The following is a 72,089-nucleotide window of genomic DNA, read 5'->3' as shown; positions in this document are numbered from 1 at the left end:
TTACTTTTTGTGACCTCTTAGGTCTTCAGCCCAGCTTTCATTGAGTGGGACCCTCAGCAGGTGCTTGCAGCTCGCCGGTCTCATGTAAATGAGGCCCGAGGGCCAATATTGGGTGTGCCTCGGACCTATTTGTTCCGGCACAGGGTTCGTTCCCAATTTCCAGGCCATTAGTGTTCTATTAATATTTTTAAACAACTTTTGCTTTCTCTTGAAGTCAACTCTCTTGAGTATATTTTTCTCTTATTTGATATTCGTATTGACTTTTTCGCACACTAGCAACTGGAGAAAAGTATTCCTATCAATAGTCCAATAATTCTGTGTCATTATCCTTTTTGCATACTCTCATGATCACTTCAGTTCTAATATGATCACTGAATCCTCAACTTTCCTCTATTTCTGCCATACCTGGATCATTATTAAAGATTAGAATAACTATTAACTGCATTCGCTGTTGGCAAACTGAGTGAGGATTCATTCCTGCACCATCTTCAGAAACATGCACTCTTTTTCTCTACTGCTTTCCTACTCAATACCTGTGTAATTGAAATTCCCACATGATTAATGCTCCATCTAATATACAAATAAAAAAGCTAAGATTTCTACCAATGGTGTGCAGTATGAGAAATTGCTGGAATAGTGTAAAGCCATAAATCTGCGTGATTGCAAAGACTCCATTGTAGAATCGAACATCCAATTTGCTGAATTACTTTTAAGGCTGCTATTTTTTATTTACACAAAGGTCAATTTAAAATGACCACTATCTTTCAAATTGTTCTCCAGTTAGGAGAGTATGGCACTACAGTTTTTTTCAAACTTGTTCATTGCTCTTAATACATAAATGTTGTTGCCTCTCACAGTTGCAGCAGTGCTTTAAACTGCACAAAAATTAACTTGTAGGTGTTGGAAATTAGATAAGTCATCATGCTCTTGCAGCACCAAACATTGCTTTAAAAAAAGTCAAAGTTTAGCCAGGTCAAGCTTTAATGTTCAGCACTTAACTGGTTGAAAACTTTCCTTTAGAACTGGTTCCGACCAAATTTGAAAGATATGATTTTCAGCCCCTGAATAGAGCACAGGTTGGTGGGGGCAGTGGAAGAACATATGGGCCTGGAGTTTCTGCCATGGGCGCAGCCCAGAATTTGCACCCAAAATTGCCCCCTCGCTGCGCCCATTTTGCTGTTGTCAAATTACCCACAAGTATCCTCCCAATCTCATTAGAATATGCCTGAACTTAAAATGGGCATAAATCAGCGTAATCAACCGGGGCCCAAGGAAACGCTGAACCCACACCAGTTTATTTCTTCTTTGAATCTTAAAATTTAAGTTTTAACTAATCTAACCATCATTCATGCACATCAGGCGCACATGTTTAAGAACCTGCGATCCCGGAAACTTTTCAGTTTTTAATGTGACTTATATTTATGCCATAAAAGGTACAGAAAATACAGAGCAGGACTCAATTAGGATAACATTTTTTTTTAAAAGTCTCCAAAGACTGCAATTAAAAGACCAGAAAAATGGTTGTTTCCTGCTGCACCTGAAAATCTGGTCCCACGGTTTAGGGACCCTCTGAACAAGTACAATTGGAGCAGACTTGCATTTCAGAGTCGGGGGCGTGGCCAGTTTTGTGGACGGAGATTCGTTCGACGGAGGGTTTGATGGACAGATGTAAAAGATCGAGGAGACTTGGGCGTATTGTACACGCACTCAAAATTCTGCGATATTTTCGTCCACTTAATTTGTTTGCGTATACATTATGGTTATATCTGGACGCAGATATGGAGAAAACTCCATGGTTTTACATGTAAAATATGTTACAAGTATGTCAAGGGAAGTTGAACTCGTAAAATAGTGGGGAGAGGGAGAGACTGACAGACTGGGGCGTCTGAGAAGATGAAGCAAATAAAGTAATTGTAAACAATTTTACAACACCAAGTTATAGTCCAGCAATTTTATTTTAAATTCACAAGCTTTCGGAGGCTTCCTCCTTCCTCAGGTAAATGTTCAGGAGCTCCTCGAAGCCTACGCATTTATACATATAGAACAATACATGGTGTTTACATGGTGTTTATTGCTGGACTATAACTTGGTGTTGTAAAATTGTTTACAATTGTCAACCCCAGTCCATCACCGGCATCTCCACATCACAAATAAAGTAAGGCATAGCATTAAAAAAAAGCTTTAAGGTTTATTTATTTGGAATCCTTTTCAAGTGTATATTGGTATAAAACTAATTGGGGTGAAATTGGTCTTCGCCAATAGCGCGAAACGGTTCTCATAGGGAATCGGCAGCCTGTTTTACATCAAAGTCAATGGAAAAGAAAATTGACCGCTGTGTTAAATGGGCTGCTGATTCACTGTGAGCTCGTTTTGTGCTACTGGTGAAGACTGATTTTACTCACAGTATATCAATAAAACTATTCTTGATATTTGAGCAGCATTAATGTCATGTTAGTGACTTTTTACCAATTTCACACCAGGACTTTAAATCTGAACAAAAACCATTAGCAGCCAGGGGAGAACAGATTTTCTGAGGCTGATGTTAGTCTAATGGTTAAATCTTCATTCACACCATTAAAAAGTGCTTTTGAAAATAATTTCATTTCAAGGTCAGTTCTAAATTGCAGTTATACTTTCCATTTCGGTCTAATTTTATTTAGGAGATGCACATAGAACAGTGAATGTTGCTCTTTGATTAAAATATGAAGGATATTATAACTTGTGCAATAAACGTTTGATTGAAGTAATAGAGTCACCAATACAAGTAGGAGTGATTTTGAATATTTTGTGCTGAACATGCGAATTTGTAAATAATTCTTTGCTGATTTTATTAATCAGTTCTTTTACTAGAACTTGGCAATAAACCATATCCTTCTGCTAATCAGTGCTCTGTTGTCCCTCCAATAATAATTCATTCTCTTTCCATTTTGTACTTTGGACAGAATGCCATTATGTTCCATAGAAAGCATGTGAAGAAAACGAAGATCATCTTCTGTATTAGTTTAACAATCATCAACAGAAAATTGATCATATTCAACAGTATCCAACCATTATTAAATTATAGACTTCCTTTTCTTTTCAAATTTGGCATTCTCTTTATATCCCTATGAAATGCAGTGACATAGAATCATACAGAATCATAGAATGATACAGCACAGAAGGAGGCCATTCGGCCCATCGTGCCTATGCCGGCTCTTTGAAAGAGCTATCCAATTAGTCGCACTCCCCTGCCCTTTCCTGTTATAGAAACCGCCCTGTTTTCATTTTAATTTTTCATTAAAAAATCTGATTCTTTATTTTCTAGGAACTGAATCTTACAAGGGGAATTGCGTGGTTTGTGGAGCACCATAACTAGTCATTTGCTCTTTCGGAAACAATTTTAAACAATTTAAGTTAAAAGTGCTGAATTTCAGAACCTCCTTCAAATTTGCAGGTTTTCTTCGAGTTTCCAACTTCTTGTTTTAAAATGATGTCTTCCTGCTTCGGGATGAAACTTCCCTTCTCACCAAAAAATGGAAGCATGTATTCTCTGCAAACAGTGGTCTGGTTATGAAATAACAGGGTAGATTTTCAATTTGATGCTCAGAAGTAAAACTGGCATCCCAGATCGTCCACCTGTTATAGAAATCGTCCGATTTTAATTTAATTTCCATCAAAATCAATCAGCTGACACGGAATGCCAGTTTTACAGTTTTTCTACCCCCACATCTTAGAAATTGCAGGGTAGAATTTCCTGTGCAGGCATAATTGGGAAGCTACACCCAAAATTACACCCATTTGTGTTCCCATTTTGTTGACGTCCAATAACACCCAAATTTCCTGCCAATCTCATTAATATACATAAGAATGGGCATAACCAAGTGAAAATCAATGTAAATAATTGGGGCTCGAACTGTTCATTCTTTCTTTAAGTATAAAAATTAAAGTTTCAAACCACCTAACTATCGTTCATGCACATTAAGCATTTCAAGTTTAAGAGCATGCAATTGCGGAAGCTTTTCAATTTTTAATGTGACTTATACCGATGCGGTAAAAATGCATTCAAAGAAACAGAAAATACAGTTCAGGTCTCAAAGAGAATAAACAAAAAGGAATTGCTCATAAAATTACAATAAAACCACCTGAAAAATTATTTTGTTTCCTGTTATGCCTAAAATTCTGGGCTTAATTTTACACTTGTTTTGAACCAGCGTAATTCCAGAAAATTTACATGTTGTCTCCTTAGCCTGGGGGCAGAATCATTATAATGAGCCGAAATAAATTTGGACGCAGGGATCAGTGGACAGGTGTACAAAAAAAGCTCGGAAATTCAAGCATCGTGTAATTACATGCATAAAATACCTGCGCTCAAGTTTGCTCCATCTTTTACTTTAATATTTGCTTTACATCCCAATTATACGTGCCTCTTGACACAGGAAATTCCACCCCTGCATGTTTAAAACGATGATTTAAAAGTCAATCTCCCGTTTTTTGCCCCTAGTGATTTCTTTGTTTTCTATCTAGTCCAGCAATTTGCATTATATTCATGGAATGGACATATATTTATAATTCACTTTCTCCATTTTTATAGAAAGACGAGAGGGAGAAGATGAGAGGGATTGGGTATAATTTAAAAGAAAAAAATGGCCTGAGTGTTGTGTTTCATGAAAAAGTTGCACTGCTACCAGATTTGTGGATCTTAAGTTATCATAAGCTCTCCCTTCTAAATTAAATGTCTTCACAAAGAGGCAGAGAAAATGTCACTTTCCAATTTTATCTGACAAAATAAAATGTTTTAACCTTGCACAAGAGTTTTTTGCTGCTCCTTCTAAGAAGAAATGGAATAGGTCAAATGCTGTCGACTTTATAAAAGCTTTTTTTAAATAGGATTGTAGCTGACAGCAATTTGCTAGAAAGGCTGCAGCCTTCTGATACAGGGAAGATTTTTGTTGCATTCCTTTCTATGAGAATTATATGTTACCCTTATTTCTTGTTGCATTCCAGCTATTGTAAAGTAATTTGACATTTCTGATCAAATTAAGGGTCGACTCAACTAAACAAATCTTTTTAAAAAGATCAACTCATCTTCAAATTGTATTTTTTGAAATAAAGTTTATTAAAAGACTGAATGATAATACATGATCAGGTCAACATGGGAGATAAATAATTTGTAAATCAATAATGATGTAATGGTTGTGCTTGTCCATTACATTGCTGTTTGCCAGGCTTCTGGTTACAAATATGTTTTTTTTCATTTCATAGAATCATACAACACTGAAGGAGACCATTTGGTCCATTGTGCCTGTACTGGCTCTTTGAAAGAGCTATCCAATTAGTCCCACTCCCCTGCCCTTTCCCCATAGTCCTGCAAATGTTTTCCTTTTTAAGTATATATCCATTTGAAATAATTGAAAATAGCTGCACACCAATTTTCCATAGAGCAGGAAAAGAAATTTACTTGCATTTAGTTCTGATCAATGTGAGATTTTCAGCTTGATGTCGGTGGGCATTTCTACACAATGTGCAACATGCTGTGTCCCCAACCAATAACAACTGTCATTTGGGAATAAAATGAGAATATTTAAAACCTACCCTGGTGAAAAAAATTAGATATTAATGTTCAGATTATTTATCGTCTTCATTTTGTTTCTCTCTCTCTCTATATATATATACATATATACATATATATATATGTACGATATAAGCATGGAATTATCTTTTGCTTTCTTGTTTTGTTTATGATATATGCTATTTTGCTTATATCAGATAACGATAAATTTACCTCCACTGGATTTGTGATATTAGTAGCTAGAAGAGAATCTATCTGTGGCTATTAATTCTAGATATTGTGTTTATTTTTTGGTTCACCAGGTGTCAGATGCACAGAAACCCATTCCCATGCTTGAGAGTTTTCAAACGAAGCTACTGAGAAATCTGCACATTAAATTTCTGTTTGCCCAATGTGGATTGCATGTGGACAAACCCCACTCACCTAAGTCCAAAAAGCTTAAGTGCAAATTGGCAGGAACCAAAGCTTAGAGATTCCCTTTCGTGCACGGGGTACTGGTGTAGTTTAACCCACTAAAACAGCACAGTGAACCAGCACAAAGAAAGAAGAAAGAAGTTTATGTAGCACCTTATCACATTCTCACGACATCCCAAAACACTTTACAACCAATGAATTATGTTAGAAGTGTAATCACTGTTGTTATGTAGGCAAACACATTAGCAAATTTGTAGACAGCAAGATTTTACAAACAGTAATCTGTTTTAGGTGGTGGTTGAGGAAAGAATGCTGAGCAGGACACCAGGAGAACTCCCTATTTTTCTTTGAGTAGTGCCTTTAGGTCATTTACATCCATTTAAACAGGCCTCGATTTAATATCGCATCCAAAAGATGGCACTTCTGCTAATGCAGCACTCCCTCAGTGCTAAAATGTCAGCCTAGCTTATGTGCTCAATTCTTGGAGTGGAGCTTGAATCCTCAACCTTCTGACCCAGAGGCAAGAGTGCACTGATAAGCTTATCTCAGCTTGTCCAGCCCGAACCATTCGACCACTAGTGCATTCGTTTGCGTGGTTATCTGGAGATGAGTGAGAAAAATCTTATCCCCCGGTGACAAGGCTATTCCTCCAAGTCCTATTAGGTAAACAGGGTGGCTGGTCAATCATTAGTAATGCGGATCTCCCTGATTCGGGTTTTGGATTAGCAACTCTGCCATAGAACATTTACGAGATTTAATTTTTCATTGCCAGTCACTTCAACTCCAAAGGAGTCCTGCTTATGTCCCACCCAAGGCAGTAGTTGTTGAGGTATTGGTAGAATCTTAGTAATGTCTATGATGGACAAGAGAGAATCTGACTGTGGTGTATGTTTCAGTTGTGGTTGTCAAAGATGTAAAGTCAGAGTTTCATAATGATTTATGGGTTTATGGGATACCTCTCTTTGACAGCAGACTCTCTGGTAATCTAAAAGGCTGCTGATTCTTATTCTGGGAGTTCTGGTTAAGCAGGGGGAATTGTGAGTCCATGATGTCTAATTCCCACTTGGTTTTGGATAGCTCTCCCTAATTATAATGGACCTATTCTAAGGGCTATTTAGCCACTATATTAAATCTCATTTTGTGGGGGAATTATAAATCCTTTCAGATTGAAAATTGTAAAAGGGAAAGGGCACTAAATTGGGCCGTGTAGCACCCATTGTTTTGGCGCTACGCAGCCTCTCCAACGTCCAAGATGGCGTCTTGGCTATGCACACATGTTCCCAGCGTGACGTGTGCCAGACGCCATCTTGGTATAGGAGTTAGTGCATGCGCACATACTGAACTCCGGAAGAATGTAAAGTGGGGAGAAAATGCATGCAATCAGTGTGCAACGCTGATTTAAAGGAATAGACACCATTTTGGACCTTAACGACAACTCAACACAAAGTCTTAACCACATACACCTGAACGTGTCTTAGAGTGCCTGGAGGATACCCCACCGGTGCTATTTAAAGGGACCATGCAGGATTTACAGTTTAGTTGCTGGATTATTGCTTCTGGCTGCTGGTGGAATGGGAAGTGTTTTTTGAAGCTCCCTATACTTACTAGAGTTCCTAGAGTACATTTGAGAGTGGTTTGACAGGTACTGCCTTACGGTTCGGAAAGTTACAACCGTGGTTGAACAACATTCCTGGCAACCATGGCTGGTCTGCTAGGGCTCCTGCTGACCATTGAGCACGACTGGGAGTATGCAGAGAGGCCACGCACAGCAGGTCAATTTGCGAGGTGAGGGAGGATGAGGAGGCACAGGGCACTGAGCAAGAGGCCGTAACCAATGAGGACCTTCCGGGACCAATTTTCTTACCACAACATGACCGAGGAGGATTGCATCCCTTGCCTGAGGTTCACCAAGGAAGTCGTGCCTGAGATCTGTCAACTGGTGTGGCCACAACTGCAGTCTCAAAGCAGGGCAAGGACAGCATTGCCTGTGGCTGTGAAGCTCAACGTGGCGGTGAATTTCTATGGCACAGGATCATTTCAGGCCTCTGCTGGCGATATGTGCAACATCTCTCAGTATGCAGGGCACTGCTGCATAAGGGAGGTCACAGACGCACAGTACGAGATGAGGAACAGGTTTGTCACCTTACCTCTTGACAGAAACAAGCAGAACGAGCGAGCATGAGGGTTCGCTTGCATTGCTGGCTTCCCCATGCAGAGCACCGTTGACTGCACGCACATTGCCCTGCGTGCTCCGCATATCAGCTCGGCCGTCTTCATCAACCGAAAGGGCTTTCATTCCGTGAACACGCCTGGTGTGCAACCCCACGCATGGAGGTCGATGCCCGTTACCCTGGGAGCAGTCACAATGCCTTCGTCATGCGGCAGTCCAACATGCCAGCTAGCTTTCACCCGGCTCGGCAAGTCAATGGCTGGCTACTGGGCGACAAGGGCTATCCCCTCACGTGGTGGCTCATGACTCCGGTCAGGAACCCACGCACACGTGCACAGCAGGCCTATAATGAGAGTAACGCTGCCACACACAACATCGTGGAGCACACCAGAGGCCTCCTCAAACAACGCTTCCACTGCCTGGACTGGTCTGGAGGAGCCCTGCAGTGCTCCGTTGAGCGGGTGGGCAGATTCTTGGTGGTATGCTGCATGCTGCACAACCTCGCCATCATGAGGGACCAGCCCTTGCCACCAATGATCGTAGAAGACCCTGAGGCAGAGGTGGAGGATGAGGAGGCTGAGGAGGAAGAAGCTGAGGAGGTGGAGGGGGAGGAGCTAGAAAAGGAAGTGGAGGAAGATGCAAGGGTGCAACAGGGACCACACCCCTTGTTTGCAAGGGCTCTGTGTGCTCGCCTGATCCGTGCCCGCTGTCAATAATGTCAACTACATCCCTCAACTCACCAACAGTCCTACTTTCCCCACCTTTCCACTCCTACAAGACAATGAAATCGTCCTCCATCTGATTGCACATTGGTTTTCCCTTCAGCTCATCGTACAAATAAAAACCACCACCAAATGCAAATTCAATGTCACTTTTATCAATGAATAAATTAAATTATAGCAACAGAACAGGACTATTTACCCTTGTGCATTGCCTTAGCGCCTGTTGTTCGTGTGCCTTTACCTATCCTAGTGCTCCTACGAGGTGTTTCCCCAGTGGCTGGAGCATGGGTGGTGGGAGGCTGCTGACCTTCAATGGAGGAGCGTGCAGATGGCCTTGGAGGACGATCTCAAGCAGCTCTGGGCCGGGAGGGCCCGGCTTCAGACTGCACCATCTTAGCATGGGCTGCAGTAGTCTGGCCAGGCTAGCCGATAGCACTGGCGGAGTGGGGGCAGGAAAGCTGTCATCCTGAGAGAGGACAGCAGGTCCGACTGCCATGGTGCCACTGTCACTCTCCCGGGACAGCGCCTCAGCAATCCTGGTGATCAGCTGGAGAACGGATTGCTGGAGTGCTGTGATGCCCTGGGAGCCCCGTTCCACAGTGGTCCCCAGAGCCACGACAGCAGCAGTCTGAGCTTCCATTACAACAGTCTGAGCAGCAACCGTAGCTTGCAGACCTTTGATGACATCGGTTTGTGCTGCAATGGAAGCCGCAACATCGGCCATCAGACGCTGTGTCATGGTGGGTTCCACAGGTGTGCTGATGGAGGTGACCACCCGTTTCATTTGAGAAAGGATGGGCTCCAAGCTCTACTTAAAGCCCTGTGCCAAGTTGGAGCTGGACTCCTCCATGCCCCTTCTCATTGTACGCAAGCTTTCTGGCAGGCTTTCCAGTGCCATAAGCATTTGGTGGTGTACGCCCATCGGCCGTCTTCTGTAGCCTGGCCCATCGAAGTCCACATCTGACTCCTCTGCAGCAGAACTAGTGAGCGACCTCGTCCTCCGGTGAGGTGGCACCTGCGGTATGCATTCACCCCGCCTCGGCTCCTGAGCACTTGTGCCCGGTGTCTCACCACGTGCAGATCCCTCCTCTAAACTAACCTCTAAAGGACACGCAGTGTCTGTCTGAGCTGGTGGAAGTAAGTGTCAGATCGAATGACGGTGGGGCTTCAGTGTCCTCCTCCTCCTCGGACAGTGCCACCACATGTTCTTGGGTATCTGCAATGACAAAGGGAAACAGGTTGAGTTGTGGAGCGGGGTGAGGAGCAAGTAAGACGTGCGTGCTGACAGCATCTGCAGTATGTGAGTTAGAAAAGATTATGGTCGAAGGGAGATGTGGGAAATGAGAAGGACCATTAGATATGCAGAGACCCCCTTCATCGGGACATCCAGCACAGCATGTTGTCACGGCTGCAGCGATGGCCCGCCCAATGATTTAACTCTCTCCCCTAGGGGGGGTGAGGATGTGTAAGCGTCCCCGTTCACCCGCAGGTCTCTCCTGCTGCCAGCTAATATGCACCACCTTCTCTTGCAAGTCAGAGGACAGTGTGTCAGTGAATATCCTGCAAGGTGTATGGGTGATGTGCCTTTTGTGGTCGAATAGCTGCCAGTTTGCGTGACCTGTGAGTGGTGGTTGTGTGGCCTGCAAGTGTGGTACTATGTGCGGGTGAGATGCAGCATGCCAATTGCTGCATTGTATATGGATGGGCAGTGTTTGTTGGTGATGGGTGGCGGGGAGTGTGATGCGTGGAACAGTGGTACAGTACGTGCGTGGTGCAATGCTCCTGGCATTCACTTCCTGTGCCACAGCCTGCCAATGCCTGCGGAGCTACAGTCTGGAGAGTCTCCTGCCACCCTGCGGGTAGATGTTGGCCCTCCTTTCATCCACCCCTTCCACCAGGGCCTCCAGTGCATCATCGGAGAAGCATGGGGCCCTCTCTCGCACCGGTCCTGCCACCCTTGCTGCCATCTTTCCCTCCTCTCAGTGGACTGTGCATGTCTCATTTAAAATGTACACCTGCAACTTTAAAAGGTGCAGGCTGCTGATGATGTGCGCTGAGCACGCCCCATTTCTGGTTTCCTCATTCTCCGTGCAGCCTCTCAGCAGCGCAGGTAGCGTTGGCTGCACGGAGATATCATGGTAAGTAGCAGGCAGCTCGAAATTCACGTGCTGCCTGCATAGGGGCCATCGGGCACAGGGTAATAGCGGCTCACTCTATCCGCGCCCGAAAATGGGCCCTATCGAATTTTTCCCCCAAAGTTTTTAATCGATTTCTGAATCTAAAACATGGCTTTGCATTCCTTCGTTGGTTTTATAGACTGCTTCAGGCTTTGCTGTTACCTGGAATAGAAGGAGCTATTGCCCAAAGGCTGAATTGAACTGAACTAGTTAAATTGAGAAAATCACACATATTCATCTGGACTGGATTTAGAAACAACTTTTAGATCGTCTCAAAAAAAATACTGCAGATGCTGGAAATCTGAAACAAAAACAGAAAATGCTGAAAACACGCAGCAAGTCAGGCAACATCTGTAAAGAAAGGAAAAATGTTGATGTTTCAGACTTAACCCTTCGTCAGGGCTGGAAGATATAAGAACAGCTTATAAGAAGGAATAGAGTGTTAATACTCAACAGAACCTACATTTGCTCTCAGAAGATGTTGGTCCCACTGGGCCAATAAGGAATGCTTCTCTCCGAATTCTCATAGCCCATAAATGCTCCCAAAATGCTTCCAAGACATGAGGGGGGTGGACAGAAGATTCATCCATCCCTCCACCCCCCCGATTGGGGTTTCCTGGGTAATTTAAATGGGGCAGAAACCCTGCTGGTTCAGGTTCCACTCCAAATTGCAACCTCCACATTACAACTCCACCGAAATTGCTTCCTCCATCACAGTGAGTGGAATTTCTTCCCATAAATTTTGGTCCCAGTTACATACTTGTACCAGTGTTGCAGCCCATATTGCGAACACTATCTACCTTTTGTTGTTTGAGTAATCTATCAAATGATAACATGCTAAAGATAGGAACATGATGAACAATGTTTTAAAATCTTCTAGTATAATAAAAATCTGTACGACAGAAAATCTGACTGATATTTCATTGTGAAGGAAGTGATTAATTGTGAAAAATAGTTGACTATAAAACAAAGAATGATGTTTGCCTTTAAATCTAAATGTTGGTCTTGGGTAGTGCCATTTCTAATTCTATGAACAGAAAAGTTTTGTAGTATTATAATGCAAATTATTTTATTTAATGGAAATTGAAGCACTGGACAGGTTCATAGCATGCCAGATTGCATTATTGTATTCTTGACCCACATTTAAGTAAATAATTGCCTCCTAAGAGGGTGTTTATAAGAAACAAAGTTGGTGAATTACTATTAATAGTTAAAAGCTCTTTAGTGCTGCTTCATGCACATATACTGTCAATTTAGATTCTTCCCGCTTCAGTGTCACCTCAGATTGAAGAACACATATTATAAATGTTAAAATCCATTTACTCAATGGGTACTTATCCCAGGGAACAAGTACAGTCAAATCGCCATTTATACAATTATGATGTGATCAAATTGTTTTCATATATGGACTTCATTATCGAGTCAGAGTTTTGATCCGAACATTGCAGTTAATGGCATTGCTATGCTGTTGCTTGCAAAGCTAGTTTGACTGCAATTTTTTGTTCAAATTATCTACTATACTTCGGACATAGGCTGGAGGCCATTACAAGGCAGCAATACACTGAACATAAGAACATAAGAAGTAGGAGCAGGAGTAGGCCATATGGCCCCTGGAGCCTGCTCCGCCATTCAATAAAATCATGGCTGATCTTCGACCTCAACTCCACTTTCCTGCCCGATCCCCATATCCCTTGATTCCCTTAGTGTCCAAAAATCTATTGATCTCATTCTTGAATATACTCAATGACTGAGCATACACAGCCCTCTGGGGTAGAGAATTCCAAAGATTCACGAACCTCTGTGTGAAGAAATTTCTCCTCATCTCAGTCTTAAATGGCCGATCCATTATCCTGAGACTATGCCCCCTAGTTCTAGACCCTCCAGCCAGGGAAACAGCCTCTCAGCATCTGCCCCGTCAAGCTCCTCATAATCTTATATGTTTCAATGGGATCACCTCTCATTCTTCTAAACTCCAGAGAATATAGGCCCATCCTACTCAATCGCTCCTCTTAGGACAACCCTCTCATCCCAGGAATCAATCTGGTGAACCTTTGTTGCACCGCCTCTAAGACAAGTATATCCTTCCTTAGGTAAGGAGACCAAAACTGTACACAGTACTCCAGATGTGGTATCACCAAAGCCCTGTACAATTGCAGCAAGACTTCCTTACTCTTGTACTCCAACCCGCTTGCAATAAAGGCCGACATATCATTTGCCTTCCTTATTGCTTGCTGTACCTACATGTTAACTTTCTGTGTTTCGTGTACAAGGACGTCCAAATCCCTCTGAACACCAGCATTTAATAGTTTCTCACAATTTAAAAATTATTCTGTTTTTCTATTCTTCCTACCAAAGTGAATAATCTCACATTTCCCCACATTTTACCCCATCTGCCACCTTCTTGCCCACTGACTTAACCTGCCTGTGTCCCTTTGCAAACCTTTTGCATCCTCCTCACAGCTTACTATTCCACTAGCTTTGTATCATCAGCAAATGTGGATGCTTTACACTTGGTCCCCTCATCTAAGTCATTAATATAGATTGCAAATAGCTGAGGCCCAAGCACTGATCCTTGCGGCACCCCACTAGTTACAACCTGCCAACCTGAAAATGACCCATGTATTCCTACCCTCTGTTTTCTGTCTGTTAACCAACCTCTATCCGTGCTAATACATTATCCCCAATCCCATGAGCCCTAATCTTGTGTAACAACCTTTGTGTGGCACCTTATTGAATGCCTTTTGAAAATCCAAATATACTACATCCACTGGTTCCCCTTAATCTACCCTGCTAGTTACATCCTCACAAAACTCGAATAGATTTGTCAAACACGATTTCCCTTTCATAAAACCATGTTGACTCTGCCTAATCATATTGTGATTTTCTAAGTGTCCTGTTACCATGTCCTTTATAATGGATTCCAGCATTTTCCTGATGACTGATGTCAGACTAACTGGCCTATAGTTCCCTGTTTTCTCTCTTCCTCCTTTCTTGAATAGCAGTGTTGCATTTGCTACCTTCTAATCCACTGGGACCGTTCCAGAATCTAGGGAATTTTGGAAGATCACAACCAATGCATCCACTATCTCTACAGCCACCTCTTTTAGAACCCTAGGATGTCGGCCATCAGGACCAGGGGATTTGTCGGCTTTTAGTCCCATTACTTTCTCCAGTACTTTTTCTTTACTAATATTAATTACGTTAAGTCCTTCACTCTCATTAGACCCTTGGTTCCCCACTATTTCGAGTATGTTTTTTGTGTCTTCCACTGTGAAGACAGATACAAAATATTTGTTTAACGTCTCTGCCATTTCTTTATTCCCCATTATAATTTCTCCTTTCTCTGCCTGTAAGGGACCTGCGTTTACCTTCGCTACTCTCTTCCTTTTTACATTCTTGTAGAAGCTCTTTTAAATTATCTCAACCAGGTTTCCCACCCACGCGACAGCCAGGTTCACCCAGCCTGGAAAGCAGCTGGGGAGTGGATGGCAGGGGGAGGGGGGGATTCGAACAAAGCTATTCACAGTAGTGGTTTGGTATTTTTGAATTTAATCATAATCACGGGTGGGAATATAAACAAGATAACAAATAGGTTTCATTGTACAAAACACAATTCTTAGCCGTTTGGAGGAAATGAATAAGTATATAATTCTGTAGAACTGAGCACAGTGTACTCTGGCAGCCAAAACTTATTTTTAAGTTCTTGCCCCATTATTATTTTGCCCAGCTTTTTTTATGTTCTCCCTTATCATGCATCATCGCAGGAGTAGCGGCCGATGGCGGGGTGTTTAAAAGTGGTGGGCTGGGGGGAAGCACTGCTGCTCCTCCTGGCCCACAAGCAGTGCAATAAAGGCACTTATCTCACGGATCTGGCCCTTCTCGCCTCCTTTCATCTGTCAGGTTTCCCGAAGCCTGGGAAACGCGGCCTGCAGGTGTTAAAAATAAAACATCAGTTAAAATGGAGGCACCCTCCCCAACGTATTTTAGTGACCAACCCACCTCCTGAGAGCGGATTGGTCAGCCACCTCCTGACCTGCCTCCGATAAACGGAGTGGATGGGTTGGAGGCGGGTTTCCCGATTTTTTATTTTTAACTCCTCACCTGCCTCCTCCCACACCCGCCCTCAGGTGTTAAAATGACCACCCTTTGAGAAGGAGGTGGTGGGCGTTCTTCTTGAACTGCTGCAGTCTGTGTGGTGAAGATACTCCCATAATGCTGTTAGGTAGGGAGTTCTAGGATTTTGACCCAGCGACATGAAGGAACAGCGATATATGTCCAATGCAGCCAATAATCTGTTAGGAAATGTCTCACAATGACTGAATTCTTGATAACTTGGGTGGCTTGAATATAGGGGGTGAGGAAAAGATCATTGGCACTCATTGAAATTTGCAGTGCAAAGAAAAAATGGGGCTTATCTGATCTCTCATTTAGTATTCTGCTATTCTCTACAAATGCATACAGATGTCAATTAACCAATTTGAGATTTAATATATGTGCTGCATGCAGTACAATGTATTTGTAGCTTTGGCAATGTGAATATTTATGTGAATGTTTCTCTGTTTACAACTCATTTTAGCTCAAATAAATTGTATTTATGTTGTTGCTAAATGCAGGACATGCAACCTTAATGAAAAACAATTCTTGTTTTTTCTGTGATTTCAGCCATTATCAATCTGTTGACAAATGAGGGATGTAAAATGTAAACAGTATGTGTAGTCAAATATTTTTTTAAATTGGAAGGTCATGCTGTTTCTTGATTTATTTCTTGGCGAGGATAAATTAGAAAGTTTCAAGTGCTGGAAAATCTATTAAAGTTAACTTGGGTTTTACACTTAAAACTTTTGGGGGCAATCTAGTTTTGTTACTCTAGATAGCAGTACAACTGTGATGCAGTCAAATCTGCCGAAGTGTCTAAACAGAGATGTGTCATGACAAAGGAGATATTCTTCCACGCACCCTTAGCAGAAAAGCTAGTGTGAATATACAAAGGGGAAACCCATGATGATATCATTGTTTGTCTGCATAACAAAACAGTAATTCTTTGTGTAAAGCACTTTGAAGCTTTTTGATTTGCAAGGCACTATATAAATGAAATTATTTCTACTACTTTGTGTCACCCATTGCATTTTCGTCCTACAAATTTTTATATCTCTATTCAAAATGAAGAAAGTTGAAGAGCTATTGTAAAACTTTACACTGCAATACATAAATTGCAAACTAAGTTTAGCCCAAGGAACCAGAGCAGTAGAGATTCAGCAATATTTCTGACTGGGTTTTTCCTGGTTGTTCTAGGACTATAATCTACTTAAGAAGTCCACAGTACAGTGAGAAGGTTTATATTTCAACATCAGCAGTTAACTTCATAATGAAATAATTTTAAAGAATGATGACTGTTTGTTTTTTGGTCAGTTTTATCCCCCTTTCTCACCTTCTGCTTTCCTGAAGGCATCGACTTGTGCTGGGGTTTTAGTTCTACAAATGCCAATAAACCTCTTCATGTGTGACTCTAGTTAGTAAGTGTTCCTGTCCAGTTGCTCATGGGCAGATCAGAGCAAGCCTGGTCCTTTCCTCACAGGATGTACACACACACACAGTGACCAGTGCCAGGTGCTGGCAGATTTTCCCCCTCCCTAGACCATGGACACTAGGGTGAATTGTACGGCCCCTAACCACCTTGGATAAGATCAGTCAACCAACCAGGGATTGAACTTTGGACATTTTGTGTGCAAGGCTCAGCTAAAACACCAACTTTACCAACTGAACCTTTGAGGAGTTCAATGATGCCCATTTCAAATGTGTTAAAAACATTTATTCTGTGAATACTGTGAACAAATCATCGTGCAGTAATTCAATCTGTTTTTTAAATTCAAGCTTGCAATATTCAAATTTCATAACAACAGGAATTTGCATTTATATAGCACCTTTAATGTAGAAAAACATCCGAAAATGCTTTACAGAGGGGTGAGGAAGACAGACACCGAGTCAAAGAAGGAGAGATTAGGAGGGGTGAACAAAGAGGTGAGTCTTCGGGAGGATCTTAAAGGAGGGAGAGGGAAATGAAAAGGCAGCAGGATTTAGGAAGGAAATTCCAGAGAGTGGGACCGAGGTGGTTTAGGACATGGCTGAATATGTTGAGATGAGGGGAGGGGGTGATCCATGAGAGACCATAATAGTTAGAGGAACAGAGAGTTTGGGGGAGAGGTTGTAGGGCTGGAGGAAGTTATGGACATGCGGAGGGGTTAGGCTTTGGAGGGATTTAAATATGAGGATGAGAATTTTTAATTTGAGGCATTGCAGGGCCGGAAACCAATGTAGTCAGTGAGGAAGGGGTGATGGGAGAATGGGACTTGATCTGGGATAGGGCCTCAGAGTACCAGTTTTGTGTTTTGAGCTTTGAGGGAAATTTATTACTAAGTGGTGAAATGAAGCATTCTCCAGCCAATGCAAACATAAATTAAAAAGTGCCATTATTACCTCACCGGTATCAAAAGAAATGTTAATATCTGCGGGTGAACAATTGACACAACTCGTACCCATAGCTGTGTGCGACAAGTTCCTGATCACAGCCGTGGGGGTGTGTTGAGCTGAGAACATAAGAACATAAGAACATAAGAAATAGGAGCAGGAGTAGGCCAATCGGCCCCTCGAGCCTGCTCCGCCATTCAATAAGATCATGGCTGATCTGGTCCTAACCTCAAATCTAAAATCATGTCCAATTTCCTGCCCGCTCCCCGTAACCCCTAATTCCCTTTACTTCTAGGAAACTGTCTATTTCTGTTTTAAATTTATTTAATGATGTAGCTTCCACAGCTTCCTGGGGCAGCAAATTCCACAGACCTACCACCCTCTGAGTGAAGAAGTTTCTCCTCATCTCAGTTTTGAAAGAGCAGCCCCTTATTCTAAGATTATGCCCCCTCGTTCTAGTTTCACCCATCCTTGGGAACATCCTTACCGCATCCACCCGATCAAGCCCCTTCACAATCTTATATGTTTCAATAAGATCGCCTCTCATTCTTCTGAACTCCAATGAGTAGAGTCCCAATCTACTCAACCTCTCCTCATATGTCCGCCCCCTCATCCCCGGGATTAACCGAGTGAACCTTCTTTGTACTGCCTCGAGAGCAAGTATGTCTTTTCTTAAGTATGGACACCAAAACTGTATGCAGTATTCCAGGTGCGGTCTCACCAATACCTTATATAACTGCAGCAATACCTTCCTGTTTTTATATTCTATCCCCCTAGCAATAAAAGCCAACATTCCGTTGGCCTTCTTGATCACCTGCTGCACCTGCATACTAACTTTTTGATTTTCTTGCACTAGGACCCCCAGATCCCTTTGTACTGCAGTACTTTCCAGTTTCTCGCCATTGAGATAATAACCTGCTCTCCGATTTTTCCTGCCAAAGTGCATAACCTCACATTTTCCAATATTGTATTGCATCTGCCAAATCTCCGCCCACTCACCCAGCCTGTCTATATCCCCTTGTAGGTTTTTTATGTCCTCCTCACTCTCTACTTTCCCTCCCATCTTTGTATCATCTGCAAACTTTGATATGTTACACTCGGTCCCCTCCTCCAAATCGTTAATATAGATTGTAAAGAGTTGGGGACCCAGCACCGACCCCTGCAGAACACCACTGGCTACTGGTTGCCAGTCCGAGAATGTACCATTTATCCCAACTCTCTGCTTCCTGTTAGATAACCAATCCTCCACCCATGCCAGAATATTACCCCCAATCCAGTGATTCTTTATCTTGAGCAATAATCTTTTATGTGGCACCTTGTCGAATGCCTTCTGGAAGTCTAAATACACTACATCCACTGGTTCCCCTTTATCCACTCTGTACATTATATCCTCAAAGAACTCAAGCAAATTTGTCAGACATGACTTCCCCTTCGTAAAGCCATGCTGACTTTGTCCTATTAAGTTATGAGATAAGGCACTTCCCAACAAATGGAAGGGAAAATCGGAGGCAGAATTATTTGATTGTTATTTCATTGTTCTTTCTAATAAGGAGTTTCAGAGTGCTGGGAGGCTCTGCCAGAGGTGCCCTGTGTTGTAGGAAAATCCCAAGAAAAGAGATGGGGGGAAGGTGAGAAGTAAAAGTCACACCTTCAACAAATAAAATTGTGCTATTGTTCGGCAAAAAGGTGTACTCATTCTTGCTACTCTTGTGAGGTCAGAAGGGAATAGTAATTTCAAAAAATAAAGTAGTTTTCCATTTCCAAAAAGGCACTTCAGTGATCTCTGCCCAGACTACAGTGTGGAATGTGAGTACAATGTTCTGTGGGTTCTCCCATCAACAGGCATGCTCAAATAAATACTATGTGTAATACTAAACATAGCTTCACTAAAAATTCAAATGAAAACATTTGAAAATATTACTTTAATTCAAATATAACAGGGGTTTCTGTTAACATATTTTGAGCTTTTGTAGATGAATATTATCCATCATCAGGACCCAAAGAGGAGAATATTTTTATTTATATATTATTTTAAGTTAGGAACTCTCTTTATGTTTGAATTGTCCCTTTATCATCCACTCCTATCCTGAGCACTGTCGGTAGAATACAATTTAAAATCCATTGATCTGAACTAACTCTGATCCACCCACAGTTGGTCATTTACCTTTATGCCTGAGTTTGGGTTTGCAACAGGCAAGTTCAAAGTCTGGGCCAAAACTCTGCTGCCCATATCCTGTCTCACTCTGTGCTGCTCACCAATCATCTCATCCTCACTGACCTACACTGGCTTCCCATTCCCCAGAGCATGAAATTCAAAATCTTTGTCCTTGCCTATAAATCCAGTCATGCCCTACCCCACCTCATCTCTGCAGTCTTCTCTAGTTCTATATTCCTTCCTAAATGCTCCATTCCTCTGACTCTGGCTTGCTGAAACACACCTCTCTCTTCACTCCACCATGAATAGCAAAGCTTTCAGCTACCTCAGTCCTACTCCATTGGATTTCCCTCTCCGAAACTTTCTGTCTCTTCATCTCTATCTTTACCCTTAAAAATCTAATCAAAGCCCATCTCTTCAACCAAGTTTTTACCCATCCTTACCCTTGTTATGAAGCACCCTGGAACATGTTTTGCATTGATAGCTCAGTATAAATGTTATGGTTGTTTGGGGTATATGGGGGGGCGGGTGGGCAGTGAAAATTGTTGGTTTTGGGAGCGGGACCGAATCCTGGCTTCAACCCGCCGACTTCTGGGTTTGACCCAGATGCATCTGGGTGCGCGCGCTTCTGAAACCTGGAAGTTCTGCCGGCTGGCCGATATTTAAAAGTCCAATTAATGCAGTTGAAGCAGTTAAGGGGATTAAATTTTTGTGTATTCAGCCAGACAAATGATTTTAACTTTCCCATGACGTGTCTCCCGTGGCCTCTGAAAGACGCCATGCAAATGGAAGCGAGTTGCAGCCGGCAGTCATTCGGACCTTCAAAGCAGTGACTGACACATGTGAAGAAAAGGGCACTCAGTTCTCTCAGAGAAACCTTTGGCTGGGAGATCTTTGTGTTTAGACTGAGATTTCTTTGTTCACACTCAGAATTCTTGTGCTCACACATATTTGCCTACATTTTGGACCCCCTCAAACTGACACCATCAGGATGGGAGGCGCAATGGATTTATTGAGCAGTACATCTGAGGAGGAGGCACGGCGTGCAGTTTTGGGAGTTGCAGCTCCACAAGACAGAGGTGCGCCACAAGGACCTGCAGAAGAGCGGAGAGGGGACCAACGGAGGGGTCGACGTCGCAGCAGGCACTATCCATGTGAGAGGGTGTATAGACAGAGGCTGAGCTTCCTCGACCTCTCTGAGGAGTAGTGCCTATGCAGGCGGAGATTGAGTCGGCTGGTAGTTGCAGACATCTGCAAGCTCCTTCATGCAGAGCTGGGCCTGGTGGCCATGCATTGCCCGTCGCAGTTAAAGTCACCACTCTCCCCTCAATTTCTTTGCCTACGGATCCTTCCAGGGCGCCACTGGTGACATCACCAGGATCTCTCAGTCGTCTGCACGTAAACGTATACAACAGGCTTGTTTGCGAGGATATCCGAATACATCAACTTCCCCATTGACGACATCAGCCAGACTAAGAGGGTTTCCACTCTCTGGCTGGCTTCCTATGGGTACAGGGCGCAATTGATTGCACACACGTAGCAATCCGAGGACCTGCACATGAGCCAGGACTGTTCATCAACCAAAAGTGATACAATTCCATCAATGCACAACTGGTTTGTGACCACCGTAAGAGATTTCTGCAGGTGTGTGCCAAATTCCCTGGCAGCTGACATGATTCCTTCATTTTGCACAAGTCCAACATCCCGACCCTCTGCCACACACAAGACAGACTTAAGGGCTGGCTCCTTGGAGACAAGGGATACCCCCTGCAGACGTGGCTCATGACACCCTGAGAAACCCCACCAGCAAGGCACAGCAGCGGTACAACGACAGTCACATCACCACCAGGTCTGTCAGTGAACATGCCATAGGAATGCTCAAGATGTGGTTCAGGTGCCTGAATTGATCTAGGGAAGCCCTTCAGTACTCACCAACGAGGGTGTGTAGAATGATAGTCGTGTGTTGTGTCCTGCACAACATTGCTCAATAGAGAGGGTTACCGGTGGATGAAGTCCCAAAGCGCTCATGAAGCATCCACTCCTGCCATCAACATTGAAGAAGACGAGGATGAGGAGGAGGACAAGTAAGAGGAGGACAATGGGCAACCCATCAATAGAGCAGTGGCACAGCTGGCTGCACATGATGCCAGGGAGTCACTCATATTTGATAGATTCTCATAAGGAGATCTGCAAAGTGAAGATAGTCAAGTACTCAGACCATCACCACCATCACCACGACCACAGCCCCAAAAACCCCTCCATTTGCACAAAATAGTCCTAAAAGCACATGTACACCCATTGTAAACACGCCCGAAGGGTCGCATTAAGTCTCACTGTTCACGATGAGGGTGATGAAAGGGCGCTTTCACGAAAGGGACTCAAGAATGGTCAAGACGTAACAGTGGTCGTGACAGTTATAACATTTGATGTGCAGGTAAGAAAAAACAACTATCAGTGAGAAAGATGACATTTAGTCAGACATCCTTGTGCACATCCTTGGTGATCACAAAATCTTCACCTTCCTCTGCCTACTACTTCTACGGGGTGTATCCCTTGTGGCTTCAGTGGAGGTAGTGGCAGGTTTCTCAGGTCCCTGCTCTGACTGCTAAGATTCTCTGGGCCTTCGCCCTCTGGATTTTGGAGCCTATGAGGGCCCCGGCAATGACTGCTCCACCTGCACCTGCCCCCTTTCGCCATCATCCCTCTCCTGGGCCAAGGCCACATCATTCCTACCATTCTGCTGGACAACAGCTTGGAGGACATGTGTGATGCCTTGTAAGGCCACTGCTAATGTATCTGTCTGCCTGTTTAAGGCGGCAGAATGTTGTTCACCCTGAGTCCGCACGGCCGTTATCAGAACCCTGAATGGACTGATTTATTGATTTGTGAGCCGTGCTTGAAGCACCATGGAGGCTGCCATTCCCACTCTTACCTGTGCCACTATTCCATTAACGCTGGAAGTGGACTCCTCCATCCTCTCCGCTAATGTGGAGTCTGAGCACGGCAAGTCTTCCAGTACGTCGCAAACGTGCGTCTGTACCTTGATCATTCTCCTTTTCAAGGATGGACCCCGGGGTTCAGCATCTGTGTCCAGCTGAGCAGAGCTTGGAGAGGAGTGTGCTCCCTGACGCGGACTCTCCATAGCTACCCCTGTCACCAGTTTCTGCTCGTGCTCACTTGTGTGTGGTGACTCACCAGGTGACGACCCAATTACCTCTCTAATAGTATCCACCGAGGTGTGAGTATCTGTGCTGGTGTATGGCTCGCTATAATGTGATAGTGCGCTCTCAGAGGCATGGAGCTCCGCTGAGGAATTGCCCTTATCCACATCGTTGGCCTGTTCAGCACTCCTTCTAGGCCCTGGAAGGGAACAAACAGCAATATTAAGAATTGATGTTGCGATGAGCATCCTGAGGTGTGCAAGAGGTCAATCACTGATAACATCAATTCATGTTGAGTGTGAGGGATGTTCAAGTTCTGTTACCAGAAGTTTGCGGGGTGCCAGTCTCGGCATCTCCAACGGCCAGATATTCCTGCGTCCGGCTTAGTTCCAATGCCTCCTCCTCCGCCTCTGTCAGGGCCACTATTTGTGGTGGCTCCCCGCCAGTCCTACTCCTCTCGCGTGCATTTTGCACTTTCTTCTCCTACAAGGGGAGAAAGAACAGGTGTATCAGTGAGTGAGGGTGACGGGGTCACCCAATGAATGCATTGCTTTGGGTGAGACTGCCCGTGAAAGTGATGCATCAGAGGGTGAGTATCGGACAGATTCATGACATTGGATCAGGATTGGGGTGAGTGGGAGTGGTGGGTTCACAAATGGGGAGGTGAGGAAGTAAACAGAAAGTGAAGGTAAGTTGATAATGAAATTTAGATGGGTGTGAGAAGTGATGTGATGGAGTAGGCTTGGCAAGACAGAGTTGGGGGGGGGGGTGGGCGTTGGTGATGTGCACCACAGGGTGTAGTTGAATCAATAACTGTACTCACTTTTCCCGACCTGGTTAGGTCATTAAATCGCTTCCTGCACTGTACCCAAAACCTGGGCACCATGCTTCTGTTGCTGACCTGTTCTGCCACCTCCAGCCACGCCTTCTTGGTGACAGAAGCAGGTTTCTTCCTCCTGTCACCTGGGTATAACAACTCCCTCCTGCTTCTCACAGCAGCCAGTAGTATGTCAGGGGAGGTGTCCGAGAACCTGGGTGCTGCCTTTCCTCTACGTCCTTCTATTCTGCTTTTTACTCCTTTCTCCTTCAAAATCCATTGTTGCATTGGCCCTTTAAATAGTGGGCTTTAAATCATGGCATGTGGTTGCGCAGTATGCCTGCTGCACAGCTTGGAGACACGAAACCCGGAAGTAGAATTAAGTGCCTTCAATTGAGTCGCGATCGCTCAAGAACACACACAAAGGTGTTTTCCCTGTTTCCCACCCTTTTATTCACCCCCCCCCCCCCCCCCCCCGCTGAGATCCCGCCTCACTGTTAAAATTTACCCCATGGTGTACAAACAGAAGCTTAAATGAGACAGCTTACTGCAAATCTGTTCAAATCAGAAGTATTTTGAAATCAGCTGATGGAAACCTTTCGTCTGATTGCCTTCTTTATACTTGGTTGCTGGCATGAATACAATATTTCTTGGCTAATGCACAGAGGTAAATCTACTGCACCTGGAGCCTGCATTAAACTGGTTAGCTGCAGTGACACCTGCTGAATTGTGATAAGCAGCAGCACCACATGTGTGCACGGATGCACTGATGTAGTGAAATGTTTTTCTTCTCCCCCCCCCCACCCCCCTGACTTATATAATAGAATGTGAAGGTCAGTTTACTGTTCAGGTTTTTCAAGTTGAAAGGCTATAATGTATGTATATTGCAGTTTATAAAGCAAGATCTATCCATTTCATTGACACTGTCGTCCTTTTAATGTGTACTTATGTGCATCCTTGCAAATCAAGTTTAATTACATGGGCTTTCTGAACAGAAAAAGAACAAATAAATTGTAAAAACGACAATATCCCTTGGTCAATAATTTACTTTCCCAATTTGAGTATCAGTCATTGTAAGAAACATGAGGTGTTGCTTGATATATTTTGGCTACTGTTCAAAAGGACATTGATGTATTGGGGGGCGTTAGGGAGATGTGAAGGGAATGATTTGAGAAATTTGGCTCAGTGTTATAAAGAAGGATTCATAGAACTGGTTTAAAAATCATGAGGGACATGGGCAATGTAGATAAAAGCAGATTATTTAATTTGGAATGTGAGTGCACGAACTAGTACCTGAGTGCAAAATTAGCAAGCCCCAAGCAAGACTTGAAATCAATAGCTCGCCTCTCTGCCACCTCATTAAATATATGGGGGGTCGAGTTTCCGCTTGTTTACGCTCGTAATATCAGTGCAATCCGGGCGAAATCGGCCAAACCAGTGCAAAAGATCGGGAAATTTTAGATGTAAGTGAGTTACGCCCAAAACCGCTTATGTTCGTGTTTGCCACGATCTTTTACGTTGGTTTCAGATTCAATTCGCCAGATCAGGCCCCGCGCACAAAACTGGCCACCCTCTGGGTTGAAATTACGAGATTTCGCTGATTGCCTTGGTTCGGGGAGGCTTTCAAATTGCGCTAATTTTCTCAGGCGCACAGGCACCAGTAGCCACATTTTATAAGTTTTTTCATATCAAAAAATATTTAATTTACTAAGAAACTGACTAGAGTACACCAATGAAACTATTAAATGGTTCAGCATAGTTTTTTAAAGTTATTTTCAGTGACTTTAAATCAAGTTACTCACAGGTGGAAGACTGGACACTCTTAGTAAAAATGCTTATTTTTGGCGACAAACCCATTTTCAGCTGTATTAATAGAACTGCACCAGGTTACCACTCTTTTAAATACATCAACGAATGCTTTTTAGTGGAAAGAAAAAAAAAAAACGATTATGTTCTATTACGCTGGTTCATTGAAAATTTTACATTTGTGATTTTGCAAATAAGTTTTATCGGAAACTTGAACTGTAACCTAACCAGCGCGATTTCGGGCACAAAGCAGAAACTCTACCCCATGGAATAGGGTCTTAGTTAAGGCAATTAATGCTCTGTCAATAAATGCTTGCTCCTTTTTTTAAAGAAACTGGGCAAATATCTGTTTAGAATTGGAATTGAGGGCTACAAGGATACATGTAGGGGCTCCCTCAATGGCTCCATGAGTTTATTCAGTGAGTTGAACACTCATATAGACCAGGGAGATCCCAGGTTTAATCCCCAGTCTGTGCCGAGTTAGTTGATCTCAGCCAGGACAACAGCAGGGGAGTTACCCATGGAACTATACCCTGGCATGGACTCAAAGGACAAGGTTCCATAACAGGGGGAGAAAACTGGTGAGAAGAAGAAAAAGGGTAAGTACTGAAAGAATGAATGTTTCATGGACCACAGGAATGTTATGCCAACTAAGGCAATAGGTCAGAAATGAGTAGTGTGTGAATGGATGGAAGTTCAGGAGTTTCCCTCAATATACCTTTGGAAACAGGGGAAATGTTTGCTAAATATATCCTCAAGATATGAAATGGGTTTGGTCGAGTGGCCTGCATGTGGTCGTGGAAGGCCTGGGCTTTACCTGCTGTAAAGCTTTGAAATGGAGGCAGTGCCGTTTCATGCCAGCTTATGGAATGATATATCTGTGTGGTGTTGCTGAAATACCACCACAATAATACTGTTTTATGGAAGTCTTGTTCTAGACTAGTTTAATAAAGTATGGGGTAGAACTGGATGGGGGAGGCATTTTACAGTAGCTTGTTGGTTTGAAATCTCAAAAAATCTTGATGCAAATATGGCACTGAGCTCAATATTAGTCATGCTAGAGGGAGTTTATCTGCCACACTTTGGTAGTCAGAGTAGGCAGTTCAGAGTACAACTAAATCTGGACCAAATTGACAGCTGTAATACAATCAGGACTTCAGTAAAATCATCCAGCATTAGTGGAACTTCTTTAAATATAGTAGAAAGGGATAGCTCTTACTGTAAAAATGCCAAATGTGAAACATTGAATGAATATTTCCAGTGTTGTATTAAAGGTTATAATCTGCAGTTTAAAGACTGAAATATAGGTCTCGATGTTAAGCCGCCACGACAGGTGGGAGAGGGTTGGTGGGAGGAGGGGAGATGGTTAAAAACTAAAAATCAGGGAACACGTTCCCAACGCACCGCGTACGTGCCTGCCACTGTTTTTTATGGCGACAGGTTGCATGGCGTGTGAGTCTCCTATCTTGGAGAGCGGGAAACTTATTAACATATTTAAATCATGCTTTCGCAGTGCAATTGGGAACCTGATTTAAATTTAATAGCTGCTGGTTGGGTTTCCCAGGGCTCGGAGTAGAGACGGGAGCTGCCAGTTCCAGAAGGTAAGTACTTTTTAGAACACTCCTTGTGGGCCAGGAGGAGCAGGAATGCTCCCTCCAGCCCCTCAAGGAAGCCTGCGGCCTCCCTTATGCCGATTGCATCCTCTCCTTGCTGCCACGATTGAGGACTCCACCGCCCCCCCGCAAGCCCTGATCTCAAGCCCCTTGCCAGACTCTGACTGCTCTCCTCCACCAAGCCCCAGTCCCAAGCCCCGATCTTTCCCTCCCTCCTGATTGCCGGGCTCTGACCCTCCCCCCAGATCACCACCAAGCTCCAATCTCTCCCAATGGCCTTCTACGGCTGGTTTTCCCACCCAGCAGCCGGCCAGCCTGTCAATCTGGCCGGCCGCCAGGCGGAAACAGAAGAAAATGAAAATGAGATCCTACCATTAGCATCAGTAGGACCGCCACGTCCCCAGACTTTTCAGGTCCTCCCCCCTCCTCCCCTAATTATTGGGACCATAGTCTCAGTAGTCAGGTCATTGGATAGTACGACTACAGATACCGTGTGCCTGTCAACAAATAGTACAAGTACGATAAAAATGTTTTAAAATTACTTTCAAGGTGTGATTAAATAACAATAATGAAACCTGAAGTATGGTATTGCCAAATTGAGGATTGGCTGGAAAGTTGCTATATTAATGTTCAGACAATTTATGTATGTTGTTGCTTCCATCTCAAGATAAGAAAATTGAGAGAACTGTCTATTCACTCCTTCAAGCCCACTCCATTTAAAGGCCATGTTTAATTATTCTATTGTGAGCTTTCCTCCAACATCACCCGTTGATCTCCTGCTTTAAAGTACATTCATTTTCATCCTCCCCTGAAAAAAAATCAACCAATGTTATTAAAATCTCGATAACCCTCAATCAGACAGATTTCTGTGGTTGGGACACAAGATGTAAAACATATCCATTTTTGCAAGAGACAACTTTTCATGCAAGCGTTCAGTTCTGGAGTAAGAGATACATTTTAAATGGATTGTTAGGTGACAGGAAGGAGTTTTCTGGGGCGCAATCCCAACTAGAGTTGGCTTTCAATTATTCAGACAGTCACTTTTAAGTTAGAAATGAAAGGAAGACATCAGTAAAGGGTTTTGATAGAGTAAATAAGGAGAAACAGTTTCCACTGGCAGGAGGACACAGATTTAAAATAATTCACAAAAGAACCAGAGGAGTGATGAGGAGAAATATTTTTATGCAGTGAGTTGTTATGATCTGGAAAAAATACTTTCAAAAGGGAAGTGGATATATATTTGAAAAAGGAAAAAACTTGCAGGGCTATGAGGAAAGACCAGGAGAGTGGGACAAATTGGATAGCTCTTTCAAAGAGCTGGCACAGACATGATGGGCTGAATGGCCTCCTTCTGTCCTGTATGATTCTATGATCAATGCCGCTAAGAAAATCTGTGTTTGTTCATCATGGCTGTAGAGGTGTAACTATTCACATGAAGTAAACAACACTGGTTTTGTGATTAACAAGTTTGAATTTACCAATGGAGAAGTTAATGTGGCTTCCTTGAACATGATCAATGTTTTATTAAGTTTTGAAGTTGTGCTGGATTTAAGTGACAGAGTGGAGGAGCCCAACGCTACAGATGGAAAAGCTGGAGAGTAGGTAACAGGACGTTATAACACTAAAGACTAAACACTTGTTTAGTTAAATGCAGCAGTTGGCCTATTTGACAGGCATTCAATGTCTTTGAGCAAAAGTTTTTCTGAACACTATGTTGACTCAATTGATAAATGTACTATAAGTTGCCTGACTAAGGGGAACTCCCAAATTTTATCCCTGGTTTGAGATGAGTTGGCTGGCCTCCACTAGGGAGGTGAAAGGTGCCAGAGTTGGCATCAATACCACTGGTCCACGGATGGGAAAGAATTAACAAGGGATCCCACTTCTGATTGCTATCTATTAATCCCAGTGGAAAGTTTATGTTTGTTGGTATCTGGTAAAGACAAGATTATACTTCTTGTAATGTACCTCACTGTCAAATGACACGTCAACACGTTGTCTAGATCGGAAATAATATGAATGACCACTCTGGCATGATATTTGAAGACTACCAGTTCCTAAGGAACCATACCTCAACATAATTCACCGGACTTCAGAACCTAAAGGGCCGATTTTATCCCAGCCCACCCGAAGGGAATGGTAGTCGCACCCCCCCACCCCCCCCCCCCCACCCCACGCCGCTCCCGAGAGAAGCTGTAACACTCTGGAGAATACAGGTTGTAGTTGCTAAGCTTGATGCATCTGTGCCAAGTTGAATGAAGGGATACAAATAATATGCAGACGCCCTGCTTGGGTAGGCCACCATCCTCTCCTGGTCCGATGCTGATGACTTGGGCCATTGATTTCCAGGACTTCTTGCTCTGCCTGCGTGAGGGCGAAGATGTTCTGGACTCTCCCACCCATCTTGTTCCTCTCCCTGGCATTATGTGCTGTCTTGTCCTGCAAAAAGAGAGGGCGAGAGTGAGTGGCTATTGAAGAGGTAAGTGGAGATGTGAGGGGCTCTTGCATATAGTGGATGTATTGAGAGATGTAGAAGAAGCAAGATGGAATAAGGATAGGGAGGTAATGAATGTAAAGCCAAGTGTGTGTAATGTGAAGTGAGTAAGGAGTTCTGGTATGAGTTGGTTGTTGTGCAAGTGGTAGGATGTGATAAGATATTGCTGTTAGTGTGTGCTGTTAAAAGAGGAAAGAAAGGGGTGAATGTGTTTGGAATGAGAATGAGAAAGATTGGCGTGCAGTGTGCATTTGTGATTGTATAGTGAAGGATGTGATGGAGGGGAGGTAATAGTTGAGAGTGTTGGAGGTGAGGTGGGAGGAGTATTGTCAGGTGGTGTTGAGAGAGGTAAAAAGGTGGACTCATTCTTACTGTTCTTGTGAGGTCATTAAACTTCTTTCTGCATTGATCCAAGGCCTGCTTTAAGTGTATTGGGGATACTCCTGTGGGTCCCTGGGGAAATGTACCTCCCTTCTGGCCCTCACTTCCTTCACGAGGACCTCCAGGGATGCATCAGGAAAGTAGGGAGCCCATTGACTCATTTATTCTAAAGTTTTATTTTAAACTGTACATTTTTGATTCATTTGATTGAAATGAAATTAAAAAATTTAATGACTTGCTCGGAAAACAGATCAGTTAATTTTCCTAAATTACTCAAATTTCCCTCAAGTAGTTTATGATGCCATCTGAATTAGTTTGATTAGATTACCACTTTGATAGGCATTCATTTCTGTGTCATATATAGGAGCTATGTTAATCCACTGTATCAATAAGTCAAGTAAGTCCCAGAAGTCACGTGACATAATATTTCTGCTTCGTCAAATTACAGGATTTGATTGTGAAAGTTTAGTATCTATTTCTGTTCATTACATAGAATATCACACTCGTAAATTTAATGCTTGGATATTCACAATACAATGACCATGAACTGCAGCATTTCAGAATATTTAAGTATCTGCCTAAAGTTCATTGTGTAAGCCAACGACTTAAAAAACTACACTGTAAGAACTTAATTTTGAAAATAAATACTAGTGTAGCTGCCTGGATAGGTTGTAAATGTTAAGAGTGCAAGAAAGGACGAGCGATACATGACAGAGTTAATGGATCCCTGATATCCTGCAGAGTGAGGAAATGAGATTTACATATTGGGTAGTGCACACTCTGCGGTATGTTCCAAAGAAGTAACACATCGCAAAGTTGACGTCTTCTCAATCTCTCAATGTGTTACTGCCTCTAGCACACTGCAGACTATGTGTTATCGAATATACTGCACCACCACTTGTGTGATATCCTGCATTTAATTATTCATGTAATTATTTATAATTGTGTTATCACAGCTTTTTTTGAACATGCTATCATGGTTTACGACAATTAGTTGAAGGGTCACCAGTAAGCAAAATTATGTGTCAGCCTCAACTGAAGTAAATGTTAGTGTGTTATCTATGTTACTAAGATCTATACTTCTTTCATCAGCTTTTGGCTGACAGAAATGAATTAGTTTCTAAAGCGAGCAGTTAATCAAGTTTCCTTTCATAGTTGGCAGTTGTGAATGCCTTGCATTTGTTGTTTTAATGCAGAGAAATTCCTATGTAACATACACTCACATTTCAGCCTGAATTGCTCTGGAGAGCCTATTATAAAATACTATATAATGTGTAATAGTAAATAGACTGCTGTGCATTATTAAGAGGCAAAAATCACAACTGTAATTTTGAAATGAAATGGGCAAACAAACAAATCAGTTATATTTATCAGTCCCTGCAAGTACAAGATCGAACGGCTTTGAAAATGGAACTCATTGCGTCCATTTTACGGGTGTAAAACGGGTACACCAAGGGCTAATTCCGGGGACCAACGTCCTGCGCCCCAAAGATGCCTGAAAGACAACAGACTCGATACTGGGTTGGGCCATTTTTCAAGTGTTCAGGGCAACCGCCTAAAATAGGCGTTAAGGCCCTTGGATATGCTATTGGGTGTCTTAATGCTTGTTTTAGGAACCCTCTGGGAAATTGGAATGCCCTGAGTGGAGCAGGAGCTGGGCCTGCTCCATTCAGGTTCTCCTGGACTGGATGTGCCCAAGCAAGTAGCTGCCACCAGAAAGATAAGTAATTTATTAACAAGCAGGAGTGCTCCTCCAGATCCACGTCACTTTCAAGGGCTGTTGCTAGCCAACGATTTTCCCCACCCCTCTGCCCCCGTTGTCCTCCACTGCCCTCCCGGGATTTAATCGAGCAATGCTGCTGGCAAGGCAAGCGGCCCAAAATTGATCCGTTGGCAATGGGTGAGTGACCTCTGGAGGTGCGACAGGTGCCAGAAGCTCACCCAAATAATATTAATGAGGCCTGGGGCTTAATTTCGGCCCAGCCTCGGATCTCCTATTTGGAGTTCTTGCCTGGCTCAAAAATGGGCTTAAAGCAATTTCCACCCCAGTATATATCACTGGAGTGAAATCAATTTGGGTTCAAGCCCAGAGTAAATTATTGTAGGATCAACTCTGCACTCTGCACTAGAGAAGTTAAGGATAGTAATAGATTACAAGAAGAGGCTTACAATGTTGCCACAAATAGTAAGCCTGAGGATTGGGAGGATTTGAGAAATCAGCAAAGGATGACCAAGAAAATGATAAAGAGGGAGAAATTGAATATGAGAGTAAACTAGCAAGAAATATAAAAACAGATTATAAGAGCTTCTACAAGTATGTAAAAAGGAAGAGATTAGCGAAAGTAAAAGTGGGTCCCTTAGAGGCAGAGACAGGAGAAATTATAATGGGGAATAAGGAAATGGCAGAGATGTTAAACAACTATTTTGTATCTGTCTTCACACAAAAAAACATACCAGATATTGTAGGGAACCAAGGGTCTAATGAGAGTGAGGAACTTAAAGTAATTAATATTAGTAAAGAAAAAGTACTGGAGAAATTAATGGGACTAAAAGCTGACAAATCCCCTGGACATGATGGCCGACATCCTAGGGTTTTCAAAGAGGTGGCTGCAGAGATATTGGATGCATTGCTATTGATCTTCCAGAATTTCCTAGATTCCAGAATGGTCCCCCGGATTGCAAGTTAGCAAAAACAATCCTGCTATTCAAGAAAGGAGGGAGAGAGAAAACAAGGAACTATAGGCCAGTTAGTCTGACATCAGTAGTAGGGAAAATGCTAGAATCTATTATTGAGGAAGTAGCAACAGGATACTTAGAAAATCATAATATGATTAGGCAGAGTCAACATGGTTTTATGAAAGGGAAATCGTGTTTGACAAATCTATTAGCGTTTTTGAGGATGTAACTAGCAGGATAGATAAAGGGGAACCAGTGGATGTAGTATATTTGGATTTTCAAAAGGCATTCGCTAAGTTGCCACATACGAGGTTGATACACAAGATTAGGGCTCATGGGATTGGGGGTAATATACAAGTATGGATTAAGGATTGGTTAACAGACAGAAAACAAAGAGTAGGAGTAAATGGGTCAATTTTGGGTTGGCAGATTGTAACTAGTGGGGTGCCGCAAGGATCAGTGCTTGGGCCTCAGCTGTTTGCAATATATATCAATGACTTAGATGAAGGGACCGAGTGTAATGTATCCAAGTTTGCTGATGATACAAAGCTAGATAGGAAACTGAGCTGTGAGGAGGACGCAAAGAGGCTGCAAGAGGATATAGACAAGTAAAGTGAATGGGCGAGAAGTTGGCAGATGGTGTATAATGTGGGGAAATGTAAAATTATCCACTTTAGTAGGAAGAATAGAAAAGCAGAATATTTTATAAAAGGTGAGAGACTAAGAAATGTTGGTAGTCAGAGGGATTTGGGTGTCCTTGTACACGAATCATAGAAAATTAACATGTAGATAGAGCAAGCAATTAGGAAGGCAAATGATATGTTAGCCTTTATTGCAAGGGGATTGAAGTATAAGAGTAAGGAGGTCTTGCTGCAATTATAGGGCTCTGGTGAGACCACACCTGGTGTACTGTGTACAGTTTTGATCTCCTTAACTAAGGAAGGACATACTTGCCTTAGAGGGGGTGCAACGAAGGTTCACTGGATTGATTCCTGGGATGAGAGGGTTGTCCTCTGAGGAGAGATTAAGTAGAATGGGCCTATATTCTCTGGAGTTTAGAAGAATGAGAGGCGATCTCATTAAAACGTATAAAATTCTTAGAGGGCTTGACAGGGTAGATGCTGAGAGGCTGGAGAGTCTAGAACTAAGCGTCATCGTCTCAAGATAAGGGGTTGGCCATTTAGGACTGAGATGATGAAAGATATCTTCACTCCGAGGGTTGTGAATCTTTGGAATTCTCTATCCCAGAGGACTGTGAATGCTCAGTCGGTGAGTATATTCAAGACTGAGATCGATAGTTTTTTGGACACTGGGATATGTGAATAGGGCAGAAAAGTGAAGTTGAGGTAGAAGTTCAGCCACGATCTTATTGATTGGTGGAGCAGGCTCGAGTGGCGGTATGGCCTACTCCTGCTCCTATTTCTTATGTTATTATGTTCTTTTCCATTGTGCACTGAATCCAAAGATGAACTTCCAGTTCGGCTGAAATATGGATATAAAACAATCAAAATTTAGCCCAATTCAGACCATTTTAAATAGGTTTTACTGTAGTCTTTTTTTGAAAATAAAGTCAGTAAAAATGCAGAGAGTAATAAAATATCTTCAAGTACGTGTCCACCAATAATATAATCTGCAATATGGCCTATGTCTCTTGTATATTTTTCTAGTATTTACTCTGTGTGCTTGAAAGAACAATCCCCTTGAAAGTTGTCTTGTATTTTGATAACCAAATATTATCAAATTCAATAGTTACAAGTAATTGAGGCTGGAATACCTATTGAACCCCCTTCAATGAGTGTGGTTTGGTGATGTATATATACAACTCCAGGAAGAATGTCTGTATCTTGCCTGTTCTGTTCTATGTAACCTGTCTGTTATAACATTAAGAATACTAAAACATCCACTATCTTTCAGACTCTTTCTCATCTCTCTGTGGATGAGCAGCTTTCGTGCCTATTTACAGGATTTTTTGTATATTTGGGAACCAGCAAGAGCTAAAAAGATGAAGGGAACTGTTATAAGTGCAGGGGTACTTTGCAAGCTCAACTTTCTCCCTTCCACTCCCACCCCACCGCCTCTCCTTAAAGTAGTGACTTATCCTGTGTGTGGGTGATGGCAGTCCTCCAGCAATTTATCCAAGCAGCTTTCCGTGTGTTTATCTAGACAGTGAAGTTCTAATGTTCCTCAATTCATAAAGAGAACATTTAATATCTCTCTTGCTAACTTTAAATGGATCCGCTAATGAAAAGTAGCAACCAATTATGACGCATCTGCAATAATAATGTTTCCATGCCTTTGAAGCAGCTAACAAGCCACTTGACACTGATAAATTTCAAAAAATTCAAGAATCTATCTCTGGAGTATAGAGTACCGCTGGAAAATTGCTTGACAGTGCCACATGGTCAGTTTCTGTGCAGTGGTTCCACAAGTGCTGCTTAACATGGTTATAGGGAGATGGGAACAACTTTTTTGTGGGAGAGAGTAACCCTTTAACATGAAAAAATGTGCCAAGGATGGCAATCTATCAATAGTAGTGTTAGTGGTCTCCACTTGGAGGACCTGGAGGAGCACAAAAGCATGCCTATTACTTTAAAGTAGGAGCGCCAAATATATATTCACCTACAGGAAAGTTGTACTTGTAAACAATATATTCAAATAATGCTGTATTGGTACAAAGAAATGTCGCAAGCATGTTGCAAGTGAAAATAGCAGAGTTATGCAAATTACATTATACAGGCCAAGCTGCAAGAGTAAATGTACCACAGGAAGAAATTTACATGGGCCAAATCATTGGCCCAAAAATTACTCACCTGAGAACACCGTTCCTCAGTGGCGTCCTCTGTCTCCACTGGTGAATCGGAGGATCAAGTTCCCGCATTTGCACATGCGCACTAAAACCCGGAAATCGTGAACTTGCTCTTATTGGTTCACTGGCGATTTGACAGCTGCGAAGTAAAGGGGAATCTTTGTCAGTCATTGAAATCACTGAAAAATCGTAAACTTGCCCATCTACCCAGCTGGAACATAACTACTTTCGCTGAAAAATTCCAGGTCTACACTACTTTTTAAAAGCGCAATGACTCTTAATTACTGTCAAACAAACAAAAATTTAAATTTTTAAAATGTGGAGTCTCATAGTACTCCATATTGTAATATTTTTTGGTCATTAAAAAAGTTTTAAAAATTAAGAAAGAAGTTAAAACATTATTTTTACTTTTCACTTCTGTCTCTTAAATTTAATTAAATTACTTCTTTGGCTTTTTATTAAAAAAATTAAAATTTCTATTTACAGTGACTTGCAGAATATTACTTTAAATGAATGAACTTTGCTTGCCTGTTTGTGGGCGTGACTTCTCTCCCTGACAGATTCCGTGGGCCTGTCTTCCATTCCCACAAACATTTCCCATGCGAATCAACCCACGCTGTTCAGAGGCTGGGTTGATGTCGCGCATTTTTTGAAAAGTTCCAAATTACGCAAATCTACGCCACGGAGCCCGCAGTGAGTTAATTCGTACATTTAATTTGCAGGAGCTGCTGCGGACGTTGCCATGCCGCTCTGAGCAAGTTCCAGCTCATCATGTCTGAAACTAATGCTTTTAATTTTTAAAGGCAAAATTGTTCCATAATATGAGAACACAAAATGCTACAGCTGGTGAACCACCCTTCCGCTAGACTTGAAGGTATTCACAATGCATAAGGGAAAAATAGTGGATTTGTCTGGCAGGGAAATGTCTCGAAAGTATATGGAGATTAGAATACCATAAAGAACTCATGGTAATTACTATATTAATCAGATATTTGATATGCACAACATGTTGGACGAACATGTCTGAACACAGTGATTGTGCACAATCCCTAATACTGCATGTAGTAACAATGAAGAACCCAAATGTATAAGTATGTTTGTGTGCTTAGAATTTATCATTTGCCGTCTTCAAAAATCACAAAGAGAACCCAGTCAACCACCAGCCATATCCAATGAGACAACACACAAACTGTCATCACCCTGACTTAAAACGGGAACTTACACAGTCCACAGGCGATCTGGGTATTAATGAGAAAGCCTAGAATGAGAAAGTAAGCACTGATGAAGAAGAGTGCCAATGGTGATGATTGATGAGCCACTAAAGGGTAAAGGGCAAAGACCCAACATGATATATGAGCCTACTGAGTTGTATGGGGATATGGACCTTAGCAGATCTGCTTTCAAATGGAGTGTTATAGCGGCAAGATTATACTGAAGAGTCACATGTCTCCCTGCACATAGACTTGGAAGATGGTCTGGGGAGTTTGGAGGAATCTAACACTACATATGCCACAAAAAAATGGAAGTTTTTTTTACATGAGTGGAGCAACAGTTGTCTGCACTGAAGTCTGCATTTCATCACATGGCAGCATCAGTAGTGGATAGTTCAGTTATTAACATCATTAGAAGCATCTCTCATAGGAACATAGGAACAGGAGTAGGCCATTTAGCCCCTCGAGCCTGTTCTGCCATTCAATTAAATCATGGCTAATCTGTATCTTAACTCTATCTACCCGCCTTGGTTCCCTAACTCTTTATCCCCTTGCTTAACAAAAATCTATCAATCTTAGTTTTGAAATTTTCAATTGACCTACTCTCAACAGCTATACTGGGGAGAGAGTTCCTGATTTCCAGTACTCTTTGTGTGAAGAAGTGCTCTCTGACATCACCCCTGAATGGCTTAGCGCTAATTTTAAGGCTGTGCCGCTTTGTTCTGGAGTCTCCGACCAGACAAAATATTTTCTCTTCATCTATCCTATCAACTCCTTTGATCATCTTAAACACCTCAATTAGATCACCCCTTAAAATAAATTGTGATACTCCTGCTTTTCGACTTTGGGGTAAAAACTCTAAGATGCAGTTGTGGCCATCTTCAACTTGATTAGAGAACAGTTACTGGCAGTCATGACAGAGAGATTCCAAACAACCTCACGGATGCTCAGTGTTCTTTGCTCTCAGAGATCAGTGAGCATTGTAAAGAGCTGCCCTACTTCAGTGGTATGCATGGAATAGCACAGGTGCAGTTAATTGCCACTTATGTCAGCAATAGTTTTGTGCCATCATGTAGCCAAGGCAGAAGTGACATAAAGCACAATGGTGAGTCCCATAACAATTATAGCACTGGAGACCCCTGACGCTGATACAGTTCCTTCTGAAATGTCTCCCACTGCCGGGCTGAAACCAGTTAACCCAGCACGGACTAAGGATTTTCCTGGTCTGTGTGTTCATGAAGGTGTTCTCATAGCATATTTGTATCCATTCTACATGATGGGTTCCTAGGATCTTTACAATCCTTGGTGGTTCACTAGCATGATATCCAGTGTTTAGATGGTTAAAATCATGTTTACAACAGTGAATTACTTCAGTGAATGCTTCTGAATTGTCAAATGTACAGGAGGTGAACATATACAGATCTTCATTGTAACTGATATACTACATCCCTGATATAACCTCCAATGTTTATAACTTCATCATTAATGTAAAGCAGCCTCACTGCAACATTGGAATACTACTTGTCTAAAACTGTATAATGGCACTAAAGAGTGAAGGAAATAATGACGCTAAAGAGTGACAAATCCCCAGGACCAGATGGTTTCCATCCCAGGGTTTTAAAGGAAATAGGTGAGAACATTGCAGAAGCCCTAACTGTAATCTTCCAAAGTTCTCTCGATTCAGGAACCGTTCTTTTAGATTGGAAAATTGCACATGTTACTCACTAAGAAAGGTGAGCGAGGGAAACCAGGGAATTATAGATTAGTTAACCTAACATCTGTTGTTGGGAAATTACCAAAGTCTATAATTAAGGATAGAGTGACTGAACACCTTGAAAATTTTCAGCTGATTAGAGAGAGCCAGCATGGATTTGTAAAGGGTAGGTCATGCCTGGCAAACCTGACTGAATTTTTTGAAGAGGTGACTAAAGTAGTGGTCAGGGGAATGTCTATGGATGTTGTTTATATGGACATCCAGAAGGCATTTGATAAGGTCCCTCATAAGAGACTGTTAGCTAAATTTGAAGCTCATGGAATTGAGCTAGTTAGGAAATTGGCTGCAGGAAATTAGCCAAGTATGCCAATGACACAAAGATAGGCAGCATTGTAAGCAGTGTAGATGGAAGCATAAAATTACAGAGAGATAGTAATAGATTAAATGAATGGGCAAAACTGTGGCAAATGGATTTCAATGTAGGCAAATATGAGGACATCCACTTTGGACCTAAAAAGGATAGATCAGAGTACTTTCTAAATGGTGAAAAGCTCAAAACAGTGGAGGTCCAAAGAGACTTCGGGCTCCATATACATAGATCATTAAAATATCATGGACAGGTATAGACGATAACCAAAAAGGCTAACGGAATGCTGGCCCTTATATCTAGAGGACTAGAATACAAGGGGGTGGAAGTTATGCTACAGCTATACAAAGCCCTGGTTAGATCATACCTGGAGTACTTTGATCAGTTCTGAGCACCACATCTTAGGAAGGATATATGGCCTTGGAGGGAGTGTAGTGTAGGTTTACTAGAATGATACCTGGACTCCAAGGGTTAAATTACGAGGAGAGATTACACAAACTAGGATTGTAGTCCCTGGAATTTAGAAGATTAAGGGGTGATTTGATTGAAGTTTTCAAGATATGGGGAAAGGGCAGGAAAGTGGAGTTGAGGTAAAAATCAGATCAACCATGATCTCATTAAATGGCGGAGCAGGCTCGAGGGGCCGAATGGCCTACTCCTGCTCCTATCTCTTGTGGTCTTATGGTCTTATAGTCTAAGATATTAAGGGGAACTGATAGAGTAGATAGAGAGTAGCTATTTCCGCAGGTTGGGGAATCTGGGGGTGATTTTAAAACGGAGCCGGGGGGGCTTCAATTTGAGGTCGGGAAACCCACATCCTTACGATTTTGACGTAAGGACGTCTTTTTTTTTTGTCGGTTTCATGTCCGACTGAACAGCTGATTGACAGGCTGGTCTCAGTCGGGTGGGAAACCAGCCAGGGAGAGAACGTCTTCAGTTAAGTCTGCAGGTGAGTTTTTGTTTACATGGATGGGGGGGCACAGGGGGGGCATGAGTGGGCAAAGGGCATAGGTGGGCACGGTTGGGCATAGGTGGTCATGGGGGATGGGATCAGGGGTCAGTCATGGGGGGGCGGGATTGGGGGTCATCGACGGGGTCTGCGATCGTTGAGGGAGAGTGTCGAGGGATCGGGGTCAGAGGAGGGAGGATTGGGGTTGGGGAATCAGGATCAGGGCCAGGGAATCGGGGGTCAGATCGGGGTCAAGGTCAGGGGTCTGTGATTGGGAGTGGTCTGCGATGGGGGGGGGGTCTGCGATCGGGATTGGGGGGGGTGTTGGTGCAGGTAGGCTAGTTGGGCCTAGGGGAAGCACTCCTGCTCCTCTGGGCCCACAAGCTGTGCCTTTCTAGGCACCTACCTGTTAGTCTCGGGCCTTCTCGCCTCCTTTCACGATGTGTAAAACAGAAGGCGCGGGAATCCCACCCCCCGGGGCTGAAATCGGGAATTAGTGAAAAATGGAGGCCTGGAGCCTCCTTGAAAGGTTTTAAGGCCCGACCCTCCTCCTGGGAGCGGGTTGGTAGCCCCGCCCTCAATCTGCCCCTGTGAAAACTGGAAATGGGCGGGTTGGAGGCGGGTTGGGGGTGGGTCTGTAATGATGACAATTTTCAATGCCCCCTTGCCCCCAACCCACCCGTTTTTTACTTTAAAAGTCGAGCCCTAGGTCTAGGGGACATAGCATAAAGGTTAGAGTCAGGACTTTCAGGACTGAAGTTAGGAAACACTTCTACACGCAAAGGGTGGTAGAAGTTTGGAACTCTCTTCTGCAAATGGCAGTTGATGCTAGCTCAATTGTTAATTTTAAATCTGAGATCGATAGATTTTTGTTAATCAAAGGTATTAAGGGATATGGGGCGAAGGCGGGTATATGGAGTTAGGTCACAGATCAGCCATGATCTCATTGAATGGCGGAACAGGCTTGACGGGCTAAATGGCCTTCTCCTATTCCTATGTTCGTATAATCTTAATGGCTTCTTCATGAACAAAGAAACCATTTGGAAATCTCTCTGTACAAATAGAATTCTCATAAGATATTTTGCATAGTTCTCAACAGGAAGGCACTTCCTGTTTTTAGGTATATCTATGTCCCGATGTTTTTTTAATCAAAAAAGCGCTGTTTGTCATCATTGTAATAAGTTCTGAGATTGGCTTTAAATAATTTATAATTGCCATACAACTTTTTTTTTATTGAGCGTTAAATCCTCAGAAGATTTAAACAGAATTCAGAGATCCTCAATATTTCAAAGTAGAAGTAAATGATGACTGACAATAGGTAATTATAACTTGCACTTCCAACCTATATAATTATTATTTTCACAACCTAATGTCAGTGCAGTATATTAGAACTAGTTTCCACCCTCTGCTGCCTTTGTTGTAATTATTAGCCTGAATTGATTGCATGTCATTTCGCTGGTGCTTCAGAACTAAACAGTGTAATTTAATTTCCTGCATCATTTCTGAGTTCTGCTGGGTGATGAAAGCAGGCAGCACAAGTAACCACTGCCTGGTGGATGGCTGCACATTGATATAGCAACAGAGAATTGCACGCCATGATTCTCTTCACTCAGTTGGAATTGACAAGTCTTTGAATTTTCACACATCAGCTTCGGTGAGTAAGATCAGCAGCTGTGATGGGCTGGGAAATTTGTGAAGAGACTGTCAAAGTCTCTTAGGTTAATACTGAGAGCTGGAGGGGGGGCGCAGAATTACTGGCATAAACTGAGTTCATTTTCTCAGCGGAAGAGAATGTTAATATGGTACGGTAATGAACACTGAGCCCTGTGTTCTCACTTTTGCAGTAGTTTTAGCTACTCAGACTTAATTAGATGGTGCATCAGAGTAGCGTAAAAAGGTCACTTCTGTGAGTGCATTTCAGGGCGGCAGGGGGCTCAAAAGGCACTTCTGTAATTGGATACCGGCTTCCCAGGTCTAGAAAAGGATTGCTCCTGCGGCCACACGAAATGCCACATGAAATGGGTTTCCAATATGATTATCAATTAGTTGCTTTCAAAGGGAAATGATCCAGACCAGCACCTCACTGATTCTCCTCCCTACTGGCTAATATAGCCAACTAATGTTTAAAGACGTAATGCAACAATTTTGATAAATATGACTAATTGTTAACTGCTTTCTCATTCTGCTCTGTGTTAATTGCTTCCCTGTTCTTTTCTATCACTCAGTCAGTATCTGATATCTTACGATAGTCAGTGTAGACAACATTAACAGTTCTAACAAAGTTGTGTGGAAAAACATTAACTTTTTTTGAGGAGGAGGGGAACTGATCTTTCTTGAACCCCCATTCAGCTTCTATTCCTCCCAATTCTACTTTAGCTTTAATTGTCAGTTCATTGATTAAACTTTGAACCATTCACTCAAGAGACCTATATATAAGTGAATGTTTGGAGTCTTAAATTTTTGCAAATGAGAACATTTCATATTTCTTTCTAAAACATAAAATATAAAGTTACCTTTGTACTGTTCTGAGGGAAGTAAGATCAGATTAAACAGGGGAAAATCATTACCTTTTGATTCCATATTTGTACTTTACTCTTGCTGCAATAGACTTATTAGCCTAGAAATTCAATGGTGCTGCACCCATTTTTGGGTGCAGAACAAGCGCATAAACATCCAATGTGGTGAGCGGAGCATACACGCTCGTTACACGCCGGAAGTGCGCCACCTGCCATATTGGATCGGGCTGCTCCGTAGGTGTCCAGGGCATACGTCAGAACTATTTAAATCGCAGATTAAAATATTTAAATAAGGGTCCTACGCTTATTGTAGGACCTTATTGTGATATTGGGCAACTCCAGCACCTGACTCGTCATGTGATAAACTCGCCCAGCAACTCGTGGCGCTAACAGGCAGGAAGGACCCTTCAGTGGCACTATTTAAAGGGCTCATTGACTACTTACAGGTTGGTTGCTGGTTTGTCATTTGAGGCTACTGGTTGACTCCTGGTTGTTTTTTGTCCTGTTTTCTTTGAAAACTTAATTCTGACTTCTGAGAAGAAATTTTTGCTGGTGTTGCACTGTTTTTGGCTGCCTTCTAAGCAGTTTTACTCCAGTCATGGGTGGTCTGGTAGGGCTGCCTTTTGAGCTGGAGGAGGAGGGGGAGCAGCGAAGAAGACAGGAGAGAGCAGGAGCAGCTCGCAGAAGAGGGAGGTGGAAAATGCTACGACGGGTCTTCAGGGAGCACTTCTGCTACCTGCAGGTCACTGTGGAGCAACGTCTCAGGTGCCTTTGCTTCACGAATGAGGCTGTCGCTGAGCTATGTCACTGGCTGCAAACAAAACTCAAGATGTACTAGTGCATGGACAGCACTGCCTGTGGCTGTCAAGAACACTGTGGTTCTTAATTTTTATGCAACAGGATCCTTCCAGACTGCATCAGGTGACATGATTAACATCTCACGGTTTGCAGTCCACCACTGTATCAGTAAGGTCACCAAGGCTCCCTACGTTTCATTCAAAGCAGAATGAGAGTACACTAGGCTTCGGCCGCATTACAGGCTTCCCCAAGGTGCAAGGTGTCATAGGCTGTACTCGCATTGCCTTGCGTGCTCCCTATCACCAACCTGCCATTTTTCTGAATAGAACATCCAGCTTGTCTGCGACCACAGGCAGCATATCATGCAGGTCTGTGCCCTGTTTTCTGGCAGCTGTCATGATTCATTAATCCTGTGCCTGTCCTCTGTGCCGCCTTTATTCCAGCCGGGCCGTCAGGTTACAGACTGGCCATTGGGCGACAAGGGATATCCACTTCAGACTTGGCTCATGACTGTCAGGAACCTGGGCACAGCAGGCCTACAACAAAAGCCATGCTGTCACCAGAAAGGTCATCAAGCAGGCTGTTGCTGTGCTCAAGTAACGCTTACACTACCTGGACCGTTCGGGGGAAGCTTTGTAGTACAGCCCTGAGTGGGTGTCCAGATTTGTGGTCATCTGCACCATCATAAGGGACCAGCCCTTAACACCACCTGCAAGGAGTGCAGGAGGAGAAGGAGCAGTATGAAGGGAAGGAAGTGCAGGAGCAGCATCGAACACCAGTGTCCAACTGCCAGAACTCTCAGAGAGCAGCTCATCAAAGAGCGCTTCACCTGAACCCTCCTTCCCATTTCCCAATACACCAACAGTTCCACAATCCTTATCTCCACTATCTTTACTACCACCATCCGATTGCCTTCCTTCAGTCCAGCCTTATGGGTCTTGCCTTCACTTCACTACAAATATAAACAACAACCCCAAATCCAGAACAAAAAACAAATTTATCAAAAACTGAATTCCATCTGTACCTAACAGTTAACAGAAATAATTATGAATCAACCTTGTGCTGGCCTGTCTTGTGTTCATTTACTTATCCTAGTGTTCCTACAAAGTCTTCCCCCAATGGCTACAACTTGGGAGGTGAAAGGCTGCTGAGCTTAATTGAGGACACTTCAGATGGCCATGGTGGGCGACTTTGAGCAACCCTTGAGGCCCCAGCTGCAGACTGAAGCATCTTGGCATGGGCTGGCACAGTCTGGTCTAGCTGACTGTGTAGCACTGACAAGGGCACTGGTGGAGAAGTCAGGGGAGCAGGCATGCTGTCATCCTGAGAAAGGACAGCAGATGCCTCCCATGAGCTAATGCTACTCTCCTGGGGCTGCGCCTCAGCCTTCTACTGCTCTGCACGAGATCTGAGTGCAGGAATGATGTGACGCTCTGAAAGCCCCTGTTAACACTGGCCCTCAAAGCCAAGTAGTCAGCTGTCTGAGTTCCACGGCAGCTGGATTCCCCAATGCTCTGAGCCATTGTGCGCAAGATTGCTGGCAGGCTGCCCAGTGAACCTAACATTTCCCGATGTATGTCCATCAGCCTGCTTTGATAGCCTGGGAAGTCGGTAAGCTGGCACCTGTGGCATCCTGTGCCCCTGCTGTAGCTCCTGCACACTTATGCCCAATGATCTCTCCCCTAGCCTATCCCTTAAAGTACAAGCGGTGCTAATATCTGAGCTGGTGTTTGCTGTGGTCATATCGAGTAATGGTACATCTTCAAGAAAGCTGCCCTCCTCTTCCTGAAGTGGCAGAGGTATCTCCACTATCAGCATCTGAAATGTTTGAGAGGGACAAGGGTTAGCTTTGAGTGTGAAGGGAGAGCCGAGAGAGAGAAGTGACGACTGAAAGCAGCTCCAGTTTGTCATGCAGAGTGTGTAGGGTGAGATAGAAGTAAGAAGGGAAAAAGAGGATAAGATGTGAACAAACCCTGCATGACATCTCTTCCAGTGTTGTCACTCGCCACGACCATGACTCTCCCCTGCCCACCATGGCCAGTGCGTTTTCTTCCATGGACGAGAGGGTGTGCAGGCGGGCTTGGCCTCCTCCGATGGCAGTCTTGAGTTGCCGCAACCTTCTGCTGCACGAAAGAAGGGTTATTAAGAATTTGCCTGTCATGGTCTAATAGTTTGTATGCAGTGTGTAAGATGTGAGATGTGGGGAAGTGAGGGTTTCAATATTAGTGGGTATGTGAGTATGAAGAGAAGGAGGTGGAGTAAAGTGTTATGCAGTGATTGTAGGAGAGTATTGGGAAGTGGGGGAGGGAAGTATTGTGAGTAGTGAAGTTGGAGGTATGAACAGAGAGTAAGAGAGCAGTATTCTTACCTTGACAACTCTGGTGAGGTCATTGAGCTTTATTGTGACCTTGCAGCCACATCCTTGCAGCTAAGTTCCTGGCATTGACTTTCTCTGCGACCCTTTCCCACTGATGACGAAGATGCTGCTTGGAGGGCTTTCTGCTCCCTAGCGGCAACAGAATTTCCCTGCTCCTGTCCACCGCCTGCACCAGGGCCTCCACCGCTGCATCAGAGAACCTCGGCGCCCTGTCTGGACTTCTTATGGCCATTTTTCTCTTGAGAAGCATTCCCTGCCATCCGCAGCCAGAGTGCTCTTCTCCTTTAAAAGGTGCTGGCTGCCTTTAAATGGTATCAGAGAAGCCTGATTTTCGTCCCCCCCAAACAGGCATACAGCCAATGGTAGCACTGGCTGCACACCTGGGTCATTATAATGAGCTGGCAGCATCAACCACATGCTCAGCCCATTTTGATCGAATTTCTAGGCCATTGTATTTACAGGTTATACTGAGACTCTGGGTATGCATCTTTTTGCATTGAATGTATTGGTGTTAGTAGAGGTTGTTAATGTGATGATTCCAAAAAACTCATCTTCAGCTGCCAGGTGAATACATTTCATTAAATGTACTGCTACCGAATGTTCATGCCATCGCAATTATTCTGTGATAGAAATTGGAAAAGATCCCAAAGTACAACAAAATAAAAATGAAAGCCCGAAAGCTCTTCGATAAGATATTGATAAAAGAAATTAAAATGTAGATTCATGAGGCATGATTTTAACTTGGAGCCGAGAACCCTGCGCATCTGTAAACATTCACGTGGAGAACTAGGAAGCCAAATAAGTGCATCGCAATCTGCGATTGCAACTCAATTGAATATTTGTGCTTCCAGGTTTCCCACACCCCAGGCAGCCAAATTGACAGGCTGGCTCCCTCTCGGAAGGGAAAGGAGCGGCGAATCAGAGAGAGGGGCAGGAGGGACAGAAAGATTTTGGGCCCTGGAACAAATCTGGGGGTTGGGAGATGGGGGGCCGTGGACGACATTGGGGTGGGAGGGGTCCACGATCAGGGAGGGGTCTAGCATTGGGATCAGGGATGCAGCATTGGGGAATCCCGCATCGGGGGCGGGGGGCAGGGCCAGCACCGGGCGTCCAGCATCGGGGAGTCCAGCATCATGAGGTGGGGGGGTGGCTGATTGCGGGGTCATGTCGCACCAGGTGAGCTTGTTGGGCCTGGATGAAGTAATCCTGCTCCTCCTGAGCCAACAAGCAGTGCAATAAAGGCTATTATTTTAACTTCTCATCTCCCCCAGCCCACCCATTCTTGGGAGTTAAAATTACCCCCATGTAGTTTCTATACTGGAATAGAAATAATGGCCCCAGTCAATGGTCTCATTGAGCTGAAATGCAAATTTGTTAACTAATGCTGGATAGACTACTTTTCTCTCAGCAATGTAAATATGAATCCAGAAGACCTAACAATATCTGCCTCAGTCAAAGAAAGCTGACCAGTGATTAGTACCTGTGATTTGTCAATGCCATTTTCTTTTCAGACAAGAAATCTGAACCCCTATACTATTGGCTTGGAGAATGACTGAACAGTAAATAAACGAGTTTTAAAGTTGGCCTTTCTGAACGCTAGAGGGTATGCAAATGAATCCCAAGAGGTCAGTAAAATTATTAACTTTCTTTGAGGGCGGAATTGAACCTTGTTGCACCCATTTTCCTGGCAGAAAACAGGGGCATAGAGGTTCAATTTGGTGACTTTCCTCAACCAGTGTCGGAAATACATCTGGCATTATATTGGTTCTGGCACTGTAGAGGTTCCCTTGGCATCAGCCTAAAACAGGCATTAGGCTCCTTGAATGTGTAAATAAGGAACCAAAGACCTGTTTTAAAACCCTGTTCGAACATCAGAGTTCTATATTTTTCTATATTTATTGACTTACTAGGATCTTACTTCAAATATTATATGTAGATATGAAGTAACATCCTAGTTATATATATATAACAAACACTTCCTATATATGTCTCCCTTTGACTAACTGATCCTGTGTTTCAGAAATTGGGACAGAGAGTCCTTAGGAGTCTATCAATATTTTCTGGGGACATGCCACTGTCTCATGTTAACCAGTGAACGAGACAATGAAGTAAGAAAAATTGGGGCTGTACTATGGAAAGCACACTGGGTCTCCAAAGCATTGTGTCACTAAGTGTTGCACATGGGTTTACATTTATGATTTCCCTGTCTGGTGTTTTGATCTCAGCCATGACAAGTAGAGACCAGAAAATTATTTCTTTAAAAAAACAACTAATTGATCAACAGCAAAATTATTGTTACATAAATGCTTCAAATTAAAATCTCTAATTGTTTCATCACACAAACTAAGAATCTCACACATGACCAAATTCATAAATGGCATTTATAAACCAATAAATATGTCAACATCCAACAATAAAATACAGCATCCAAGGATGAAGATAAAACAATTTTTTTTTGATTTACTGAGGAACCTGCTAACACGTGCTCTCTTTTAAAGTTCTCTGATATTGGGAAGTTTTTGGGGGAGTAAAATGAAAGTAACAGAATGATATATCAGAGTTCGATATCTGCTGTTGGATTGGGTTTGTAGCATCAGGTCTCACAACTATTTGACTTCAGATCAGTTCTGAAATGACTTCAGCTTATTGAACTCAGATCCATATTTGAAGTGATAAAATTTCGAAATCAGGACAGTTGAAAACCTGGCTCTCACATACATTTGTTGTCTCTTCATAGTAAGATTTCTTAAAAAATCAAGAAACCCACTGTTGTGAATGAAATCCAAAAGCAGTTTAATTTTTAAGATGCTGCAGAGTGAGCGAGTTGGACTTTTGGGACCAATACAACACTGACCCCTAGTGTCAGGTGGATCTGAAAATCATGGCTAATAATTGTGTCCAAGACAAGTGAAGCTCGGGCCTAAAGCTACTTTTTTTGACGTAGGAGAATGTTTTTCCCAGCTCCATAATTACGGTGCAGTACTTTCTGCCTTCCAAAGCAATTACCTTTCTCTTTAGTTAAAAATTCCTTTTCCACCTTCCAGAAAAGTGTTCTGATGATTAATTTATCCTTGTTAATGTTCATAATTTGCAGCTATAAGCTAATTTTTGATTTGTCATGAGAAATTGTCTTTGTAAATTTTGTTTCTTTGATCCGATCCACAAATGTTGACTAAAACAAAAAAGACAGAAGGAAGACCATTGGCTTTGAAGTATTTGGGAAAATACAATTGAGCCTTAAAATAAAATCCAAGTAAGAGAAAAGTGGTTGTGTTCACTTCTGAAATAGGTGCATATGCACATTATTGCACATAGATACAACATTAAGCTCTTTATTTAGTTTAATATATCTGATGATCTGGAAAAATTCATAACACTATACTCCCAGTTCAAAACAGTCTGTCAAAGAATTTGAGATGACAATAAACCATGGGCCCGATTTTAGCACCCGCTACCGGGTGCGTTCTCGGCGGGGGGGCCCCGAAAATCCCGAAATCCCGGAGCGGGACCGGATCACGCCTCGATCCCGCCCACGTCCGGGTTCCGCGCTGACGTGCGGGGGTGCGTGCACAGCCCCCGCTGGTGGGAATCCCGCAGGCAATTAAAGCCAGCGGGATGCCACTTGAGGTTATTTATTTTGCTTGTTCAGGTCATTAACTGACCTGATTAAGGGACTGTGTGTGATTTTGGATAAACATGGGACTGTTTCACACACTGGGGGAAACAGTCCCACTTGAAATGGACGTGTTGCAGCCGTCAGCCTGTGGCAGCTGCAAAGGTCCATTTGACAGGTGGGGTGGGGGGAGACCCTCAGCCATTGCAGGAAGCCGCTCTGTCACTTGGGACAAAGTTTGGCCTCCACCACCCTCCTCCTGATGGTCGAAGTCACCAACCTGCACACTTACCCTGGGGTCCGGAGACATGTATCTACATTGCGGACCCCCTCAGATGTACATCTTGCGGATGGGGGCCGCCGTAGCTGCAGTCATGACCGCCTCGGAGGGCGAACGGCATCACCAGCCTCACCAGCCTCGCCATCCACGCCGTCCACCTCTGACACGTGGAGCTCCACAACAGAGTGCTGTGACACATTCACCTGTACAGCAGGAGGGAGGGCTACCGCAGAGAGAGATGCGTCGCAGAGGGCACTACCCTCGCCACAGGGTCTACAGACCGAGGCTCAGCCTCCTGGACCTCTCTGAGCAGCAGTGCACACGGAGGCTCAGAGTCACTCGACATGTAGCCGTGGACATCTGCAGCCTCTTTCATGCCGAGCTGCTCCTGGCTGGCCCATGCACCATCTTCCTACCTGTCGCTGTCAAAGTCACCACTGCCCTCCCGAACTTCTGCTCCACAGCCTTCCAGGCTGCAACCGGGGACATCCCCGATGTCTCTCAGTCGTCTGCGCAGAAGAGCCCTGCAAATACACCTACACCCACTCTGCAGTGACACACTGGGTGGCATCAGTGGTGGGTCCTCATAGGGATACCCAGGAGCGGGCATTATTGCACAAACCGGACAGGATTCGCGAAGACATGGCAGTAGTGGTGCCAATATAATGTGTGATGTGAGTTGTTCTTTAATTCAATAGAAGTAAGAACCATGACAATCCCTCAAACACCCTTGTGCATCCCCTTCATGCTCACAACACGTTTGCCTTATGCTGCCTACTGCACATATGTGATGCACGCCCTGTGGCTGCAGCACAGGTGGTGGCAGGTTGAGTGAGGCTGGCCGTGAGAGAGATGCACGAGAGGGTGAGTATGGGATAGAGCCATGAGATTGTATGAGGATTGGGTTGCGTGGTAGTGGCGGGGTGAGTACTCGCGAGGTGAGTAGGTGCAGGTAAGATGAGGATGAGGTTTGAGTGGGTATGAGGGGTCATGTGACAGAGTAGTGTTGGCAGTGCCGAAGGAGATGTGGGTTGGGGGCAGTGTTGTGGCAGGCAGAGTGTAGGGGAAAGACTACGTGTTCTCACTGTGGCTGACCTACTGAGGTCATTGGAGAGCCTCCTGCACTGTGTGCAGGTGGGCGATATGTTGGTGGCGCAGGTGACCCCATCTGCCACCTCGAGCCAGGCTTTCTTGGTGGCAGAGGTGGGCCGCTTCCTCCCGCCCGCCGGGGGGAAGATCTCTGTCCTCCCCCTCCTCCTCACCCCATCGAATGATACCTGGGGTGAGGCATCATTAAACTGGGAGCAGCCTTCCACCTGGGCTGCTCCATGCTGTAATTTTTGCTGTTTGTGGCAGCATCTGTCAGTGGAGGACTGCCCCTTTAAATAGAGCGCCTCAAGCTGACAGATCTTACTGCGCATGCGCAGGCCGCCCGAAGCGCAGATCAGCATCGGGGAACCCGGAGGAGCAGGTAATTGGATCCAATTAGTGTGTTGCCTGCTACGATCGCGCGGGCAACCCACTAATTTCACCGGGCGCGTTTTTAACGCGCCCGCTGGCCTACCCGCCCAGATCCCGCACCCCTGGTAAAATCGGGCCCCATGAAGCAAAAACTGCCAAGATCTGGATTTTGTTGTGAATATTTCCAACGAGTTATAGATCTTTTACTGGTAAAAAAATTAGTGATATGGAAACTATATACTAAATTGTATAAAAGACGACATGCTCCCATACAATGCATAATTTATTCTGCAGGAAGCTCACTTAGTCAAAAGCATATAAGGACTCTAAAATAAGCAACCGATGTATATTTATAAGAAGAATATCTCAAAGTATTTTGAGTATTGTCTGAAAGTAGTAAATTGAAGATGCATAATAGGCCCCCAATCAATTACTGATTTATATTCCTTCAAAGAGGGAGATGGTCTAACTTATTAGTGAAGATGCTGTGAGTGAGCAGTGCAGTTGATTATTAAAAATGAAAGGTAAATGAGCATTTCATTGTAGTTGATCGTATATCCAGTTCATAGCAAGAACTGAAAGTGAAGAGAAAAGGTATTTTTACCTCGACTTGATGACTGGTTCTTAGTTACAGCAGAAGAATGCATCATGATGTCATGGCAACGAGGACATTCCAAATATGCTCTTGTGTTGCACATTGTATCTGACTATGTCTGACTTGTTCTATGGTTGTTTCTTTCAGTTTACATTTTTTCCAACTTCTCTCCCTTCCTCTCTTTGAGATGATAGCCTCAATTTTCTTTCATTGGCAAAATTTGGAGCAAGTTCACTATTGGTTGGTTTTAAATGGAAATGTACTGCTTACACCCAATTTTCCTAGATCACCTCATTAGCACAATTTAAGGTTCAGATTTGGATGGGCCTAGGAAGCACACTAGTGATGAGAGCGGAATGTGTGTAAGTGAAAGTTGGAGGCGTGGGGACAATTAATGGGGAGTGTCACAATAGGCACACAGAACACCTCTCCTGCAGCTTGATCTGCTTGGCATCCTTTCATTGGTCCTCCTCTTCTTTGAAATACATCAATAGATAGTACATTCCCATTGGTGCCAGTAATATTGCTGGGGAAAAAAATAAGTATTTTACAAGAATTAGCACAAAGGCCCTGAGAATCTAAGTACCGAGGAAAGGAAAATAAGAAAAATGGTTAAGAAATGTTGAAATACACTTACCTTTATATTACTACGTACTTTTGAAGTTCTGAACGCCGGAACAGCAGAAATAATGTGCAGATTGGACAGGCCCCCAAATTTATATTTTAATGAAGCACCCACCTGTTATAGAAGGGTGTTTCCTCTGCTGTTGGTCTCACCCACCAGATAATGTGACAGCCACAAAGTAGGTAGGATTCCAGGAGGGATACTTCTGCCATTTTCTGCCTCTTTCTGCCTCCAACTGCCTGAATACAGACCTAAAATCAGGCAGTATTCGTAAGAAAATCCAGATTATTGACATCTGTTAGTACCTTGCCCAAGTGGCTATTCATAATGTTTAGACCTTGCAGGCTATTCAACTTAATAGGACAACAGATGCACACGTACTTAACAGCATGGGTTCCTGGTGATCAGGAACAGGAATCCTGGCTGGTTTTCCACCCACCCCCCATCTCCTTTCCCTAGCCCAGGGGTATTGAGATTAATTATAGTGTTGTTACTACTGCCCACCTGAGATCAGCTATTTCAGCAAAAAACAAGTGATCAAACTTGGTCCATGTGGCTTAAAGCTACTCCATGGCTTGACCCACTAGGCTACTGGAGGATCTCGTTCAATGGTTTTACATATTTTCAGTGTACTCATTTATCCTTTATGCAATCTTAGTGAGGCTGGACAGCCCATATTTATTTAAGCCAAATTTTGGGGCAGTTAATAAAATGACAGGCAAGTTTCATGATGTTCCATCAATGAAGATTTTAAATATTTAATTGATGAAAAATCTTTACTCATGGAATAACTATCATTTTTAATAATGTTCCTTACCCCATCAGGGTTTTTTCAAACAGTAATTCAAATCCTAACTTAGTGCACCTATGAACATTGCTGCTTAGTAAGAGCTTGTCATCATAAAAGGTATTAAACAAGCTGTAGATGTCACATATCTCTGTGTTTTCTGAGACACTGCCAGGACCCCTAATCTTGCACTGATACACTTTGTTCATGCATATTGTTGTTTGTAATTGTATGAAGAACAATATGATCCACAATTACGACATCATGGCTGACTGTTTACTGTTTATTTTCTTGCTTGTGGGCAAGGTAACATAGACAACACATGACCTACAGAACTAAAACGTTGTCCTAGAGAACTGGTTAACCTGGAAAGAACAATTTAAGCCTCACCACAGTGTATCAGAGTGATGTTTGTTTAGTCAGTATGTCTTTGCACCTTAAAGTACTGTAGTCATATGGAAGACAGATGGACATGTCTGGTCTCTTACCTCCACAATCATTAAATTGAGCTCTGCTTCTGGTCATATCGTAGAGAAGGAATCACAAAAGACTTTAATAACAGTTGAAATTCAGCTATTATTCAATTCTGTGGTGTGCCAGTGATGGATATTGTATTCACTTGTCTTTTACAATCTGCCACCCAGCATCAGTTATGTCTTTGTCCACAACTCAGTTTCCTTGTAATGTGTTTAAGCTTTTATAAATAGCTTGTGTTAAAAGGATAAGTTGGAGAGGAGCATTGCTTCAGAAGCTGTGGTTCTTGTGCATTTTGTTATTTATAATTGAACCAGAAATGTTAAGAAAAAATGTCTGCATTTCTTATACGGTACAGCATCAGTGGGACAATTATATTACTTTTACTGAAGGTTTTCAGCAATGTGGCAGCTGGCCTGGGTTTGTTGGAATTTAGTTGTTATGAATTACTTATTTCCATTGCTGCATTATTTATATGCTGTTTAGATCTGTGTGTGTGTTTTTCATAACTGGCTTGTGACTGAAGACTGAGCGTCAGAGGGTTTGTTAGTGTTCTTGCACTAACCCTAATGAAATATTTTTTTCTTTTAATTCGACCAGTATGGGATGTTTTCCATCATTATTGTCCAGTAATTATTTTAAAAATCTTTCTTAATATTGGTTACCATGGCAATTTCTGACTGTTGGAAAATTTGTAGCACTTGTCAAATCAAATATGCAAATTGCATATCAAGAACATCCACTACATTAGAAGACCACCAATATTATTACCACAACTTGTGTTACCTCAAATAACAATCAGTAACAGTGGGACAAAAACAATTGTCATGGTCGAATAGTAAAATCCTGATAAATAAGAGATGTTGTTTTCTACCCTTTGTGAGCTTGTGTGAATGAATGAGATTAATCTCTTGCCTTTGCTCATAAGTAAGGGTGTTCAATGAGATGATGGTCTTGATCCAATAATACATCTTTATGCACAACACTGCCCAGAATTCAGTTTAAGGCTTTTATGCTCCATTTACAGTGGCAAACATTGGCTGAATTTATCCCAAAATCCACTATAAATTTCCTGATTGATATATTCGAAATTGTTAAATTATAGGTAATAGACTTCTTTCGCATGCTGCAGAAGCTGGGATAGACCCAGTTCCTATTAGCAACTTTTCACCATGAGAGAAAGCAGTGCTTGTATCTCAGCACTGATGCTGGGAAGCTGTATATGTCGGTCCACATATACACACAAACATGGGTGTAAAGTGTGATGGAGAATGGAGGCAGTCGTGTGGTTGGCAATGGAGATCATAAGCAGCCATAATTAAAGGCTTTTTGCAGGTATTGTGCAGGAGAGATGTCAAAATATTCTGATTATAGAATTATTTGAAAAAGGGAATAAAAAAGTCAAAAGATAGATAAAAAATAAAGTTAAAACTGAACTTTCTTCTGAATCTCCTTACATGACAAAAATAGTAGGTAAGATTTTAAATAATAACGAAGCAGATTATCCAATTTAAGGAATGAGAGGAATTTTCCATTTTTTTAGAGCATAGGACAGCTCTGAGGCTACTCTGGGCATCTATTATGTCTGCAAGGCTGTTGAATGCCCTTGTCTGGATTTGGTAGGAAATGAGGTAGAATGTTTGTTTGGCACTTCATAAGGTGCTGGAGGCCCTGAGCCAACCAAAAGCGCCCACTTCTAGTCATAGTACAGTCATCCATTTCATCACTTGTGAGTATGGCAAAGTCTACATTCGTGAGACTGCCGACCCTTTGATGATGTGCCTTTCTGAACACAGGCTTTATTTGGATAATTGTGGTTGTCATCTGATCTGCACTCATATTTTAGTTGAGGAAATCATAAACTGAACTTCATTGTAGCTAAATTGATCCATTCAATATGAACTACAGTGGAAGTTGTGAGAAGGTATGGATCTCCAACCTGCTAGACAACTTAGTTACTAACATTAGTGGTAACTGCTGCCTGTAACTAGAGTGATGTGGAGATGCCGGTGATGGACTGGGGTGGAAATTTGTTGGACTATAACCTGGTGTTGTAAGATTCCTTACATTTGTAACTAGAGTAACAGTTTAAGTTTTTGGGTAACTTGTTGAAGGCTGGTTTGCTGTCAGCAGGGCTACCTAGGCAATAGGCTAGAAAGACATGAACTTGTACAAATGCCTTATTATAGGAATATTGGGCAAGCCACCAGGAGAACTCTGTAACTTCTAATAGTGCAGGGGATCTTTCTCTTTCCTTCAGTACTGCACTGCAGCATGTATTATCTGCTCAAGTCTGGAGTGAGGATTGGACCAACAATAGTCTAACTCGGAGGCAAGACTACTACCAATTGATCCAAACTGGCTAAAAGATTGATTTAAATTTGCATCTATTATTTCTGTAATTGTTCTAGCTGCCCTCCTTTTGCTATTATTTGATAACTGCTGATGCTTCTTCCAAGAGCGATGAAATTAGGAGTTTTAACTTTGTTATCTATTTTTTATCAATTGATTCTTTTACCTTTTTTATAACCCTTTTATCAAATAGTTCTGTTACTAGTCTTGTTTAACCCATTGTCTCTCTTGAATGTAAACAGACATGGTAGGGGACAAGAGAAATCTAAGACCAATGATCTATCCTTTGGTCCTTTCCTCTTTCTCATCCAAATGCTGCATCTTGGCAACATCATCCAAAGACATTGGGGCTTGATTTTACCGTCGGGTTTCCTGTGGGTTTCCGGGGTGGGGGGCCCCGAAAATCGCGATATCCAGTCACGTGACCGGATCGCGCCACGATCCCGACCACTTCCGGGTTCCCCGATGACGTGCGGGGCTGCGTGCGCGGCCCCCGCTGGTGGGAATCGCGCAGGCAATTCAAGCCAGCGGGGTTCCACTTGAGTGTACTTACCTTGCTTGTTGAGGTCATTAAATGAGCTGAATCAGCTGTCAAAACAGGAAGTGTGGGATTTTACCTTCAACGCAGTGTGTTTCACACACTGGGGGAAACATTCTCCCTCCAACCTGGCGTGTTGCAGCCAGCAGCCTGTGGCAGCTGCCAAGGTGCACTCCACGGGGGTGGGGGGGGGGAGAGCCCTCACCCACGCAGGAGGCCACCGCGTCACATAGGGCAACCCCTGCCCCCCACCACCCCCCGCCAAGCCAGAGGACAGACCGACGCGAAACCGCAGCCCCAGTCCGAGGAACCACCCACCTACCCTGCACAACCCCTCAGACCGACACCTGCCAGATGGGTGGTGCGTGGACACCCTCGGAGGACGAACAGCATGACCAGCCCCAGCAGCCTCGCAGTCCACGCCGTCCGCCGCAGAGACGTGGAGCCCCCCAACACGGTGCTGTTGCACGCCCACCTGCACAGCAGGAGGGAGGGCAACCGCAGAGAGAGATGCGTCACAGAGGGCACTACCCTCGCCACAGGGTCCACAGACCGAGGCGCAGCTCCCCGGACCTCTCCGAGCAGCAATGCACACGGAGGCGCAGATTCACTCGATATGCAGTCGTGGAGATCTGCAGGCTCTTTCATGCCGAGCTGCTCCTGGCTGGCCCCAGCACCATCTGCTTACCTGTCACTGCCAAAGTCACCACTGCCCTCCACAACTTCTCCTCCGCATCCTTCCAGGGTGCAGCCGGGTACACCGCCGATGTCTCTCAGTCGTCTGCACGGAAGAGCCCTGCAAATACACCTGCACCTACTCTGCAGTAACACAATGGGTGGCATCAGTGGTGGGTCCTCATAGTGATACCCAGGAGCGGGCATTATTGGACACAACAGACAGGATTCGCGGAGACATGGCAGTGGTGGTGCCAATATAATGTGTGATGTTTGTTGCTCTGAAATTCAATATAGGTAACACCCATGGCAAACCCTCAGACACCCTTGTGCATCCCCTTCATGCTCACAACACGTTTGCCTTACGCTGCCTACTGCACATATGTGATGCATGCCCTGTGGCTGCAACACAGGTGGTGGCAGGTTGAGTGAGGCTGGCCGTGAGGGAGATGCACGAGAGGGTGAATATGGAATAGAGCCATGAGATTGTATGAGGATTGGGTTGTGTGTTAGTGGCGGGTGAGTACTGGCGAGGTGAGTAGGTGCAGGTAAGATGAGGATGGGGTTTGAGTGGGTATGAGGGGTGATGTGACAGAGTAGTGTTGGCGGTGCCGAAGGAGATGTGGGGTGGGGGCAGTGTTGTGGCAGACGGAGAGTAGGGGAAAGACTACGTGTTCTCACTGTGGCTGACCTACTGCGGTCATTGGAGTGCCTCCTGCACTGTATGCAGGTGGGCGATATGTTGGTGGCGCAGGTGACCCCCTCTGCCACCTCGAGCCAGGCCTTCTTGGTGGCAGAGGCAGGCCGCTTCCTCCCGCCCGCCGGGTGGAAGATCTCTGTCCTCCCCCTCCTTCTCACCCCATCTGATGATACCTGGGGTGAGGCATCATTAAACTGGGAGCAGCCTTCCCCCTGGGCTGCTCCATGCTGTAATTTGTTCCATTGGTTGCAGCATCTGTCAGTGGAGGACTGCCCCTTTAACTAGAGAGCCTCCAGCTGACAGATCGTACTGCGCATGCGCAGTCCGCCCGACGCGCAGACCAGCAGCGCGGACCCCGGAGGAGCAGGTAAGTGGCTCCAATTAGTGGATTGCCTGCTACGATCGCGCGGGCAACCCACTAATTTCACCGGGCGCAGGCCACGCACCCGAAACCCAACCCGCCGGAAACCCGCAGGCCTGCTAAAATCAGGCCCATGGGGTCCGTTTGCACCTGTATGCTGATGGCACCCAGGTCTACCTCTCCACCACACTCTCGACCCTTCCACTGTCTCTGTGTTGTCAGACTGCTCTTCTTATATCCAGTTGAGGATGAGCTGTAATTTCCTCCAGTTAAATATTACTGTTTGCAACATCAGCATCCGATTTGAACTGAGCTTCCAACCCCATATTCTCTCCACCACAAAGACTGCCTGCTTCCAACTCTGTTATATTGCCTGCCTCTGCCCTTGCCTCAGCCCTTCTGCACCTGAAACCCTCATCCAAACCTTTGTCACCTCCCGACTCATCTATTCCAATGCTTTCCTGGCTGGTCTCCCATCCTTCACTCTCTGTAAACTTTAGCTCATCCAAAACTTGGCTGCCCATATCCTATCCTACAGCAAGTCCAGCTCAACCATCACCCTCTGCTCGCTGACCTACATTGCCTCCTGGCCTCCCCAATGCATCCACTTTAAAATTCTCATCCTGGTGTTTAAGTCCCTTCATCGCCTCATCCCTCCTTTTCTCTGTAGCCTCTCCATCCCTACAAATCCCAAAGAATTCTGCGTTCCTCTGACTTTGGCCTCATGGGCATTCCCCACTCCCCTCACTCCACCCTTGTTGGCTGTGCCTTCAGCTATCCAGGTCCTATGGAATGACCACATCAGTGGTAACTGCTGCCCATGACTGGAGGAGCAGTTTAAGTTTTTTGGGTAACTTGTTGATGGCTGGTTTACTGTAAACAGGGCTACTTAGACAATGGGCTAGAAAGATGTAAACTTATACAAATGCCTTATCATATCTTCAAAAAATCTCAAACTGCTTCACAATACAATGATTTTGAAATACAGTGACAGGTGTTATTATTATGGCAAACAAAGTAGCATTTTGTCCACAGTAAGACCCCCCAAATCGCAATGAGATTAATCTATTTTTGGTGGTGTTGATTGAGGGAGGAATGTTGGGCATGCCACCAGGAGAACTCTGTAACTTCTAATAGTGTAGGGGATCTTTCTCTTTCCTTCAGTACTGCACTGCAGCATGTATTATCTGCTCAAGTCTAGAGTGAGGATTGGACCAACAATAGTCTAACTTGCAGGCAAGACTATTACCAATTGATCCAAACTGGCTTAAAGATTGATTTAAATTTGCATCTATTATTTCTGTTACTGTTTAAGCAGCCCTGCTTTTGCTATTATTTAATAACCTACCTGAATAGGTTGTTCTCACTGTTGATGCTGCCTGCAAGAGCGATGAAATTAGGAGTTTTAACTTTGCTCGCCTTTTTCCAACAGTTGAATCTTTTACTTTTTTTATAACCCTTTTATCAAATAGTTCTGTTACTAATCTTGTATAATTCATTCGCTCTCTTGAACATAAACAGACATGGTAGGCGGGTGAAATCTGAAGCAGACATCTTAGGAGACAAGAGAAATCCGAGACCAATGATCTATCCCTTGGTCCCTTCCTCTTTCTCATCTAGATACTGCCCCTTGGCAACATCATCCAAAGACATGGGGCATGATTTTGACGCTGATCCGGGAAGAGGGCAGGGGGGTCAAATTGTGAACGGGAAACCCGAAAGTACAGGTTTCCCAGACGTCCTTATGATTTTGACGTAAGGACGTCTTTTTTTTGTTGGTTTGCTGTCCGACTGACCGGACTGATTGACAGGTTGGTCTCAGTCGGATGAGAGACCAGCTAGGGAGAGGACATGTTTAGGTAAGTCTTTGTTTGTATAGATGGTGGGGGTATGGGGGGCTTGGGTGGGCATGGGGAGCATAGGGTGGCACAGAAGCATAGAGGCACAGGAGCATGGGTTGGCACAGGGCATTTGTTGGCACTTGGACATAGGTTGGCACTAGGCATAGGTTGGAACAAGGGGTATAGGTTGGCACAGGGGTTGTCAGTCATGGGGGGAGGGATTGGGGGTCAGTCACGGGGGGAGTGTCGGGATCAGGGGTCATCACGGGGGTCCATGATCGTTGAGGGAGGATCGGGGATCAAGTTCAGGGGTCTGCGATCAGGGTCGGAGATTCGCAATCATTGGTGGGGGGCAATCGGGGATTGGGGTTGGGGGTCCGCGATCGTTGCAAGAGGGATCGAAGATCGGGGGACGGGTGTCCATGATCGGGGTCAGGGGCCCGCCGATTGTTGGGGGAATGATTGGGGTCGGGGGTCCGCGATCGTTGGGGGGGTCGCTGTAGGTAGGCTTGTTGGGCCTGGGGGAAGCACTCCTGTTCCTGCAGGCCCACAAGCTGTGTCAGAAAGGCACCTACCTATAAGTCTCGGGATTTCTAGCCTCCTTTCATGAGGTGTGAAAGAGAAGGCCCGGGAGTCCCGCCCCCCCCCCCCCCCCCCCCAGGGTTGAAATCAGAAACTGTGGGAAAATGGAGGCCCAAAGCCTTCTTGAAAGGTTTTACGGCCCGACCAGCTTCCTGGGAGTGGGTTGGTCGCCTGACCCTCGATCTGCCCTGGTATAAACTGGAAATGGGCGGATTGGAGATGGGTTGGAGGCGGGTTGAGGGCGGATCTGAAATGGTTGTAATTTTGAATACCTCCCCTCCCCCAACCCAACCGTTTCTCACGTTAAAATTGTTCCCATGGGGTCAGCTTGCACCTTTATGCTGATGACACCCAGGTCTACCTCTCCACCACTCTCTCGACCCTTCCACTGCCTCTGTGTTGTCAGACTGCTCTTCTTATATCCAGTTGTGGATGAGCCGCAATTTGCTCCAGTTACATATTGGGAAGACCGAATCCATTGCCTTCCGATCCCACCAAACCCTCCGCACCCTTACCAGCAATGCCACCCCTCTCTTGGGCCACTGTCTCAGGTTGAACCAGACTGTTTGCAATATCAGCATCCGATTTGAACTGAGCTTCCAATGCCATATTCTCTCCATCACAAAGACCACCCACTTGCCTCAGCCCATCTGCACCTGAAACCCTCATCCATACCTCCAATGCTTTCCCACCCTTCACTCTCTGTAAACTTCAGCTCATCCAAAATTCAGCTGTCCGTATTCTACCCTGCACCAAATCCAGCTCACCCATCATCCTTTGTTCGCTGACCTATATTCCTCCTGCCCACCCCCCCCCCCCCCCCATGTCTCCACTTTAAAATTCTCATCCTAGTCTTTAAATCCCTTCATTGCCTCACCCCACCTTATCACTGTAGCCTCTCCAGCCCTAGAACTCCCCCCCACCCCCCTGGTCCCACCCAAAAATTCTGTGTTCCTCTGACTCTGGCCTCTTGTGCAACCCCTACTCCCCTCAGTCCACTATTGGTGGCTGTGCCTTTAGCTATACAGGTCCTATGAAATGACCTCCCTAACTCTCTCTGTGTTCAAGGACATTGGAAAGAAAAGGGAGGTTGTTTGCAAGGACAGAGGGGTCAAGGATAGTATTTTTGTGGAGGGGAATGATGATGGGAGATTTGAAAGGGAGAGGGACAATACCTGAAGAGAGGAACCATTTACAATATCAGATAGCATGGAGACCAGGAAGAGAGATTGAGTGGTCAGCAGTGTAGTGAGAATAGGGTTGAGAGAACAGGAGGTGAGTCTCATGGACAAGAAATCTAAAGGATTGAGCACAAAGCATTACTAATGAAAGAAAATAGAAAGGGATGTTAAATAGCTAATTATTGTGGATTAGTTGGTGCAACAATTCCTTGATCTCTCAAGATTATCTTTTGGGTAACAACTGTGCATTTGTAATTGACTAAGCTTGTAACAAACTGAGTGCTTGTAACTTTCACTGCTGTGGAATAACCCTGTTGCTAGAATATGTTTCGGGCTGTATTCAGTAATAGCAGCAAGTCAAGGTTATTGACCACTATTCAAATTAGTCGAATGCAAGTTAGAGAGAAATATCCTGCATTGAACAATACACCCATTTGATGAGTAGTTCTATATTTAGTGAAGGAGTCATGGTTACATTGTAATCAAAGCATGTAAATAAATAGACTTTTCTGAAAATATTACAAAAGTATTAATTAGTGAAATAGACACACGGGTGTAATTTTCACCTTATCCTTAACACACGGGGAGAGAATTTTAACCTGAATTGTCAGTAAATAACATATTTAGGTTAATTTTATGTTAAGTGGTATGATGGTGCTGTTGTTGAGTTTAATGTGGTAAAAGCTCCACAGCTGTATCGAACAAGGAATTCCAGTTATTTATACCACTGTTTAAAATAGTGGGACTGTAAATGTGGCATGAAAAATCATAGTATAGGGCATTTGAACCTTACTCTAATTCGGCTGCACCTCCCATCACCCAGAAGCACTCAAATTGATGGCTCAGTAATACAATGGTACCGTGTTAGTGTAACAGCTGGAATTGACCCAGAATTTGTTGTACATCAGGGTGTCTCAACGGCATAATGTGTTTCAAAATCTCCCACCTATTTATAAATTGCTCAATGTCTACCCTTTGTGCTGGTAGGATTATTCAGGTATTTAGATTTAATGGACTCGATTTTAACTCCCAGGCGGGAACGCAGCAAAGCGAGCAACATGCCAAACCAGGAGCGGCAGCAAGCAGGCTTGGTTGATTTTAGAGGCCGGGTCTCATTAGCATGCCGTTTGCCGACTTCCGAATCAAAACGGCCGGGAAGTCGGCAGGAAGCAGCTGCCAAGCTGTTAAAATTGGGCAACAGGAGGTCGCCGCCAGATGAGTAAGGCCCCTGTTAGAAAGCGAATCCCGGTTGGGAGTGGAAGACCAGTTCAGGGGAGGCCGAGGGTATCCTTGTAGGGCTCGGAGGAGCACCCCTGCTCCTCTTGGCCCAAAAGGAAACTAAAAAAAAAATTAAATTGCAGTCGGCCGGATTGGTGCAGGAAAGGAGTGGTTAAGACCCCACCCTTCCATTTTAACTGCCCCCACGCCTGGTTTCGACCAGGTGGGACGAGTTAAAATTGAGCCCAATGACTTTGCAGCTGAGTGAACAGGTCACATGTTCTATTTGCTCCAGAACTCAGACCTCCACTGTGGATCCCTGGTGGCAAAGTAAGCCGAAGTTGTTTAAATCTTTCACACACAGGCCAGGAAAATTTAATGATTTTAATCACAGCACTGCTCTTAGAATCAGTGGCCCCGATATTTACCGGGAGGCAGGAAGGGAGCAGGGGTGTGTGTTTGCGGTTGGTAAATCCTGAAATCCCAGGAACATAAAGGTCCTGCCGACTTTAACAGCAGGACCTCGTTACCATTTTTAAATTCTGTTTCCCGCTCGGCAGCCGGCCAGATTAACAGGCTGGTTGGCTGCCGGGCGGAAAAGCCAGTGGTAGAAGGCTGCAGCTGGTGGCCGTTGGAGATGGATCGGCAATCAGGAGGGAGGGAGGGAAAGAGCGTGGGTTGAAGGAGGGCAGTCGGACCGGCAATCAGGAGGGAAAGAAAAATCACGGGACAGAAGGTCGGGGGGGTGGGGGTCGGCCGAAGGCTGGTTGAATCAGGGTCGGAACAGCCACTGGGAGGGAAAGATTGCGGGTTGTGGTGGGGGAGGGGGATCAGACCGGTAATTGGGAGGGAGGGAAGGAAAAATCACAGGCAGAAGGACCGGGGGTGGGAGGGAGGAAGGGGGTTGGACCGGCTATTGGGAGGGAGAGAAATATTTATGGTGCCTGCTAATGTAACTGAGAGGAAATCAGATAAACGCTTAGCATTTGCTTTCAATTACAAGATTTTATTTGGAGACAACCTTAATGATCAGAAGACTATTAAAAAATTTGCATTTTCTCAAGCACTGATTAATTCTGTAGTGATTGTTTTAAAGAGAACAGGCATAAAAAGGAGAAGATGTTGCTTCTCCCATTAAAAAGGTTCCAACTTTGCACAAAATTGAGAGATAGAAATCAACTATTTGGACTTAACAATTTATAATCTTTAATGTAACATCTTTTGAACATTTTTTTTTGAGATTTTTTTCTCTGTCTTTCCATGTTTTATTTCGGCTTTTATTTTGTTCTATGTAATTACAAGAAGATTGTTTACATTGATTGGTTGACTATAAAGTTACAGGTAGAGATGTTAATAGGTACTTTAATTAGGAAAACTGTAACGTAACTGACGTGGATCACACGAGAAGAAAAGTTCTATAGCCCTGAAGGGACTAGTTTTATAAATTATTGCATCGAACAGACCTGGAACTCTTTGATCACTTAAATCTTTCTTTGACAGGACAAGCAAACTTTGTCTTAAGTGACCATGCTGTATCTACTTGTGCCTCCTAGCTGATGGCCTACTTAAAGACTGATAGCAAAAGTGAAATTTATTTTTTTACTTGCCCCTCATTTTTTCCTCGCAAGTAATTCCTGCCAGAAAGATGCAAGGTTTGGATCATACTCATTTTTTTTGGTGAATTTTGTGCTCATCAATTTGAATGATATTAGCACAGGGACTAAAATACTTTTCTTTTTGGGCTCCCACAGTCAGCATCAAACACTCTCAAGTAAAATATAACACATTTAGATGCAGAGTAAAGTTCCTTCCATTCTGCTCTGGATCACACTCTTTTCGATGACCTGCTCCTCTATAGAGGGGACACAATGCAAATAGAAGGAAATAAACCATTTTATCTTTTTCCAAAGTAGGATCTTGCTTTATAATCATATATCAGCCTGACTTGGAACTGACTAACTAAATTCAATTGTAGCAGTTTGGTTTTGAATTACAATCATTGTTCCTCTTGGTTGGGTATTGCACTAGTATACTTAAAAAAAAACTCATCTCACAAAAAGATGAGTAAATAAGGAGAAACTGTTTCCACTAGCAGGAGGGTTGGTAAGCAGAGGACACAGATCTAAGATAATTGGCAAAAGAACCAGAGGGGAGATGAGGAGAAATTTTTATGCAGCGCTGCACTGAATGCATTGCCTGAAAGGGTGGTGGAAGCTGATTCAATATTAACTTTCAAAAGGGAATTGGATATATACTTGAAAAGGAAAAAATTGCAGGGCTGTGGGTAAAGAGCAAGCAAGTGGGACTAATTAGATAGCTCTTTCAAACAGCAGGCACAGGCACCATGTGTTGAATGGCCTCCTTCTGTGCTGCATGATTCTATGATGCTATGCTTCTATGAAATAAGAAAATTGTGATTGATGCAGTTTCGATGATATGGTTTCATATTTTTACTTTGTAGTATTAGCCTAGTGACCACTGTCTACTCATCTGTGATGCCATGGTCAAATAACCTGCCAACACTCACAGTCTAGGCTCATGTATGAAGAATGGCCATTTGGACTAGGTCTGGATGGGGAAAATTTGGATTTTTTATTAAAGTCAATGTCAAGTTTACCAGGCCATAGAAGTGCAAACAAAGCACTAGGGTTAATTTCTAAAGGAATAGAATTGAAAGGCAGGGAAGTTATGTTAAACTTGTATAAAACCTTGGTTAGATCACAGAGTACAGTGCACAGTTCTGGTCTCCATATTACAAAAAGGATATAGAGGCACTGGAGAAGGTGCAAAAAAAGATTCCCAAGGATGTTCCCAGAACTGAGAGGTTATACCGATCAGGAAAGACTGAACAGGCTGGGACTCTTTTCTCTAGAAAAGACAAGGCTGAGGGGTGAACTAATAGAGGTCTTTAAAATTATGAAGGGGTTTGATAGGGTTGACGTGGAGAAGCTGTTTCCACTTGTGGGAGAGACCAGATCTAGGGACCATAAATATAAAATAGTCACGCATAAATCCAATAAAAAATTCAGGAGAAACTTATTTACCCAGAGAGTGGTTGAATGTGGAACTTGTTAGTACGTGGTGTAGTTGAGGCGAATAGCAGATGCCTTCAAGAGGAAGCTAGATAAGTACATGAGGGAGGAAGGAATAGAAGGATATGTTGATACAGTTAGATGAAGTAGGGAAGGAGAAAGCTCGTGTGGAGCATAAACACCGGCTCAGATCAGTTGGGTCGAATGGCCTGTTTCTGTGCTGTAAATTATTAAAGTGGGGTTAAAATATCTCAGCACTTATCATTGTGGATTCTACATGAATACTTTCCTTGTAAATATCATTATAAGAAATCTTATTTAGCAACATATAGATTTAGAACATTGAGAAGTGCAATTATACTCTAATGGGACTATGATAAAAATTAGATATCCACAAATTGGAGCCTGGCTGAAGGTAGGTTTTGTTCTTTACCCCTTCTTCTGTTGGCAGAAGGACCTGCAGGCCCCAGGGCCAATGACAAGGTGGGCAGCAACAGCGGTCTTTCTATTTCTGCCTTCGTTTCCCAACAAACAATCCTCCCAGGAGGTCTGCTTGTTCCAGCAGGGTTCTGAGGCCTGAAAAATTAGTTGCACTATTCGCTCAGCAGGTGCACCTCAATGGCACCCGGCAGGGGGTTGGAGAGGAAAGTCAGCTCTGCAATTTCTTATTATTTTATCCACTGAGTTAGGCGGAAGGATATTTACTGTAAATACATAATCATATTATTTGGCCCAATCATCTTCAGCTGCTTCATTAATGACCTTCCATCCATCATAAGGTCAGAAATTGGGATGTTCACTGATGATTGCACAGTGTTCAGTTCCATTTGCAATCCCTCAGATAATGAAGCAATCTGTGCCAGCATGCAGCAAGACCTGAACAACATTCAAGCTTGGGCTGATAAGTGGAAGTAACATTCACGCCAGACAAGTGCCAGGCAATGACCATCTCCAACAAGAGAGAGTCTAACCACCTCCCCATGACATTCAACGGCATTACCGTTGCCGAATCCCCCACCATCAACATCCTGGGGGTCACCATTGACCAGAAACTTAAGTGGACCAGCTACATAAATACTGTGGCTACAAGAGCTGGGTATTCTGTGGCGAGTGGTTCACCTCCTGACTCCCCAAAGCCTTTCCACCATCTACAAGGCACAAGTCAAGAGTGTGATGGAATACTCTCCACTTGCCTGGATGAGTGCAGCTCCAACAACACTCAAGAAGCTCAACACCATCCAGCACAAAGCAGCCCACTTGATTGGCACCCCATCCACCACCCTAAACATTCATTGCCTTCACCACCGGCAGACCGTGGCTGCAGTGTGTACTATCAACAGGATGCACTGCAGCAACTCGCCAAGGCTTCTTCGACAGCACCTCCCAAATCCAAATCCACGACCTCAACCACCTAGAAAGACAAGTGCAGCAGGCACATGGGAACAACACCACCTGCACATTCCCCTCCAAATCACACACCATCCCAGCGTGGAAATATATCGCCGTTCCATCATCGTCGCTGGGTCAAAATCCTGGAACTCCCTTCCTAACAGCACTGTGGGAGAGCCTTCACCGCACGGACTGCAGCAACTCACCACCACCTTCTTAAGGGCAATTAGGGATGGGCAATAAATGCTGGTCTTGCCAGCAACGCCCACATCCCATGAACGAATGAAAAAAATTGATATGATAGTTACTGATTTGCTTGTTCATCTTTTGTGTAATACAATTGCTTGATAGTTTAAACAAGCTTGATGCGATGCTGTTCCGCTTTTGAAGACTATAGTGCGATCATCTGAAGGATTAGGATACAAATATACGAACATATGAATTGAGAGCAGGAGTGGGCCATTCGGCCCCTCGAGCCTGCTCTGCCATTTGATAAGATCGTGGCTGATCTGATTGTGACCTCAACCCTACTTTCCCGTCTACCTACTATAACCTTTGACTCCCTTATTAATCAGGAATCTATCTAACTCAGCCTTAAAAATATTCAATGACCCTGCCTCCACCACTCTCTGGGGAAGGGAGTTCCACAGATTCACGACCTTCTGAGAGAAAAAAATTCTCCTCATCTGCGTCTTAAATGGGAGACCCCTTATTTTTAAACTGTGTCCTCTAGTTCTAATCTCTCCCACAAGGCGAAACATCCTCTCAGCATCTACCTCTTCAAGTCCCCTCAGGATCTTATATGTTTCAATGTGATCGCCTCTCATTCTTCTGAACTTCAATGTATACAGGCCCAACTTGTCCAACCTTTCCTCATAAGATAACCCCCTCATCCCAGGAATCAGTCGAATGAAGCTTCTCTGAACCGCCTCATAAAGCAATTATATCCTTTCTTAAATAAAGAGACCAAAACTGCACACAGTATTCTAGATGTGGTCTCACCAATGCCCTGTACAACTAGAGCAAAACATCTCTACTTTTATATTCCATTCCTCTTGAAATAAATGACAACATTCCATTTTCCTTCCTAATCACTTGCTGTACCTGCATACTAACTTTTTGTGATTCATGTACTAGGACACCCAGATCCCTCTGTACCTTAGAGTTCTGCAATCTTAAATGGATAGTTCCATTTAAGTCATTAAAAGAAAGCACCAGTTAGTGCTCATTTCCCATCCAAATTATTCAAAACTTATCTAGACTCTAAGGTAAGAATAACATATTTAAAAGTTATGGGGAATTGGACTCAACCATGAGATTGATCTAAAATACCAAAGCTAAAATAATCTAAGGTAAGATGGTTAGGACAGAGTCAAAAAAGTAATGGGCAAACAGCTAAAAATTCTTGAGAAACCTTTTTTATGTGTCTGAAGGATGAAGAGTTGCACATCAATTTCATCATGAAGTAAAATCAAGTCCACAATAATGCATTTTAATGATATTTCCATCATATGTGTTTCCAAGCAAACAAGAAAGGTTTGCAAATGCTTTTTCATAAAGGCAGTGCCACGATAGTATAGATCAGGTATTAAATAACTAGTCTGCTTACTCACATCTGTGCATTTTGACTATTTCGGGGTTCAATCAGTGCAATAGTCCAACACCTCAGTCGTTGATAGGAATTGGAAATGATTACTGCTGTACAAAGTTAAGCAGATGAATAAATCTCAATCCAACAACGCCCGCTTACAAATTGTAAACTGGAAGGTGTTAGCCAGAATCAAATACAAGTAGAAATCTTGAAAAATAACTCACGGATTTTCCAAATGTCCTGTGCTTTGACAGACATTGTGGCTTTCAATTAATTAATTTGTTGTTTATGCAATGAATTAATTAATAACTCTATTTCCTACTGGTCCTGGGCAGGTAATAAGATTTACTTTTTATTTCAGCCCTGAGCAGTTATTTTGACTATTGTTAAACAATAACATACCATAACAGCAACATCGTGTACTTCTTGAAATGCAGCAATTTAAAAACCTTTAGGAAACTCTATTTGCCCTTTGGCATTTTCTTCACTCCCGCTGTATTTCATCTTTGTATTTATTTCCAGGCCACTTAACATAGGTCTCTCAATTGTAAGTAATCATTTCCCACATTTGTGGGAAGAGAAAGTGTGAATTCAAGGCCTGAGTGCTAAAAGATGCTTTCCCTGAGGATGCTGCTAAAATAAGACACACATAGAATCATAGAAAATTTACGGCACAGAAGCAGGCTATTCGGCCCATCATGTCTGCGCCGGTCGAAAATGAGCCACCCAGTCTAATCCCACTTTCCAGCACTTGGTCCGTAGCCTTGTAGGTCATGGCACTTCAGGTGCACATCCACATACAGCACGAAACACACCTCGGGGTAAATTTTAACCCCCAAGAATGGGTGGGTTGGGGGCGAGTGGGGAGTAAAAATCCTTTGTTTTCAGAGCGGGACCACATCCCAGCTCCAACACATCTACTTCTGGGTTTAACCTGTGGAGAGCAGATGCCAGGAAGTCCCACCCCCACTTAAAGCTGGCGGGCCAAAGGGCAATGTACTTCATTGAGATATTTGAGGTACTTAATATTTTGTGTATTGGACAATTAAAATAAATTCAACTGTATCTGTTCGGGTTTTCCATCGCTTCCCATTTATGTCAGGTGAAAGCAGGCAGGAAAGGCCGGATCAATGAGGTGAGTGCCTTTATTACATTGCTTGTGGGCCAGGAGGAACAGGAGTGCTTCATCCAGGCCCAACAAGCTCACCTGGCTGACAGGAACCCCGCGATCGGCTGACCCCTCCCCCCCCCCCCCCCCCCCACCGATGATGGACCACCCCCCCCCCGATGCTGGATTCCCCCTCCGATGCTGGACCCCCCCGCACCTTCTGATACCAGATGGCCCCCAATACTGGACCAAATCCCCCCACCCCCCCGATCTCCGTTGCTGGCTGCCCCTCCCCCGATTCCTGTAGCTGGTTGGATCCCCCGATGTCTGATGCTGGCTGATCCTCCATCCCCCGCCCTGATGTCATCGCTGGCTGACCAGAACGATGCTCTATGCTAGCTGATCCCCCACCCCTATGTCATCGCTGGCTGACCACCCCCCTCACCACGATCCCTGATACTGGCTGACACCCCCCCCCCACCGATCCACGATGTTGGCTCACCCCCTCCCCCCAATTCACGATGCTGGCTGACCCTCCCGCCGTTGTCATCCACGTCCCCCACCTCCGATTTTTTTTCCAAGACCAATGATCTCTCTCTCCCTCCCATCCCCCTATCTGATTTGCAGCTTCTTTCACTGCCGATAGGCAGCCAGACTGTAAATCAGGCTGACTGCAGGGCGTGAAACCTGGAAGTGCAATTGATTGGCCTCATTAAATCACGATCGCAGATTGTGACCCGCCCACTTAACTTCCTGGTTTTGCACTCGGAAATCTCCCCCCACCCCACCGCTCCTTTCCAGGTTAAAATTTACCCCCTCATGTCAGTAGAGAGTTGTCTAATGTACCAAGGCAAAAAAAAATCACCATTAATTTTCCAGTAGAGAGGCTCACATAGCTTTACACCTCCTGAGAGAATTCAGCAGAATGATTAATATTTTACATGTGCATTTTTTCAATTTAGTATGCAATTCCTTTTGCATGCAGACATGGTAATTCTGAAGTGTAAATAATCGAATATATAAAGCAAGATTTCTGTGGATCTTTAATTCTAATCCCACAAACTCTAAGTTACTTTATATAAATATATTTAGCAACAATCATACAGAAAGGCAAGAGTGAACATTTTACAACATATATCAGTGGTAGTTTCATGTATTAAATTAGCCATAGCACAGTAAAAATGGAACTTATGTTAACTGATAAATGTTCTTGACTTTTGTCTCAAGATTGTGACTTGTTTAATCATGTTCATGTAATTTTTATAATTTGTTGAATCCATATACCCTCTTATCTTCATATTTGTTCAAATTATCTTTCTTGTCCAGTCAGAATAATATTTGTAATTGTCGATCCTTCCTCACCCCAAAATTGGGGCTTTACATCAATCGATTAAGGGGGGAAAAAAAAAATTGGATAGGCCTATTGTTGGGTGCAAGTAGCGTGATCCGCTTTTACCCCCCGCCCAATGGCCCCTGCACAGGCAGGACAAGACTTTTGTGAGGCCTGAGGACTTACCTTCAAGTAGCATTCTGAATCAGCGTTAATATGAGGATTCAATGCAATTTGCACTTTCCACCTGCAAGTGGAGCCCCAATCTCTTAAAGGCAGGCCGTCTCTTAAAAATCTCTTAAAGGTAGCTGGTATCTGTTATTTGCTGAAAATAACAGTCTACTGTCTGCACGGAGTCTGAACGGCGATCAGACATCGCACATGCAAAACATAGATGCAGCTCCCGTACCTATGTTTACAAACTGATGAATTATGTTAAAACGTTGAATAAAGGTTGCACACTACTAAATACCACATCCTCCAACCTACATGCCAGAACTCACCAATCTGCCGATCTGAGTTTGTACCAGGCCTGCGAGAGTGCGTGCACTAAGGTTCTCTGCTGATGCACCAGAGGCCTTGGTGCAAGAGATGGACAGAAGGAGGGACATTTTATATCTGCAGGGAGGAGGGGGGCAAGAGGCCCTCCAGACATATACGCAAAAGGCAGTGGGAGGCAGCAGGGGATGAAGTCAATGCCAGGCTCACAGCATCATGAACATGGGTGCAGTGCAGGAAGAAGTTCAATACTTTGACACGAGTGGTCAAGGTGAGTGAGGTCAACTGTCAAGTGGCCTCTCCTACCAGTTGCACCACTAGCCGCATCCACTGCTCCACGCACAACACCCCCCATCAACCACATTACAACAAACTCTTTCCATCAGTACTCAACTCTTCTAATCAGATGCTTCCTCTCACCCTCACACATTACCACTGTTGCAAGCTGTCCACCCACAACTCACATGGAAACATAGAAAATAGGAGCAAGAGTAGGCTATTCGGCCCTTCGGGCCTGCTCC

This window comes from Heptranchias perlo, chromosome 6 (assembly GCF_035084215.1).
Source record: "Heptranchias perlo isolate sHepPer1 chromosome 6, sHepPer1.hap1, whole genome shotgun sequence".
Lineage (NCBI taxonomy): Eukaryota > Metazoa > Chordata > Chondrichthyes > Hexanchiformes > Hexanchidae > Heptranchias > Heptranchias perlo.
This window is presented reverse-complemented; position numbering follows the sequence as displayed.